This window comes from Xenopus tropicalis, chromosome 3 (genome assembly GCF_000004195.4).
Source record: "Xenopus tropicalis strain Nigerian chromosome 3, UCB_Xtro_10.0, whole genome shotgun sequence".
Taxonomy (NCBI): Eukaryota; Metazoa; Chordata; class Amphibia; order Anura; family Pipidae; genus Xenopus; species Xenopus tropicalis.
Window position 1 is genome coordinate 126,392,524 of NC_030679.2, and position 72,089 is coordinate 126,464,612.

At 43.9% G+C, this 72,089-nt stretch overlaps 2 protein-coding genes and 1 non-coding gene across 3 annotated transcripts; 2 read left to right on the plus strand and 1 right to left on the minus strand.

The window, feature by feature from the left end:
• The first annotated feature begins 16,627 nt into the window (after window positions 1-16,627).
• Window positions 16,628-22,490, plus strand: tmed4 (transmembrane p24 trafficking protein 4). Its single transcript, NM_001015779.1, has 5 exons — window positions 16,628-16,822; window positions 18,303-18,403; window positions 19,959-20,084; window positions 20,511-20,657; window positions 20,944-22,490. The coding sequence occupies exons 1-5, from the start codon at window positions 16,702-16,704 to the stop codon at window positions 21,091-21,093; spliced, it is 645 nt and encodes a 214-aa protein (NP_001015779.1). The 5' UTR covers window positions 16,628-16,701; the 3' UTR covers window positions 21,094-22,490.
• A 2,134-nt stretch (window positions 22,491-24,624) lies between these two features.
• trnap-ugg lies at window positions 24,625-24,696 on the minus strand. Its single transcript has one exon. It is a non-coding gene; the product is annotated as a tRNA-Pro (tRNA).
• Window positions 24,697-29,425: 4,729 nt separating this feature from the next.
• ddx56 (DEAD-box helicase 56) lies at window positions 29,426-46,681 on the plus strand. The gene is given in 15 exon segments (NM_001127081.1): window positions 29,426-29,498; window positions 29,575-29,648; window positions 30,249-30,410; window positions 31,028-31,182; window positions 31,919-32,089; window positions 32,298-32,388; window positions 33,581-33,822; window positions 34,485-34,616; window positions 40,525-40,638; window positions 40,730-40,824; window positions 42,254-42,330; window positions 42,451-42,540; window positions 44,732-44,837; window positions 44,979-45,079; window positions 45,297-46,681. Coding segments are annotated over 14 exon segments (1,659 nt in total). The 5' UTR covers window positions 29,426-29,498; window positions 29,575-29,597; the 3' UTR covers window positions 45,369-46,681.
• Window positions 46,682-72,089: the final 25,408 nt, after the last annotated feature.

A 72,089-nucleotide genomic window follows, 5' to 3' on the forward strand; every position in this document is an offset into this window, starting at 1 on the left:
CGCAACATTGTGGGAATTGGTGATCCTCTCCCCATCTTGGCTTCTGAGAGACACTGCCACTCTGAGAAGCTCTTTTTATACCCAATCATGTTGCCAATTGACCTAATTAGTGTTATTTGGTCTTCCAGCTCTTCGTTATGCTCAAATTTACTTTTTCCAGCCTCTTATTGCTACTTGTCCCAACTTTTTTGGGATTTGTTGACACCATGAAATTCTGAATCAACATATTTTTCCCTTAAAATGGTAAATTTTCTCAGTTTAAACTTTTGTTCCGTGATTTATGTTCTATTCTGAATAAAATATTAGAAGTTGGCACCTCCACATCATTGCGTTCAGTTTTTATTCACAATTTGTTTAGTGTCCCAACTTTTTTGGAATCCGGTTTGTATTATTACAGAGAAAAAGGAAATACATTTTAAAAATCTGAATTATTTGATTAACATGGAGTTTATGGGAGACTTTCCGTAATTCAGAGCTTTCTGGATAACGGGTTTCCGGATAATGGATCCAATACCTTTGAGGGATTTGGTGCATCCCTAACAGGAACAATGAGAAAGACCAGAACATGGAGTTGGGGAATTCTTCCAGCCGCAACATAAAGCAGACCAAGGACATTTCTGTAGGTCTGTTTCTCTATACTACATCCCACTGCTAAATCTCACATGGACACGCCCAGGTTGGCTGATTTTTCAGGGCATATAATAATCAACAAAAAATAACAAACACCCACAACCACCAGCTTACTGCATATACAGGGCTGGCATTAGCCAGCCCTGTATATGCAGTATGGCTAATGCCATGCTCTAAGATACTGATGGACAACCTTTGGGGCTCCAGCTACAGCTCTGCCATTTCACATGGGCAAGGTATGCTGGGAGTTGTAGCTCTGCAGTAACTGGGGTACCTGGGACCCACGGGAAATTCTGACCCCAAAGGGCCCAACACCCTGGTAGCATGCATAGCAGTGTCTCACCACACACCACTGGCTGCCTGCAAGGGGATTTCTCCTAGTGGGCCAGTCCACAAATACTATTGCCTTGTATTGCGTGTCTTGCGTGTTCTACGTGCTCCAAAGTAGGCAAAATGAATTGCAGGTTAGTAAGATTTGTGAAACAATAGCGCAGGCCTGGGTAAACATTTGCTTCTGTGAAGGTCCACTAACATTTGCATATTGATATTTATATAAGAGCATTTAACCTTATCAGGAAGAAATGCCGACATACAAGGTTTCGACTTGCAGTACAAGGAGCACCTACGCACACTGTGATTCAGGGAATCCAGGATTCTGTTCCTCTGCGTCAGCTACTTGTGACCTCAGATGAGCCATTTTGGGACAATACATTATTAATTGGTGTCTTTTTACAAACAGTATTGTTGTATAGCGCTTAGAATACAATACAATTCCCTATTAAAAAATGATTTTCCACATTGTCCAGGGCCTTGCAACAGGGCTGCTTGTGAAATCCCAATAACTGTCCAGTTGGTCTGAGCACTGACCCCATAGAAAATGAATTGATCCTGATGAATTGACACATCTATCAATTCTTTAACATTTTCCTGCCAATTTGCTTCAACTGAAATTCCTGTAAAAGTATTCCTAATGCTGACTTTATGGTATAATATTAATTAATCCCTGGTACAGCATAATTAATTCTTATTAACCCCCTGGACTATTGGGCCATGGCCAACTATGAATACTTGTAAGGGACTTATAACAAAATTGGAGACTATACAAGGTGATAAGGAAAAGTTGCTGCCAGTCAGCCTGGGAGGGAGGGGTGTAACTACAAATAAACAGACCCTGTGACAGCTGGGGGGGGGGGGGTGTAGACTGGAAGTGTAGACTTAAGGTGACCAATGGTCGCAGGAAAGATCGTTCATTTCCCTCACTTATGTTCAGGGCTGAATCATCATATGTGGAGGTAGAAACAATAGGATTTTTACCTCCACCTGCCGATTCAGTCCTGAACACAGATTTTTTCGGGCGCCATTAAAATCTTTTAACCTGGTCGATCGACGAGATGACCGATATCCGCAGCCTATCAGTCGTGTCGTCAATCCGCCATACATGCACCGAATATCATATGAAACGAGGTTCATATACCATGTTAGTTGCCTAGTACAACCTAGGGCCAAACAATGGAATTAGCCCAATATCGCCCACCTTAGGTAGGCATATCGGGAGAAGATCTGCTAGTTTGGCAACCTCGGCAGAGGAGAATTTGCTGGCATGTGGTACCATAATGTGGAGGCCCAAATGAATTTACTGGATCATGCTGAACTGTTATAGCCTCCATGCAGGTATCCTGTATAACAGCAAGCTGTAATGTGTACTGGATTAATAAATAAGGGTGTGCACTTGTGCTATCTGTGTATGGTATAAGCAGTCTCTGGGGTGTTGTGGGTTTATATATATCTGTATATATGTATGTAAGGGCTGCCCACAGCCAGTGTGTGTCAGGAGAAGTGATGGCAGAAATGGCGTATGTGTATCTAATGAGCGGCGCAGAGAGAAGGAAAGAGAAGACTGCAGATCAGCAGGCCTGAGTCAGGGAGACAATACAAGGTGAAAGGAAGGACAAGAGCTGCTGGTATAAATGGAAATCACATGAGCAGGGCCCAAGGCCTGCATGCCATTACTTTGTGCTCTCACCTCATTAACCCCAATGGGATTCTGGGACACTCATTTATTGGGACTTTAATAAAACACAGTTAAAATGGACAAACCCAAGAATTGTCCATACTCTGCTCCAGAACGTCATAAGGTTTCGTATAGGCAGACAATATAATGGCACAGTTAATAACCAGTTAATCATCTTGTTTGCATTTCATTATACACAAATAAATAAATATGCTGAACTTTCACCCAGAAACCATGGGATATTCCCGGCTACATGCACCTTCCTTGGTGTTGTTAGAACAAGCACAGGGTCTGGCACAGAAGCTGCCGGAATTTACCAGGTAACCTGTGTTGGTTGCACTGCCCAAAGGTGTGTGAGGAGAGGACACTGTCACTGCACTGATTGGCCGTCTCGCTCCCCACCCTCTTTAAGACACAAGCTAAATGGGGTGGGGGCCCGGGGCCCTCACTATGTGCTGATGACAGCTGAATTATCGCTAGCATTAGTCAGCTGATCACAGGACAGCTGGGAGAACAGGCTGTGGGGAGACTATAGATAAATTGCACGCGGCTCCTGTATGGAAAAGCATTTAAAACCTTTGGAATTTAAACAGACTGAACAGAGGGCACCACTTATTATATGCACTGGCTATGCCTTCTCTCTGTCATTAACAGGGGCCGGTCAAGCCCACCGGGCGCCCTAGGCAACCCAGTCGGCCACCTTGAACCCCCCCGCGTTAGGGCGCACATGCGCAGTCCCGGGGGAAGGGGGGGCTGGGGAATGCGATGGGTCATTGTCCCCACCACTAATGACAAGCGGCGGGGGCAATGACAAAGAAGGAGGACTAGGGGTAGGCAGGAGAGGCTCCTGTCTGGCGCCCCCTAATCGTTGCGCCCTAAGAAGCTGCCTATTCTACCTACCCCTAGTTCTGGCCCTGGTCATTAATAGTACATATGAGTGGGAGCTGCCATATAACCAAATTAAGATTAAAGTGGGACCTGTTACCCAAAAAGTTGTATAATAAAAGTATTTTTCAAATTAAACATGAAACCCAAACTCATTTTTTATTAACACATCTATACCCATTATAAATGCATTTAAATTCCCAGCTGTCAATCATATATTGCCTGCCTGCCTTAGGCATAGAGGTGGGGCAGAGAGTTACTTTCATTTTCAATTCAGAACTTCTTATATGTCTCTGCACTCCTCATATTCCCCCTCCCTCCTCACCATCTAATTTTGTAACCAGTGCATGGACATGGCCATCAGCCCCCCCCCCCCCACCCCATACTGGCACAGAAACAAGATTTTGGGAGGATACAAATCTTGCCTTAATAACAGTGCCCACAAAATGGCGCTTGCCTGCTGCAATTGTGAATTCCAAGGCTGAAGAATACGATTAAAATCATTTATATAGTGTAAGTGAAGTTTATTTTATTTAATAAAAACAATAGAAAACAATTTGGAATTATTTCTCAGGGTGACCTGGGTCCTTTTAAAGGAAAAGTAACACTAACATTTTTTAAGTAAAAAATCTATTCTACCCTGCACCAGTAATTGCCCTATCCTGCAAACCACTTAGTATTTTGAATGCTTTAATAGAAAATACCTGTTAAAACTTGGCTTCTGGTCATTTGAAGTAAGGCCATACGGCAAAGGAAGGAGCAGCATCCACTATGCGACAATTGATTGGTCGATCCTAGCCTTCTCTCTGTATAGGAAGGAGTCAGGCTAGGCTCGATCACTTCGTCGCATAGTGGATGCTGCTCCTTCCTTGCAGTATGGCCTTACTTCAAATGCCAAGTTTTAACAGGTAATTTCTATTAAAGCATTCAAAATACTAAGTGGTTTGCAGGATAGGGCAATTACTGGTGCAGGGTAGAATAGATTTTTTACTTAAAAAATGTTAGTGTTACTTTTCCTTTAATGTGATTTCTTCTACTCTGTGCCTCAAGCTCATTTTAGGTCCTTCCAATGTAATAATGTGAATGTAACAATGCTCATTCTCAAAGTATCTCACCAAAATAAACCCCCAATCAAACGAGCAGCACCTTTTAACTATATGTATGCAGCACAGTTTTGGCCTTGGTGGGACTCTGGATAGGGGCCTGCTAAAGGGGCAGACACCCTAGTACCTGGGCCCTGGCTGTGCTTACATAGGGCCCACTGTGCTGGTTACAGGGGATCCCCAACCATTTCTTTCTAAATGTATTTACAGTGTCTGTCTAATGTGGTTTGTTCTACCATCTGTCTGTTTCTGTTCTTTGCTGGTGTTTCTAATTGTTGAAACTATATGGCCGAGGTTATCTCTCTTCCAGCCAAGACTTCAGTTCCCACAATGCCTTGTATCAAGACTTCAGTTCCCACAATGCCTTGTATCTTCACTGATAATAAGCTGCTTCATTGTTTCAATAGTTAGAACCAGCAGTGCAGATAAAATCAGGAGTGCAGACAAAAACACTTGTTCTTTATATTTAGTTACAGAGAAACTAATCATACTAAATGAGAGTAAAGCAGCCATCGCCTTTTAGCCAGTTTATAAGAACCAAGGAGCCATCTCTATTATCATTCCTATCCCCCCTAGTTCATCCTACCCCTTATCAAGCTTCCCACACTGGCATTATTCCTTAGGCAGCACTTACCAACCTCAACGCTTTTTTATGTGCGGATTAATCCTTAGTGTTTAACCAGAGGTATTCTTAATACTATTAATTGCTGATTTATCAAAGGTGAGGATTAACTTGTAGTTAAATCTTGCAAACAAAGCGGGGTGTGCGGAACATGACTTTAACCTAAATAACTGGGTTTGTGGAACGGAGCTTGATATTTGGGACTGTCCTCAAGGATTCTGGTGTTGCTTTCCTGTACCTTCACATGGCAGTGGGCACCAATGGGTTAATCCCCTATCATGTGACAGTGATTAGCAAACAGTCAATAAATGTGGCTATCCAAGCATCCCTTTTCCTGTCATGTGAGTTCACCCCAAGAACCAGCAGGGTCTCAGGCCTCTACCTGCTGAAGCGCCAGGACTGGGTAGTTTTTACCGGTGTGAGTGCTGTGAGGGTCTGATCATGGCCATCCGTTGCCACACAGTAGGCCGCAAAGCCTTTTTTGAGCACATCTATATGGTATATGCAATGTACAGGCTATAAGGGCTCTCCTCACTGTGCACTCTGTTTGATAGCATTTTGCTGAGAGCAATTCGGAACAGGTTACCTACAAACCACAAACTATCTGTTATTTATGGGCAATTTCTTGATGTCCCAGAGTGCTTTTAACTAGATTGGTCTCCCCCGGTAGTGAGCACTGGAAGGGCAAGTGGGTGAGTAAAGGGGAATTAGAGTGCCTGTTTGGATAGAGTAAGTTCAGCTTCTCAAATTCTAACAACCTGCAGGATACACCAATGGTGCTGCTCTTTAGCCAAGCAAATAATGTAGCTGCTTATTAGTATTTATATGTGCTGTGATTAAGGGCTCTGGCACACGGGGGAGATTAGTCGCCCGCGATTTAACTCCCTGTTCGCGGGCGACTAATCTCCCCGAGTTGCCTACCCCTGCCATCCCACCGGCGAACATGTAAGTCGCCAGCGAGTCTTTTTCGGCGATTTGCGCTAAATCACGCCGCCGCATCTGCCATCCCGCTGGCGACTTACATGTTCGCCGGTGGGATGGCAGGGGTAGGCAACTCGGGGAGATTAGTCGCCCGCGAACAGGGAGTTAAATCGCGGGCGACTAATCTCCCCCGTGTGCCAGAGCCCTAAAGGAGAAGGAAAGGAGAAAACTCAGTAAGCTTTATCAGAAAGGTCTATGTAAATACAGCCATAAGCACTCACAGAAACGCTGCACTGACTTCTCTGACAAAGGATTAGTTGTATCTGTTTTCCTGTGCCAGAGACACGCAGCTTTCAGCTTCCTGCTCTCTGCTGCTCCCCCCTCCCTCAAGAGCTCACTCCTTAGGAATATGGATCTGAGCCAATCAGCAGGAAGCTGACTCATAGTCTAACTAACTGAGCATGTTCACTTGGTCCCGGTGTCTGTGCAGGAGTGAGGCATTATGGGAATCCTATATACCCAGTTCAGCGTTTTTTGGCTTCAGAGCTTCTGAACAGGTGAAATATGGGGAGACATAAGGGCACTATTGAGAGAACTGAAGGTATGCCTGCAGCTTGAGATTAACTCTATATTAGCCTTTCCTTCTCCTTTCAGACCTGCATGAACCTAAGGAATCAGGTATGTTGTTATATACTATTCCCTTTAAAGGAGAGAGCTTCTAATGCAAGGAGGGGCTTGTACAGCCTTAAGGTGGCCATACACGTAGCAATTTTGATCGTTCCCACCCTACACTGACATTTAGGGCTGAATTGTCAGATATGGAGGTAGAAACAATACCTCCTTCTGTCGATTCAGCCCTGAACGTAGATTTTGCTCGGACACCTTTAATGGCGCCTGATCAAAATCTTTTAACCTGGGCGATTGACGAGTCGACTGATATCCGCGGCCTTTTGCGATATGGGTTGAGCCGCCATACACACACCGAATATCATCAGTGCATGTATGGCCAGCTTTAGGGTAAGAACCTATGGAGCGATTTACTCGCCTGCAATAGATCTCTGCTGTTGCGGTAATCGCTCTGAAAAGGGTTTCCAGCAGCAACAATAGAAGCTTCAGTTTCCAAAGTTGCGCAAAGTCATCTGCAGGAGGAATATTCACTGCTGTTTATTATTGCTATCAACTATTCAGTGTTTAATATGGTATACTTTATGTAGTTCTTCATTATTCCATATTGCAGCTAACCAGTATGTTAACACTGTATGCATTCCAGCATTCTTTCATTATTTTATATAGATTATATATTTTATATAGATTGTAAGCTCTACGGGGCAGGGACCTCCTTCCTCTTGTGTCCTCGACTCTTAACTTATTGCAGCTGTATTTATTGTTATACTTTGTATTTATCTATTATTATCTTATTAACCCCCTGTTTGTATTAATCTATTCTACTGTACAGCGCTGCGTACATAAGTAGCGCTTTATAAATAAAGATATACATACATACATTTTGCATATTGCAACCACATAGGTAATTACGGTACATTGTTGGGATCCCACAGTTAATTATTATGATACAACTACTCAGTATTCTGCAGATCATTACCATACTAGCTACATGGTATATTAATACTACGTGTATTTCTGCACTTCTTAAACACTTGATTACAGCTTTTTAGCATATTGTTAACGTATATGTCTGTATGTTTGTTTGTAAATATGTAAAAAACTAGCATTCAGACGGAAGTTGTAGGATAAAGCCCTAAAAATACAAATCGATGGATGTTCTGAACATGAAATAGTTGGCAGGCACCAATTGTACGAAAGTGACTTCCATTGTAGGTCCCCCAGGGATATGGTCACATACACAAATACTCATGGTTTTCATTAGATTTAGATTATACAGCTGATTAAACTCCCATGGTGCACTATTACTAGATTCTACAGAGCTGGATCCCAACTTAAAGAAATAAAGAGAAGTAAGAATTTTGCACAAAGAAGTATTTAATGGAGAGTGCCTGTGTTATTGTTTCTCTATGTATAAGTTGCCTTTGCCCATTTTTTGCAGCTGAGCTAACACAGAGCACCTCTGCTTATGAAGTTACTAAAGAGTTACTACTATGATGCTTCTACACTCACCTAAAGGTTTATTAGGAACACCTGTTCAATTTCTCATTAATGCAATTATCTAATCAACCAATCACATGGCAGTTGCTTCAATGCATTTAGGGGTGTGGTTCTGGCCAAGACAATCTCCTGAACTCCAAACTGAATGTCAGAATGGGAAAGAAAGGTGATTTAAGCAATTTTGAGTGTGGCATGGTTGTTGGTGCCAGACGGGCCGGTCTAAGTATTTCACAATCTGTTCAGTTACTGGGATTTTCTCGCACAACCATTTCTAGGGTTTACAAAGAATGGTGTGAAAAGGGATAAACATCCAGTATGCGGCAGTCCTGTGGGCGAAAATGCCTTGTTGATGCTAGAGGTCAGAGAAGGGTATTAGTATGGTGTTCCTAATAATCCTTTAGGTGAGTGTATATCTAGTGCATTATATGAATATATTCTGGATTTTTATAGTTTCAAAAAATTTACAACACATTCAAGTTGAGTTTTGTCACGTTAAATTGTAAGTATTCAACTATACGTACATATAGCTCTGCAGTCTGGAATTCACCTTGGCTGTAGATATATATAAAGTATATGGCTGCTGTGATACAAAGCAGCATATTCTGGCGCATGCAGTGGAGCTGAGATTAGATAGGTACGTGCAGAGCGCTGTTGGCTAATCACATGCTCCTTTAATGTATTGATTTTGCCTCTAAACTTTGTATAGCAAGAAATAAGACCTGTGAGCAGAGAGCAAATACAGAGATCTGGTTTGTGGCAGAAACAGTAGATGGGTAAAGGTAGCCTGGTTCAATGTCCTGGCTCTTATTGCTGACAGGACCCATGGCCCACAATCCATATATATATATATATATATATATATATATATATATATATATATATATATATATTTCAAGGTATAACTCCTAGTGACCCCTGACAGCAGGCCAGCCCTAATATAAATGATTCTTTTGCAGTTCTCTCCCTAAGGGATAAGGTGAGTTTCTTTACTTTCCCACAGAACACAGCTGCGCTTTTACACGTGGCCCTGTAGTTGTAGCCCCAAAGAGAACTCTAACACTGGTTTCAGTTACTCAGATGAAGGTAAACCTGCCATGGGCTGGTATATAGAGTGAGGACTGGACACTGGAAAGTAGAAATTCCATGTTGCTTCACAGTGATGTTCCCAAGGCAGGGAATAGTTTCTAGTGTGTATATAACCTTCTGTTGATAAGAAACTGCCAACCAAAACACAATGTTCAAGGTGAGAGCTCCCAATATACGATAAACTAAGGAAAAGGGCTAAACACTGCAAAAGTGACATACATCTGCACTCCCATGCTTAGCAGTAGCACAGCCATAGGGAACAGCTTTCAGTACAGTCTGAAACAATAGGAAACTCTTCCTTTGGTATGCCACAAATTTTGATTAGAGGAGCTGACAATTCAGCAGTGATAGTTTACATTGGCAATAAGGGAAGAGTCACAAAAGATGTGCAAACTGTACCCCTGGCACTAATTCTCAGCAGGATTGGAACTAGGAGTAGGCAGAAAGGGCTCGTGCTTAGGGTGCAGCGGTGGTCGAAGGCTCTAGGTGTATACCTCTTCTGTCTGCCAACGCCTACTATGGGCTCACTTCTCTCTATTGCCCGCTTATCAATGATGCTTTTTCTCTTCTGTATCATCATTGTGCATGACCCCCCCTCCCCCCATGCTTGTTCCTTGCCCAGGGGAGGGCGTAGGTGGGTGCCCAGGTTGCCTACGCCATACGGGCAGCTAAGCCCAGCACTAATTCTAAGTCTTTCAGAACTGTACTTTTTATAAGCCTTAGGGCCCTTACACACAGGCGTTTATTCTTGCATTCCCATGCATTGGCTTTTTTGTAATGTTTCATTTTGGCCCACGTTCTGCTTAGTTTGCAGGGCCCACTGCTGAGGGGGCAAAGGTGAATGTTGGGCTAGTAACACAGGATGGGGGGGGGGGGGAGTATAAGGCCCCATGATTTCTGATGCCAGCCATGCTCACATTTATTGGAAAACTAACAACTAAATATGTTCAGATTCTTCACCCTGGCACATTGTGTCCTAAAATGATCCATGTCATTCTCTATTTTCTGTCAATTTGTGACCGCTCCTGAAGCATCTGTATCCCAGGTTTCTAGTCCTGGGACAAACAAGTGCGAGACTTCATGGTGTTCTCTGCCTGTTTGGTGGCCCCTAGTGGTACAAACATGCAACTGCTCAAATATTGACTAAACTTCTACTAGTGATACTTGTTTTTAGTTTACTTCTTGATTTCACAAACATTATATGTGGAATCTTCTTCATAAACAAAAAGCAAAGGTTGTGATTACTTTTGTTTTTTTTTTAGCTTCCGATTCATATTTAGTCTGTTATTATGTCAGATATGTTATTTCTCTGAATTTTAACGCTGCTGTCAGTGTCAGATTGGGTTCCTCAGGCCTCATAAAGAACTCTGGGGCCCTTCCTCCCAAAAACTAGATATGGAAAATGCTAAAGGACAGAGATAGCAAATGAAGATAGAAAGACCATCTGGTACTCTGGCAGCCAGCCTGGCCCTGCCTGCTATCAAGAAAGCACCATTTAACTATTTCTCATAGAAATAATGTTTCTGCCCAAATACATGATTAGTTAGCGCAGATCAGTTTTCTGTTGTATAAAATACACAATGTTTTTAATACATAAAGGTAGATAGTTTGAATGTTATTGGTTGCTCAGTGTTAGTTTACCAATTTCATTACTTAATGAAAGCACAATGTGCAGAAATGGAGGCAAATTGCCCAGTGGCATAGCGAGAATGTGCCAGGCCCCCTGTCACAATCGGTAACCCAGAACAATTGCCATAACAATTGTCACAGCTCACACTTCTGCCTATAACAGACACCACTGGCTTCGGGTGGAGCCCTCCGCTATACGGGTGCCGCCAGGTCTTGAAGTGAAAGGACCAGGGCAAAGGTTCTGAGAGAGCAAGGGAACCAGATCGTTGAAGGAGGACTGAGGGAGCTTACTAGAATCAGTCAGGGAGGCCGAGTAAAAACCAGAATGGTAGCACAGTACAGAATCAGGATCCAGAAGCAAAGTCAAACAGGCAAAGGGGTCAATCCAGGAAGAATTCACTCAAAGTCAGGGTACAGGCAGGGGTCAGAACCAGACAGGACAAAATACGCACACAGGAACTATGGTAGACAGACCTATAACAGGCGTGGGAGAAACTGGGAGGTAGGGATTTAAAGGCTAGATAATTACAGATTCAAAACAGGTGTGTGTAAATAGACACCTGTAGCCTGGATAACTACGGATATTATTGAAGTGAACCAGGAACCCAGCAGTCCTGCTCAAATAGGCAAGGAAACGGCACAGCAAGCAGTGGGTTCCTGGTTCAAATCCAGGCAGGATGTTACAGCCCCCTGCACAAAAACTTTCAGAGGGGCCTGGCATGCCCAGGTACCTAGCCACTGCCCACTCACTCTTACGTGCATGTCCACTGCTGAATATTTGCAGTGGGTGTACATAACTTCAGCAGCTATAGAAGCTTCCACCATAATTATGCCACTGAAATTGGCATGTTTATGCCTTGGTGTGATAGTGTGGATAGTAATGTCACTTTGGCACCTTTACCACAAAGTGTCCTCACTGTGCAGACACATCAATAAGAAAACAGCAATTAATGGAGGGCACTCTTTTTATACAAATTTAATGAAGGGTGCAAGATTAAAGGTCCCCATACACGTGAAGATTCGCTCGCTTGGTGAAGTCGCCAAGCGAGCGGATCTTCACCCGATATCCCCACCTACAGGTGGGCGATATCGGGGAACGTGTAGGCTAATTCATTTGTTTGGCCCCAGGGCCAAATGATCAAATTATAACGGCGGCAATGGGGCAGTCGGTTCGGGGACAGCATCAACGAGCCGATGCGGTCCCCGATCTGACTGAATCTTTTAACCTGCCCGATCGATATCTGGCCAATTTCAGGCCAGATATCGGTCGCGTAAGGTCGTCGTTCCTGCCCCTACATGGGCCGATAACCTGCTGAATCTGTCCAAGGGACCGATATCGGCAGCTACAATCGGCCCGTGTATGGGGACCTTAGAGGCTCTTACCCAAACAGAGCCAAACTACAGAAGTTTACTCTGCACACCACATAACTGATACAGACACTTAAGGTATGCAAGAAAGTAATTTAATAAGACATATAATCAAAAAGTGTATAATTACAAATTAATTAAAACAATTAATATAGTACATACCAGTGTCCCAGAAAAAGCAGCAGCACTCAGGCTTGCAAGGTACATGTGTGTAAGTGACTGACATAGTGCTTTGTATTTGTGCTTGCATTTGTAAATGCTCTTTTATCCAAGCATAATATCTCAAATTTTTCTAGTCTAGAAATTACTCAAATTCAATCTGTCACATTTGATAACATTACAGTAACAGCAATGTGACCATCAATGCATCTAAATAGTCAAAGGGTTTGGCTGCATTCAACCATATTGAATAGCCATTGAATCTTGTAGGGGCCTGCTGGGTTGTGAAGGACTGTCCTGCCTTCTCACTGGATTACAGATGGTTTCCCAGATTTATCACACGGCTCCAGGCCCAGCATCACAGCAATAAAGGGGCACATTCGTTAAAGTACGATAGGTCCGAATACAAATAAATCGTATTTTTTCTAAAGTTTACAACTTTTGCGTATTTTCTGCAATATTTTGGATTCATTCAAGCTTCAGTATCGTGACTTTCCTTGGGCCAGGTTGGAGCTGCAGAGTGCCATTGAGCCCTATGGGAGACTTTCCTTTGGCCGGGTTGGAGCTGCAGAGTGCCATTGAGCCCTATGGGAGACTTTCCTTGGGCCGGGTTGGAGCTGCAGAGTGCCATTGAGCCCTATGGGAGACTTTCCTTGGGCCGGGTTGGAGCTGCAGAGTGCCATTGAGCCCTATGGGAGACTTTCCTTGGGCCGGGTTGGAGCTGCAGAGTGCCATTGAGCCCTATGGGAGACTTTCCTTGGGCCGGGTTGGAGCTGCAGAGTGCCATTGAGCCCTATGGGAGACTTTCCTTGGGCCAGGTTGGAGCTGCAGAGTGCCATTGAGCCCTATGGGAGACTTTCCTTGGGCCGGGTTGGAGCTGCAGAGTGCCATTGAGCCCTATGGGAGACTTTCCTTGGGCCGGGTTGGAGCAGCTAGAGAGCGCCATTGAGCCCTATGGGAGACTTTCCTTGGGCCGGGTTGGAGCTGCAGAGTGCCATTGAGCCCTATGGGAGACTTTCCTTGGGCCGGGTTGGAGCTGCAGAGCGCCATTGAGCCCTATGGGAGGCTTTCCTTGGGCCGGGTTGGAGCTGCAGAGTGCCATTGAGCCCTAGGGGAGACTTTCCTTGGGCCGGGTTGGAGCTGCAGAGTGCCATTGAGCCCTAGGGGAGACTTTCCTTGGGCCGGGTTGGAGCTGCAGAGTGCCATTGAGCCCTATGGGAGGCTTTCCTTGGGCCAGGTTGGAGCTGCAGAGTGCCATTGAGCCCTATGGGAGACTTTCCTTGGGCCGGGTTGGAGCTGCAGAGTGCCATTGAGCCCTATGGGAGGCTTTCCTTGGGCCGGGTTGGAGCTGCAGAGTGCCATTGAGCCCTATGGGAGACTTTCCTTGGGCCAGGTTGGAGCTGCAGAGTGCCATTGAGCCCTATGGGAGACTTTCCTTGGGCCGGGTTGGAGCTGCAGAGTGCCATTGAGCCCTATGGGAGGCTTTCCTTGGGCCAGGTTGGAGCTGCAGAGTGCCATTGAGCCCTATGGGAGACTTTCCTTGGGCCGGGTTGGAGCTGCAGAGTGCCATTGAGCCCTATGGGAGGCTTTCCTTGGGCCGGGTTGGAGCTGCAGAGTGCCATTGAGCCCTATGGGAGACTTTCCTTGGGCCAGGTTGGAGCTGCAGAGTGCCATTGAGCCCTATGGGAGGCTTTCCTTGGGCCAGGTTGGAGCTGCAGAGTGCCATTGAGCCCTATGGGAGACTTTCCTTGGGCCGGGTTGGAGCTGCAGAGTGCCATTGAGCCCTATGGGAGACTTTCCTTGGGCCAGGTTGGAGCTGCAGAGTGCCATTGAGCCCTATGGGAGGCTTTCCTTGGGCCAGGTTGGAGCTGCAGAGTGCCATTGAGCCCTATGGGAGACTTTCCTTGGGCCGGGTTGGAGTTGCAGAGTGCCATTGAGCCCTATGGGAGACTTTCCTTGGGCCGGGTTGGAGCTGCAGAGTGCCATTGAGCCCTATGGGAGGCTTTCCTTGGGCCAGGTTGGAGCTGCAGAGTGCCATTGAGCCCCATGGGAGACTTTCCTTGGGCCGGGTTGGAGCTGCAGAGTGCCATTGAGCCCTATGGGAGACTTTCCTTGGGCCAGGTTGGAGCTGCAGAGTGCCATTGAGCCCTATGGGAGGCTTTCCTTGGGCCGGGTTGGAGCTGCAGAGTGCCATTGAGCCCTATGGGAGGCTTTCCTTGGGCCGGGTTGGAGCTGCAGAGTGCCATTGAGCCCTATGGGAGACTTTCCTTGGGCCGGGTTGGAGCTGCAGAGTGCCATTGAGCCCTATGGGAGGCTTTCCTTGGGCCAGGTTGGAGCTGCAGAGTGCCATTGAGCCCTATGGGAGACTTTCCTTGGGCCGGGTTGGAGCTGCAGAGTGCCATTGAGCCCTATGGGAGACTTTCCTTGGGCCGGGTTGGAGCTGCAGAGTGCCATTGAGCCCTATGGAAGGCTTTCCTTGGGCCAGGTTGGAGCTGCAGAGTGCCATTGAGCCCTATGGGAGACTTTCCTTGGGCCGGGTTGGAGCTGCAGAGTGCCATTGAGCCCTATGGGAGACTTTCCTTGGGCCAGGTTGGAGCTGCAGAGTGCCATTGAGCCCTATGGGAGACTTTCCTTGGGCAGGTTGGAGCTGCAGAGTGCCATTGAGCCCTATGGGAGACTTTCCTTGGGCCGGGTTGGAGCTGCAGAGTGCCATTGAGCCCTATGGGAGGCTTCCAAAATCATGCACAGAAGGTTCAAAGTCAGAAAGGTTTGCCCGCATTTACGATCGTCCAGACACGAAAATTTTGCGACTGTCGGATCGCCATTTGCAAATGATCGTTTCAATACAAAAATTTCGGATCGTAAATACTAAATCTTCGTATTCAAATGAACTGAATTTTCGTGACTTTTGCCATCATCAGAAACTATCGGATTTTGTAATTTCGGATTCGTACTTTAATGAATCTGGCCCCAGGTGTTATTAGTGTTTGGGAAGCAGGCAAAGGAGCGGCGGCGCTTGGGAGCTGTCACTGCCCTAAGCACTCGGGCTTTTGGGTCACTCACACTAAACAAATCGCACACCTTACGGAGCAGGCTGACAGTAGAGATGTAGCAAACCTCAACCTTCAATGGGAAGGCGAACTTTAAACCTAGAAAAGCCATTTCTGGCCAGAAAACTGATTTTAAAGTTGATTAAAGGGTGCCACGACCTGGACAGTGACATGCAGGAGGGGGATCAAGGGCAAAAATTTCTCTGAAAAATACGTTGTTCACACAGCGTTGCGCAAAAACGCAACCTATTCCCATGTATACGCAAAGGCAGCTGGCAGACCCAGCGGAAATACGCGGCGTTTTTTGCTATTTCGCACTATTAGCACCATGGAAACGGAATTTGCTTACACCAGTACTAGGCTGAAAAACGCCATGTGTGGCTTGTGCGGCGTTTTTAGGCCGAGAAAAAATGCAGCGAAAAAACGCCTAAGGCGAACCCAAATTGGGAAAAGTTTGCGAACTTGCGAACACCCGATGTTGGCGCAAATTACTTCGCCGGCAAACAGTTCGCTACATCTCTAGCTGACAGTTCTGCTGGTGTATATGACGCAGAAATAGCATGTTCCCGCAGGAGCCTGTAATACCCAACAGGTACCTTCATTAAGTAAATAACATTTTCATTAGAGCTGCAACCTTACAATAATCACATAACACGGAATACGTTTTCAATGGCGACATATGACAGAGCTCACTGACAACTCTGCTACTAACAGCATTTTGAGGCGCCATGGCGGTACAAGAAGACATTAAAAATCCGCCCCAGGGTGATGAGTAACTAATCATTAGAATAATCAGCCTTTCTGCCGCGGGTAAATCTAATACCGCCCACCCTCCCAACAGCAAATACAGTTTCCCCTTCAGAACAGGATATAAAGATGGCAGTCTAAAGGTGACGCTTCCAGAAGCTAATGGTGACGTTGCCGGCAGTAGCGTTTCAGGCCTCGCTTTGAGATGGACATGCTGTCATTTGTACAGTAATTATCCAATCATAACGACAGGTTACTATCCAGAGCGAGGCTTGGTACGCTGGAGGTGTCTCTTGCCTATTTTGCTGTCCGTACCTGCACGTCATGTCTCCCCTCGATTTATGTTCCGGGACCCCAAAATCATGCATGTTTTTGCTTCTCCTTGGCATACTGCAATTTGGCTTATCAAGAGGACTTTACTTCCACATTGGCGAGACGGAAAAACGCTGCTTCATTGAGGAAATCCCAGACGAGACCATGGTGATAGGTGAGCGGAGCAGGAATGTAGGCAGTTACCATGGTAATAGTTCCAGCGTAGGGGCCCCCCAGCCAGTATCATACAGTCAGTGACCGAGGGCTTCTCTGTCACTATAGATACTCTGCCCACATGGATGGCAGCAATTTCTGTGAACACAGACATCAGTATGGCAACTCCCCAGGCAAGGCTGCTTTCCCAATAATCTCTCTATCAACCATTTACCCATTTATAACCCACGATGTCATGGTATAACAGCACTTACTCTGTATTTAATGATGATCCCCATCAGCCATAAGGTACAAACTGATCCTCTTACCAATCATAAAAGGGCTCAAATAAAGGCACACCCATTCCACTGTATTGGTGCCCTTATAACTGAGGGTCAATCAAAACACAGTATTTTTTAATAAAGAATTCTGCCTGAAGATTTGCTCATTGAGTGCCTGCTCTTTAAAAAACAGCATAGTTATACTGTATCAGGTCTAGCCTGAGATTCAAAATAGTCACTGGCACTTTAAGTAAACCGAGGCCCAAATAGTGACTGTCTATGGCATCTTACAGCAGCCCCTCTGGCATTTGCCAGAACCCACATATTGCCAGTCCGGGCCTGAACTGGGATTCAAAATAGGCCCTGGCATTTCAAGTACACAGAGGCCCTATCAGCCCCCACCAGCCCAATAAATAGTGAGTGACTATGGCATCTTACAGCAGCCCCTCTGGCATTTGCCAGAACCCACAGATATGTAAAACCCTGCTTCATCTAAATAAACCATTTTCATAAAAATATACTTTTTTTTAGCAGTATGTGCTATTGGGTAATCCCGAATAGAAAATTGCCATTTTAGGAATTAAGGGCCGACTCCTAGGATCATAGGATTCCCAGTGCACACAAACAAGCCAAGACATACATACATGGGGAGCACACAGCCCATCACTAAATGGCGGCTCAAGGGCAAGGATGTAAAAGGACAATATTTACTGATATAAGATTCTTTAATAGTTTATATTATGTAAAGTGACCCATCTGTTGGTTAAGTATTTATTTTGGGGGTATAGTTTTCCTTTAAAGACAAATGTTGCCTCACATAGCTGCAGCATCTTTTTTCGACTACTTAGCGAAAGTTAAAACAAGTGGAGCACTCTCATAAAACAAACATTGTTAGTGTAACGGAAACTTCTGCTGAGCGTTGTGTGTCTGTGTCTTGGCTGCAAACTAACAGTGCCCAAATCTGATACAGTAACTGATCCCCTGAGGAACAGCAGTGGCAGCCTGGTACTCCATGGAGGCAGCTTTCTTTGTTGGCACAGTGCAGGCAATTTGCGTTCCTTGCTTAGAAACCTATGATATGGGCACTTTTAATAGTGCTTATTTAAGTTGTCATGGTCACTATAAGATTCCTGTTATTAAGCATATTGCTCTTTATGATTGATCCATTTCATTTATTCATTCCCCATTAATTTTTCTCTGCATCTTTCTGTCCCTTTCTAGGTAATTACAAAACCCAGTTATGGGACAAGCAATCTGAAACATTTCTCCCCTCTACTCCTGGCCTTGGTATGCACGTGGAGGTGAAGGACAGTGATGGAAAGGTAATGGCTGTGACCCCCTTTCAGCTTTGTTTTTTAGATTGTAAGTCTCTCAGCCCAACATTACTGGAAGACTACGCTTAGCTCATCAGCACACAGAAAGCTGCTTCAGCCAGTAATGTGTTTTTTACAACAATTTAGTCGGATGTGTTATTCATCCAGTAAATTACTTTTGTAATACTCATTATGAATATTAACATGGAAATCAGAGAAACGGTTTGACATAACATGATATATCTATACAAAGGCCATGTGATGCTTCTATAGCCTTAAAGGGGACATATTGTGGGGAAAAATAACCAATGTACAAATGAATTGTACTCATCAAAATATAGAAGCAATGTGCTTTAAAAAGTGCGTTTTGGACTGATTTGTTGGAGATTTCTCCAAAAACCCTACTAATCCCGCCCATCTGTTTCACTTCCTGTTGCCTCCTTTTCCAGGCTGTGCAGAGGGGCCAGCAGCACTCGGCTCACTGATAGGGAACTGAAGCCTGTCTTTGCTTGTGCGCTTGCAGGGCTGTGATTGGCTACTCCCCTCCTGTGTGTTTGGCAGTGAATTTTAGGTCACGCCCACCCCTCCCCCTCATTTGAAACAGACAGGGACCTGAGAAGATCTATAGGAAGCCATTTTTACAGATAGTATTATTTAAGTTTTTTTCCCATTTATGCTATGTCTCCTTTAAGTACATTATTATTATTATTATTAACATTTATTTATAAAGCGCCAACATATTCCGCAGCGCTGTACAATAAGTACATATGTTAACATTCTATCAGAGAATCTTACCACACACAGCCCAGCGTGACTGAGAGAACTAAATCTCTGCGGGAGCTTGGAGGTCTCAGGTCAGACTGGGCTGGGTTTTCCAGACAGTGGGGTACAAAACTTCATGCCCTTTTGCAAAAATTCATAGCAACCAATTAGCAATGGGGTTTGATCAGTCTGCTGCAGGTCAAATACTGAACGCACATCACTGATTGGCTCTGTATATCTGTATACTAAGTGTGTTGTCCCATAACAGATCCTGCTCAGTGGTCAAATTATATTCTATATTACACACCGCGTGAATAGCCTTAAAGGGGTAGTTAACTTTTAGTATGTTATAGAATGGACTATTCTTAGCAACTGTTCAATTAATCTTTATTTTGAATAGTTTATGAATTATTTGCTGCCTTCTTCTGACTCTCGCTAGCTTTCAAATAAGGGTCACTGACCCTGGCAGACAAAAATCTATAGTTTGTTACATTTTATTACTTTTATTTCTATTTAGCTCCTCTCCTATTCATATTCCAGTCTCTCATTCAAACCACTGCCTGGTTGCTAGGGTAATTTAGTTCATAGCAACCACATAAGTGCTGAAATCCCAAAGTGGAGAGTTGAACAAGCGGCTAAATAATTTGAAAACCACAAATAATAATAAAATGAAGACCAATTGCAATTAGTTTCTGAATATGACTCGCTACATCATACTAAAAGTTAATTTTAAGGTGAAAACCCCATTAATGAAAAATAATAAATAATATTATCATGTCCTTGTGTTTATTTCCCCCTTTAGGTCATACTTTCGAGACAATACGGATCTGAAGGGAGATTTACGTTCACCTCACATACGCCGGGCGAGCATCAAATTTGCCTTCACTCTAATTCAACACGAATGTCCTTTTTTGCTGGAGGCAAGCTGGTAAGGGCAGAATCTACATTCTTCTGTATAGATTTGGTGAGGGGGTTTAAAAAGCAGTAGGGGGTGGAGAAGGTGATTTGCTACCAAACTCTGTAACTGCCTGAAAACCATGTATGATGTGAAAAAGACACATGTAGGTGTGGCCAAAAATGCTGTAAGTGTAATAAAGCAGCAGGGGAATTGCTTGCAGTTCTATATATCAACATGACGGTTGCCTTATATATGATTAGCCAAGTGATTGTACTTATTATTCATCTACCTCCTGTAGCTCAAATGCTGTAATCCCACCCCCCCACCCCCAAAAAAATAATTTTTGGGCTCTATCAGCATGTATGCAGCACTGCAACCGTTTGCTGTGTATAAATAAAATCTGATAATGTTTTTATGTGGCTTTGGCCTCACCTTCTCTATTTGCATTTGTTTCAGAGGGTTCACTTGGACATCCAGATTGGGGAACACACCAATAATTACCCAGAGATTGCAGCAAAGGACAAACTAACAGAGCTGCAGCTCAGGGTTAGACAGCTGTTGGATCAAGTGGAGCAAATTCAGAAGGAGCAGAACTACCAGAGGGTAAGGGGGAGGGGGGGGGGTGCAGCATGGTGTACAAGGACTTGCAGAAAGACATGGTTGTGGAGGAAAGGATAACTGATTATTAACTATAGATAAGGGAAGAAATGGAGGAAGGGTTGAATAAAATCACCTTGGAAATAGCATATGATGGGAAATATTGTGAAAGAGATAGGGAATCATTATGTGGGTTGAAAACAAAACATAGCTTGTCCTCTGATCTTAAGGCAAATTATTTCATGCTTGGAAATCCGCCTTTTAAATCTAACATGTGACTTTCCCTTTTCAGTACCGAGAGGAGCGGTTCCGATTGACCAGCGAGAGCACCAACCAAAGAGTCCTGTGGTGGTCCATTGCCCAGACCCTAATCCTTATTCTTACAGGCATCTGGCAAATGAGACATCTCAAGAGCTTCTTTGAAGCCAAGAAGCTTGTGTGAAGCCTCTTACGTTGTACATTTACTTGACCCAATATGTCCCCAGACATATGCACACTACACACCAATAAACGTACCCATGCAGCAGGTCCCCACACACACACAAACCAGCTCACACAATATTTTAACCAATAATACAGCAGAAATGTGCATTTGTAACTGAGAGCTCAAATGATGCCACTACATTTTTTACCTGTGTAACCCTTTTTCTGATGTGAGGTTACGGCCAGACTGATGGGAGTGGCTAGCCACCGCTTTTCATTGAGTATGTTCAAAGTTGCCTACCTCCAACATTTTGGCAGTAATGTTACCATGCCGAGAAAGGAGTTGCCCCACTGCCAACCTCTATGAGGTCTCCAGCAGAGTGGCATCCATAGCACAGTTGTCCAGTTACAACCGCACACTGAAATCCTACATCTGTCAGCAGTCATGGCAGAAGAGTTGAACCCCTGTTACCCAATAAAGAATGTTACTGGTTAAGTGCTTTGGTGGCTGATCAGTGCATTCTTGTGTAGTAGGCTTGCCCCTATGAATCCAACTGAGAAAACAACTACCAATCAGAACCACTCTTATCCACTGCACGGTTGCACACATTTATAAACATTGGAAACTTTTTAACTGTTCCCGCCAGCTTTATAAGATGTATCAACTACTTCTGCAGCTGATTGTTGCCTGTTTTATTTTTAGTCCAGTTTGTATTCTAACTTGAAAATGAAAACCATGGACTCATTTGCTGCAAAAGAGACTTTTTGTTTAAATTTTTCTTTTAAAATTGGTTCCTTTTGTCAGTTTGGGTCCAATCTCTATATCTAATGTGACCAGTTGTACCCAGCTTCTATCAGTCACATGCTGCTAGCCATTCCCATACACCTGTGATATGTGGGAATAGCTTTTCCAGCATCAGGCACTGTATCACGTATAAAGTTCAGTGAAGCAGTAATAATATAGGTTATTTTGTGATAAAACAGAATAATAATGTTTTTGGCAAATGTATTTATAGCAGGGGGGGGTTATTGTAGTTTAGTTTCAGTGTGAATTTTAGTATTTTTGTCTATGAACAGTCAACATTCAAATGCAGAAAGAATACAATTCCAGTTAGATAAACAGCAAGTGGAAGGAAAGCCTCACAGGCTGTTTGGGGGGATATAAGAATTCATAGGAGGTGGTGGGATTTAGCCCACTTATTTTCTGTACCCACCATTCATGTTTGTATACAATTACCTACCGGCCAGATCAGCAGTTGCAAATACAAGTTTCCTTACACAACTCTTAAATGTACAGAGAGTGGGTGAATGAATGGCAGATCTAACTCACAGCCCAGGTTTGTTGTTTATATTTTATTCACAAATGTTGAATTTGAGTCATTTTTGGATTGTAATAAAAAAAGAGTTGTGACAATACCCACTTTGATTGTAAGTGTAGTACAATGGTGGAGGTTGCGGGAATCGAGTCTGTGTTTGGGAGGGTATCTGTCTCTATGATGAGAATGGACAGTTTTATTACATGTCAAAAATGAGTTTTATAGGAAATGTAAACCCACAACATAAATTATTAATTAGTTTTTCAAGTTTTTAAGTAAGTAATTTGCAGTTTTTACACTTCTAATATAATTAATTTGGAAAAACAGCACCACCTACAGTTTATTTTAGTGACTGGAAACAGTCATTATTTGCCAATAAACTCAATGGCAGATGGGACTTGTCGTTTTGGGCTGTTACTTCATTGGAAATTCAGTTGATTAAAGCAGTGATTAAAATGAGGTGAATAACTGGTTATAAACCAACTTTTGGTTTGCAAAGCCGATTCCCTTTTTGGCAGAATTAGAGTGTTAAAGGGTTGTAACACTTTCCCTAACACTCCTTAGCCTGTCCTGTCCCAGGCCAACCCAGTGAGCCATCATATACCTGTGCCTGCCCCGGCCAATGGCAATTTAGTGGAAGAGGATTAGGTGCATACTGATGTTGCAAATTGAGTGGGCTGTTGGCAAAGTGCGTACTGCAACAAGGCAGAAAAGTGATTGGCAGGCCCAGACCCATCCGACCCATGGATCCTGCATGTTTGGAAGCTGGCCAACACATCACTACTGGGCTGTCTGCACTATAAAGGAGAAGGACAGGTGAAATCATCAGAGGGTGCCAAAATCTTATGCACCCCACAGTAATTGTATTCACTTACCTGATACCCTGGGCTGGTGCTCCTGTTAGCAAAAAAGTGCAACGGCCTGGGGTATATGCAGGGCAGCGATCCTCTTCCATCCTTGGCTGCGCATGCGCAGTACAGAGAAAAGCCGCGCTCCAACAAAAAGTTTGGCTTTTTAACTCTACTGTGCATGTGTGGGCCCCAGGATCTCAGCGAAATCATTTTCTGCTAACAGGAGCACCAGCCTGGGGCATCAAGTAAGCGATCTAAAAGGGTGCCTAATCACCCCCAGTTAATCCACTTTTTCTTCTATTTTAATACATTGCTGGCATTTAGCAGCAGCAGCTTCAGTCCCTTCTGACTATACACTATAAGATTTGCTCAGCAGGGTCGAACTGGGCTACTGCTCCACCGGCCGCTGGTGTCCTCCCCTAATGCGTGTCCTCCCCTAATGCGTGTCCTCCCCTGTGGGCCCTGCACCCCCCCAGTCCGACCTTGCCGCTCAGCAAACAAGCAAATCCCAAGGGCCAAATGACTGAATTACAATGGCAGGAATAGGAGCCATTGGAGTGGGGCCCACATCAATGAGCCGATATGGGTTCTGATCCAAATCAATTTTACACCTGAATTGGTCAGGTAGGCCTATCGGGGTCCTCATGCACGGCAAGTAAGCCGCCAATTTAGGTCCTTAAATGAGAAGGAAAGGTCTAATCACTAGGGAATGCAACCAGCCAGTGATTGTAATCACTTACCTGATACCCCTTGTTTAAGTACGGATTTTCATGCGCAAGAAAAATATTTACAATCCCTTTAAAGGGGTAGTTCAACAATGCAAGAGCGTGCACTAGCAGGAGGTTTTGTAGGATCCTACACAATCTGATCCCTGCAGCTGTAATATAATGTCGGATCAGATAAAGTCAGATGGAGAGTTTTGTTGCTGCAATTCAATGTGAAAAAAGTCACTCCGATAAAATTTAGCTTTATCATTTTGTATGCAGATGCAGCATGGTGCGTTCTCATCAGACAGGTGTGTCGCATCGGATGGCAAAAGTTACATGTACTTTACACATCAGATTTTTCAGCCCCATTATATTTTGACTGATGCTACTTCATCTGACTTGTTGGATGCATTCTGTCGATGAGACACCATCCAACAAAAGCGCTTGTGGAGTTTAGCCCTAATGGTGTTTATCTGTATTTCCATAAACATTATTCACACCTTGAAAGAACCTGAAGCTTTGTATAGCGATTGCTGATTCTAAACTGGCTCAGAGGGAACAGGATTCAATTGCAGTGAGTCATGTCTGACGGTGGTTCCTGGAGTAACATGAGAGCAGCACAGACTAAGAGGCCTCTGCTATATTTAGCTCTGGGAAGAAAAAAAAAATTAAAACAGGGCTCGTCCGGGATTTGAACCCGGGACCTCTCGCACCCAAAGCGAGAATCATACCCCTAGACCAACGAGCCAGCTGGTAAAATGCTTCAGGCTTACATTTAAGAGCCCATATTCTTATACTACAAAGATTTTTGTCTGTTAATCAAATATACAATATAATCTGGGAATTTTCCATTATATTCCTTTTATGTACAGTGCTCTCAGCAAAGGTATTCCCTGTATTCTCAGCACCTTCATGACTGTATAGTGAGACACTGTCTGCGGGGGTGGGGGGATAATGCATTAAAGTGGAGTTAAATCATCGAACACCAAGTTCAAAAACATCAACTTGAACTACAGTTTTTTGGGGTTTTTTTTTTTTAAGCTTTTTAAACAAAATTGTTTCTTCTTTAACCTAACAAAGTTGCAGTTATGCCTGGCACCTAGAGTTGAATAATAAATATTTTTCATGCACAGGAAGGTGGGAAAGATACCCTTTTCAGAAATCTGTATGATGCAGTAGGGGCAGGGGGGGTACATGCACTGGGGGCTTGTTTTTTTGGGGGGACAGTTTTGTTTAGTTTTGTTAAAGAGTTGGGTTTTAGCATCAAACTGTAAAAAACATCTGTACAAAGGCTGCAGTCATTCAAAGTGATTAACTAGCATTAAGTGATATCACTTCCATACCTGCACCTCACAAGTTCTACATTTACTTTCATTGGGAACCTTCCCTTGTAATAATTCCAGTAATATTTGTAATGCCAAAAACGCTACCTTTAAGGACAGCTTGTTATTTTTGGGATCATCCTTCTTGGCACAAGAACACACGTCTCTCTGTCCATACAACACCTGGAAGAAAACAAAAAATTGACATTGATCAGTTTTGCATGTGCTTGAGTAGATTATTGGCAAATTTGAACCCATCAGGACCTCCAGTTAAAGGAGACATATTGGATAAATGGAAAAAACGCTAATTTTGTAGGCAATTATGAATAATATACGGTGCTGGTTTCACTTTGTGCTAAAAATTAATCCTCTCTGTAAAAATGGCCCCTTTATTAGAGCTCCCTATAGATCGTATCACTTCTCTGGCTAGTGTGAAATGAAGAGTGGGCGTGTCCTAACGGTCCCTGCCAGAAGCACAGTAGGAGGGGGAGAGCCAATCACAGCCCTGCACTCACACAAGCACAGACAGGCTTCAGTTCCCTATCAGGTCAGCCTAGCTGCTGATTGGTTCCTATCCTACAGTGCAGTGTACTGAGTGCCGCTGGCTCCCCAGCTTATCCAGAGTATTCAGCCAGCAGGGAGTGGAACAGATGGGCGGGGCTAGTAGGGTTTTTGTGTAATTTCTCAACAAATCAGTCAGAAACACAACTTTTTAAAGCCCAATCCTTCTATATCTAGAGGAGTATAATTCACTGGTACATTCATCATTTTTATAGGATATGTCTCCTTTAAAACTATGGGGCAACAATTAAAAATCCATGGGGGTTACAAGTCATAAATATTCCCCACTGTGAGATGCAGGGTTTTCACAAGATGAAATACCACAGCAGCAATGTGCTACCACTGAAGGGGTTAACCTTGGCAATTTGGCAAAGGAGCAGAGGAATGTTTAGTTAGAGACCACAAGGTGATGTTATAAACTGGACTTGACTGGACTCCTTGCAAGACTCCCTGGGGCCAAGCCAATTGTTCAGGCAATCAATTACAACTTACTGCCCCTTGAAGTAATGATCAAAGGGGACTGTGAAGGCCAAGGTAGGCACACAGGGGATTGTTGGGCACATGTTGCATTTTCTGGTGCATAGGGGAATGATTTTGGCCAGAAAATGCTCAAAGTGATCGATGCACACACATGTGGGGCAGAAAGGGGGTCAAATCTGCATTTTTTTCTCAGCTGGCCTTTGAATGGGGAACATGCACAAGCCATTAACCCTTATGTGTCATCCTGTGATCTGTGTAATTACAGAAATATATCGATATGGCCTCACATTTAGTGGCTGCAAACTTATAACTGTATATATATGTTATGAGGGGATCAAATGTTTCCAACTGACCCAAACTGGGCAGCTCTATACCCACCAGCCAGTAGGAATGGGGAACTGGATTATCTGACAACCCTCATGTTTGGTATCAATCCAACCAAAAATTGCAAAAAGAAAATGCCATTATTGTGATCATGATATACACCCAAATGAAGTTACTTATGCCATATTCAGTGGCTCAGGGCTTTGATGTTGCTCCCAGTGGCCTCAAAGTAGGTGCCCACTTTTACATTTCTGGCTTGGGGGCAAATTTTGGAAGCACAGAGACATGGTTTTACTCCAAGCAGAGCCTCCTGTAGGCTAGCAATCCACAAGGGGCTACCAAATAGCCAATCACAGTCCTTATTTGGCATCCCCAAAGAATTTCTTGCTTGTGTGGCTCACGGATAAAAAAGGTTGGGGATGTCTGTTCAAGACTGGCTCTTTATGACAGGTGATAAAGCTCATACATAGGAAATGAAAGGGAAAGCACAGGGTATTGAAAGGCTTATTACATAACAGCATTTTTTCCACTGGGCCCCAAGTGCCCCATGTTTGTAGGCAATAACAGGAATAGCATTTGCTTGTGACTGTGTACACGGGGTGGTTTTTAGCCAGTGAATGCAAACTTTCTGGCTAATAGGCATGAACAGTTTGACTTAGGTTTATGGCACACATGACATTATACCCACTTGCATTTTTCAGCAGGAGGAGCAGAAGCTAGTTTTGATCTGCCCACTTCAAGGTGTGGTTATGTGCAAAAAATAGTCATAAAAGTTATAATATTAAGCTCTAAACTGAATTTAGACAAGTGGGGCAAAATATATTTTCTGTGCAGAATACTGACTCCTGTCTGTCAGCCATGTTATGTGTAATGGAGGGGCTTAACCCCAACTTCAGCCAGTCACCTACTGAACTGGAAAGATACTGAAAACCATAAGCTCTAGCATTGTGACTGGCGAATATTTACCTTCCTAATCCCATTGGGTACATCAGTCATTTTCCCAATAATATTTTCACCTCTATAGTCCCGTTGAGCAATAAAAATTCTAACAGATCCTGTAACTAGGGTTGCCACCTTTTCTGAAAAAATACAGGCCTTCCTATTTTTTTCAACAATTTTTCTATTGATAACATTTACACCAGGGATCTTTTTTTACCGGCCAGGTGGCAACCCTACATATAACCCTCATTAGGTACACAGCTGCCAGGCGGCAACCCTACATGTAACCCTCATTATGTACACAGCTGCCAGGCGGCAACCCTACATGTAACCTTCATTAGGTACACAGCTGCCAGGCGGCAACCCTACATGTAACCTTCATTAGGTACACAGCTGCCAGGCGGCAACCCTACATGTAACCTTCATTAGGTACACAGCTGCCAGGCGGCAACCCTACATGTAACCTTCATTAGGTACACAGCTGCCAGGCGGCAACCCTACATGTAACCTTCATTAGGTACACAGCTGCCAGGCGGCAACCCTACATGTAACCTTCATTAGGTACACAGCTGCCAGGCGGCAACCCTACATGTAACCTTCATTAGGTACACAGCTGCCAGGCGGCAACCCTACATGTAACCTTCATTAGGTACACAGCTGCCAGGCGGCAACCCTACATGTAACCCTCATTAGGTACACAGCTGCCAGGCGGCAACCCTACATGTAACCTTCATTAGGTACACAGCTGCCAGGCGGCAACCCTACATGTAACCCTCATTAGGTACACAGCTGCCAGGCGGCAACCCTACATGTAACCCTCATTAGGTACACAGCTGCCAGGCGGCAACCCTACATGTAACCCTCATTAGGTACACAGCTGCCAGGCGGCAACCCTACATGTAACCCTCATTAGGTACACAGCTGCCAGGCGGCAACCCTACATGTAACCCTCATTAGGTACACAGCTGCCAGGCGGCAACCCTACATGTAACCCTCATTAGGTACACAGCTGCCAGGCGGCAACCCTACATGTAACCCTCATTAGGTACACAGCTGCCAGGCGGCAACCCTACATGTAACCTTCATTAGGTACACAGCTGCCAGGCGGCAACCCTACATGTAACCTTCATTAGGTACACAGCTGCCAGGCGGCAACCCTACATGTAACCCTCATTAGGTACACAGCTGCCAGGCTGGTGGTTATTCTTGTTGCCCTGTAGCTGCTGTGTGCTACTGCTCTCATTACTCTCCAGCAATAAAAACCTCTAATGCAGGTTTGCTGACTTTTCATGTACCACTTTGAGTTACAGAATCAGGTCTAGGGCCCTGTTTGCTCATAACAAGGCCACATACATATAAAAATGCACAGGCCCAGGGTACAGCAGTACTGAGTATGGCACCGCCAGGCAAGATGGTAGCGCACTACAGGCTTAATGTACCCCTTTGTGTATTTTTTAATTTTTGAAAACAAAGCACCAGTCTAGAGTAGTAAAGAGAGTCTCTGGGGAGTGCCTGCCAAATTGGTAACCCCGCCCCCCATGTCCTGCGCATTTACTTCCCCTTGAAGTCAAATTTTCAAAGATCAGAAAAAAATACTTTTTACCCCAAATCTAGCCCCAAGGGATATTTAGTTTTGCGTTTTAAGAGGTAAGAAAACAAATGCGTATTCCCCCCAAATCTTATCTAACTGGCCCTTAAGCTGGGTCGTTTCCCACAGTGGAAGGTTGGGAGTTGCAGTCCCAGCAGCAGCTATAAAGCTTTACGTCTCAGTGCCGACATACTGGGAATTGTAAACAGAAAGCCGGTCTTATACACTGCCATACTCTCACTCCCTTTCCTTACTTCCTTATACATCTTTCAGTTCCACCTTTCCCCCTCCTCTATGGTTGTTCAATCCACTCTTGCCTAACATTGCGTCTCTATGGTAATTATTGGGAGCCGCTCTTTCTGACGCTCGCTGCACTTTTATATACTTGTCAGCTGCCTCTCTATGGTTTCAGTCCTCCTGGTAACACACGTGTAGATGGCTGCCCTGCAGTTCCACGAATTGGGACTAGACGACCGGCTTCTGAAGGTGAGGGATTCTCTGGGGCCTCACTAGGGAGACGTATGCTGAATAAAAAGTAGAGGTTCTCTAGTTATGACTGTTTGGTAGTAGCTCCAAACCAGGGAATGGGTGGGTATTAGGGTGAATGCTGGGTATTAGGGTGAATGCTGGGTGCTTCTAGTAAGGAGATGATTCCAAACAGAAGTAAACCATGAGAGGGTTGTCTTTCCTTTCCTTCTAGTTTTGTTATAGTTTAGCTCTATCCTCACAAGTTATCTTGGTTCTTGGGATTTAAATAGATATTTTTGAGTAGGTAAAAACCTTTCCCTTTTTCCTGTGCTGGCAGGATGACTTTGTGTAGCTCTAACATTGGACTAAGTCAGTGACACAATCATTTTAGGGCGCCAATGCACATTGGGAATCAGACATGTCCCATTTCCTAACACCCCCCCACCTCCTGGGCCCCTAAGCCGATACAGGCTCTGAATCTTCCATAATTAAGCCACAGATAGAACATCCCCAGAATGATGATACATTTTTTGTGCTTAAACATTTGCTTCTGTTCCATGTAATATCAGTAATTTATTAATGTAAGTATATATAATAAATGTTTATTTCTGTCTTCAGTCTATAGCAGATTTAGGATGGGCCAAGCCAACTTTGATCCAGGAGAAAGCTATACCATTGGCACTGGAGGGGAAGGACCTGCTTGCCCGTGCCAGGACAGGATCTGGGAAGACAGCTGCCTATTCTATTCCTATTATCCAGAATCTTCTTCAGGCAAAAATGGTATGTTCTCACTTGCTTGCAGCATACAACATTCACGGTGTATTAATAAATAGTTAAAGGAGAAAGAAAGGTAAAAACTAAGTAAGCTTTATCAGAAAGGTCTATGTAAATACAGCCGTAATCACTCACAGAAATGCTGAACTAACTTCTCTGTGAAAATATTTTTTGTGTCTGTAATTCATGTGCCACAGACACGCAGCTCTCTGCTGTCTCCTCTCTCCTGCTCCCCCCTCCCTCCTGAATGCTAAGAACTCACCCCCCCTTAGGAATGTGGATCTGAGCCAATCAGCAGGAAGCTGACTCATAGTCTTACTAACTGCACATGTACACTTGGTCTGGGTGTCTGTGCAGGAGTGAGGCATTATGGGAACTTTCTTTACACAGCTCAGCGTTTTTTCTTCCTGTTTGGCTTTTGATCTTCTGAACAGGTGAAATATGGGGAGACTTAAGGGCACTATTGAGACAACTGAAGGTATGCCTGCAGCTTGAGATTAACTTGAGATCTTTATTAGCCTTTCCTTTTCCTTTAAGCAATAATGGCTTGTACAAGTGCTTGTAAGCATATTATCATAATCTTTCTATAATTTTCTTTGTTTTTCCTTCCCCATTTCAAACAGACAGTGTCAGAACAGGCCATTCGGGTTTTGATTTTGGTTCCCACTAAAGAGCTTGGTCAGCAGGTTCAGCAGATGATCCGACAGCTGACTGTGTATTGTGCACGTGATATTAAAGTTGCCGATATTTCTGGCCAGGCTGACATCTCTGCTCAGAGGTGAGTGCTGTGGCTGGTGACTCTGGGTTTAGAATCCAATCTGGCCCTGTTTCTTACCTTGTTCTGTAGTGCAATGGAAGACATTGTGTTGTGCTTATGTTATTGCACAGTTACCTATTTCTTTCTGATAGCTGAGTTGCCAGGATGATGGGGTGGTTACAAATGGTTTTAATGGCTTATTCTGCTTCAGACAAGGATTGGTAACCTAGTAGAACTCACACAGCCCCTTTAGCATCTGGCTATGTGCCTGTGGTGGTGCAGCAGGTAAATGCAGTGTGCCTCTGGTTCATCGTCAGACTGGGGTATTCCAAGGCCCGCCAATGCTGCCACCCCAGGGGAAGGTCACTGAACAAGCAGATATAGTGTGCGCCCATGTAGTTTACCAGTTTTTGCTTGTCCAGATGTTCATCCTGTAGGGCAATATAGACTGCATAAATATGCCAGTGCAACAATATATACCTGGTTTTTCTAGTGTCAGATAAACTCCCAGGTGTTGATCTGAAAAGGTGGTGGTGGGTTTTTTTTTTCGTTTGGTCCAGAGAGATTGAATTGACAGCCAGTGTTTGCCTGTGTATGGTAATTGTGATGAACTTGAATTTAAATAGCTTTTTGGCATTCAAATGTATTGTTTTCTTGTATGTCTCAGTGTTCTCTTTGTAACTTCTTACATCTTCTTTATGTTAGGGATCTACATCTCCATGGCTCATTTGTACTCTTCTCTCTATGGCTTTTCTAGACCAATCCTAATGGAGAAACCTGACATTGTAGTTGGGACTCCTTCCAGAGTGCTGACCCACATGACCCAGCAGACAATCTGTGTGCGCGATACTTTGCAGGCACTGGTGATAGATGAGGCTGACCTTGTCTTTTCTTTTGGCTTTGAGGAAGATTTAAAAAACTTGCTTTGGTAAGATGTGTTCTTAATAAGGCTGGGATGGTGGCAACAGTGTCCAAACCCTACATTACATGGTACTTCACAGAGATGGTAGTGACAGAAAAAAAAAAATATATAAATTTGTGTGTGATGCACACATTAGAATTAGGACATTAGAATGTTTCAGTTTGTGCAATTGCAGTTATTCAGAGGTCAATTACCTTTTTCTTTCTATTCTTAGCCAGCTACCGAAGATATTCCAGTCTTTCCTTATGTCTGCTACATTCAGTGAGGATGTTCAGGCTCTGAAAGAACTTGTCCTGCACAATCCTGTAAGTAGATACTGTATTACATTTAAAATATTCCCCAGATATCTCTTGAAAAAAGAGAGAAGGTATTGGATACCTGGCATGTGTTGATCTCTCTAGTTCTCCTTTGCGTTGAGTCTATGTGCATCCGCAATTATGCTTAGTAGTGATTAGCGCAGGCGAGTCTAGACTGTATTAAGGCTCTATGGCACGCACCCTCTCTTATGGCTGCACTCTGCGTCTGGATCAACCTGTAAAATATTAGTACCCACTTGTGACCTGTATAATCTTGCATATTTTCAACTGACATATGGGTAATGTAAAGACTGCAGAAGGTCTGGTTTCCTATATCAAGCAATCAGTCACCCAGCAACATTTAGTGGTCGGCTGTAAATGCAAATATCTGTCTGGTTACTAGACCTGAGAAAACTCTGTGGTAAATGTGACCATGCTGAGGCATACTTTTCTCGGCAGCTCCACTTAGGCGCTGTGTCACGGTAGATCTGAATAGCCAATGGCAAATCACAGATTAATATGAGGAGCATCTAATATCCGCTCACTTTGATTTGTCATGTAGTTAAGCAGCTTTAATAGAATTGCTCAACCCCTTTAACAAAGGGCAGATAAAGGCTATCCAAGTTTATATAAATATTTTGGGTTGGCTGTATTACCTGCACTACTATTACCTGCACTACTGCAGGTTGGGGTAGTTCCCATTTAACATTGCTGTTAGGCAGGAGACAAACCTAAAGACAATGCCTAGTCTCTAGGCCACCTGCTCAGATCTTTTGATAAACAATGGGAGAGAGCCCAACCCTTTCCATGTAATGCACTTGTGGAAATGTTGGGTGCTTTTTCAGAAGATCACTCTCCTGCAGAATGGCCAATAATACAGTAGAAAAAATCCAGTAGCACCCCAAATAGTTGCGAAGTGAAAAGAGGTGTTTATTCAGCCCATACACCCTTTTCACTTTGCAACTTTTTGGTGTGCTACTGGATTTTTTTTCTTCCTGCTCAGATCTTATCTTCCAGTTACCTGTGGGTAGGTTTTGGCTAGGGGTTATTAAATTCATAACTGGCATTTTCATACTGTCCCATATCAGTTGCGCTTATATAATGACCTTCTGGACGCTGAGCTATATTGCTTCTCATGCTTCTACATCAGCAATTCTGTGCACTGCCAATCCTAGTAACATCATTTTTTTTAAACCCTAAGGTGACCCTGAAACTGGAGGAGTCTCAGCTCCCTGACTCGTCCCAGCTCACCCAGTACCACATCCAGTGTGAGGAAGAGGACAAGTTCCTACTGCTCTACACTTTGCTAAAACTCTCGCTTATTCGAGGGAAAACCATCATCTTTGTGAATGAGGTGGATAGAAGCTATCGTCTCAAGCTCTTCCTAGAGCAGTTCAGTATCCCAGCCTGTGTCCTAAACTCTGAGCTCCCAATTCATTCACGGTAAGAAGTGCAATTCTGTCCAGTATTATTACATGCGGGTATCTAGTATTTTTACTAGAACTGTGTGACATCTAAGGGTTTAAGGAAACTATCAGGCTGGATACAGTATGTTTCAAGGGAATGTCAGTGGCTGTTTCATAATTTGATGATTATCTTCATTAAAATATATGGTTGTGGGTTATTCTTTATCAAAAGACCTTTACTGAAATATATTTAATTGTGTGCCCTTTACTTAACCCTTTGCAGCACTAAACTAAATGATCCCTTACAAATTCCTATGAATTGCTGCCTCTAATAATCAAATTATGGTGTTTTGTGTAATATTTATTAAGTGGAATCTTGTAAAAGAAGTATTTCTACTCCTGGAGACAATGTTGTAATTAATCGAGAACTGCGTGCAGAAAAGAAATTCTAGCCAATATACTCTCCCTTTTGTGTCAGTGTTAGGGCAGAGAGACACGGGGCGATTAGTCGCTGCGAGCGATGTGTTGCCACAACTTCCATTCTACTCTATGGGAGAAAAGTTGCCACAACTGGCTTAATTAAAAGTTGCGGAGACTAATCGCCCTGTGTCTTCACCCTAAAATCATGGCAAAATAAAATGTGGTTTGGCTTGTAGGGCTTTTCATCCCTAACATCTGCTGGTTTTTGCTCTTTGGCAGGTGTCACATTATCAGTCAGTTTAACCAAGGATTCTACGATTATATTATTGCAACTGATGAGCACTCTCTAGCAGATCCCTCTGTGAAAGGAAGGAGGGGAGAGGGAAAGAAAAAAGGAGGAAAAGGACAAAAGTAAGCATGTACCTCTCCCTACTTGTAGTTGTTTGTGTGCAATCACTAACCCAGGCATAATAAACATGTATTTCTCTTGCGTCCTGGGGGACACAGGCACCATGGGTTAAATCCCCTCCCATCAGGAGGCAGGACACTTTGTAAATTTGTTTCTCCACCCTCTATAACCCTCTTCCCACTCCCAGGCACCTCAGTTCTTTTAGTGTCCTCGCAAACAGGAGGTTGGACAACGTGTCTCTAGGAGACAATCAAGAAAAGATACTTCGGTTGGGGGCTTAGCCCTAAACACCAGGGGTGGTACCTGAGACAGCTTATGCTGTGCTCGTTGTGTCAGCCCCCTACGCTGGATGGCTCAGGGAGCCTAGTGCCTTGAATAGGCAGCGGTGCCAGAAGGACCCCCCCTCCAAGCTGGGGCCCATGGCACGACCCGGGTGAGTACAGGAGGAGCGTGAGGTTCCCTCTAGCCTCCTCCAACCCACCGCACAGACCCGCAAGCAGCGGGATGGGACCAGGGACTATCACCCGCCCTCCCCATAGGGCTGTAGTACCCCCTGTCACGGGCGCCCTGCGTCCCTGCCTCCCATATGGCGCGCTAGTGTGGCGCACCGCGGGAGAAGGAGAGAGAAGGAGCCATTGGCGGGCAAAGCACACGCTCCTGCCACATACCCCGTAGGCGCTCCGAGACTTCCGGCGCGTACAGCAGGACTCCCGGAAGTACTCGCGGCTTACGTGACCTACCCTCTTCGCGCCTTCGGTCGACACACCCCTTCCGGTTCTCGGCTGAGCGCGCACTGGCGACTACGCACCACTCTACTCCGGCTCCCAACGCTAGGCAGAACACCTCTCTCCTCAGAGCGCTCACCCTCCGGCTCTCCTCTCCCCCCTACCAGGCAGAGGCACGGTAAAGGGGCAACTAAGCCAGCATGGCTGAAGGGTCAGGGGAGGCATTATTCCTCAGAGGGGGGAAACAGGCGCCCAGGGTAACCTTTTTTGCCTGTACCCAATGCAGGAAAAAATTTAAGGCGGCGCAAAAAGACCCAGTTTGCAAGGCCTGCACCACTGCTACCACAGACGCAGAGCAACCCGCTCCACAAGTCCCTCCGGGTACCCCATCAATAGAGCAGGGGGAGAATGTACAGGCAACACTACCCTCTACCTCGGGCAATGTGGCCGTAGGAGCCCCTGAGGCTCCAGCCTGGGCAGTCTCACTATCCAATTCCCTAGCAAATTTGCAGGGAATTCCACTGTTAGCATCTTCCCTGGATAAGATCCTAGAGAAACTAGCGTCACCCAAGGTAGCTCAGAGCACAACTAAACGCAAGTGCCCAGCTCCTACAGACTCTCTCTCCTCACCTGAGCCCCAGTCGGACCAGGAAGGACTTAGCGAAGGGGAAATATCCCCCTCCGCATCAGACGAAGACTCTGCTTCAACTTTCCCAGATTCTGCCAGGTCACCAAATGACCTAATCGTGGCAGTCCTTCAGGCCCTCAAGATTGAGGACCCTGACACGGGGGCTAAGACCTCCAAGGGCCTGTTCGGCAGAACAGCTTCTCATGATATAAACTTTCCGGCCCACGAACAGCTCCAAGCCATTATCCAGGAGGAATGGAACCTCCCGGAACACAAGTTCCAAGTCACTCGGAAATTCGCCAAGCTCTATCCCTTCCCCAAGGATGCCTTGGGGAAATGGAGCACTCCACCCCTTGTGGATGCTCCGGTATCACGGCTGTCTAAGGCTACCGCTCTACCCGTTCCGGACGCGTCCGCCTTTAAGGATGCAACCGATAAAAAGCTGGAAGGTTTTCTTAAAGCAATCTTCTCCTCGGCAGGTACAGCCTTTCGTCCCGTTCTGGCAATGGCATGGGTAAGTCGGGCTCTGGAAGTATGGTCTGACGCCATCCTCACGGGATTACAGAGGGAAACTTCAGTGGAGGACGTCGAATCGGTCGCGCTCCACATCCAAGAAGCGAGCTCCTTTCTCGGGGAAGCCTCACTGGACGCTCTTAAGGTGCTGGCCCGCACATCGGCTCTTTCAGTGGCGGCTCGCCGCTCCTTGTGGCTTCGGCTATGGTCAGCCGACCTCAGCTCCAAAAAGTCTCTTACCTCTCTTCCCTTTAAAGGTTCCCGCCTCTTCGGCGAAGAACTGGAGAAAATTATTTCGCAAGCCACAGGGGGCAAAAGCACACTTTTGCCCCAACAAAAACCCAAGGGCAGACCCACTACCATGTCTTCCAAGAGACAGCGCTTTTTTCGTGGCCAAGGATCACGTTTCTCGAAAGGATCCTCCCCATCTAGATCCTCTTCCTCCTCCAGAGGTGGACCCAACTCCAGAGGCAGACCATCCTGGCAGCCTCGCAAGACATTTACCAAGACCCCTAACGAGAAGAACTCCTCAGCATGACTGGCTGCCCACCACTCAGCCAAGCTCTCAGGTCGGGGGACGTCTAAAACACTTCGCCACCACCTGGGCCGAACTCATAGAGGACTCCTGGGTCATAGACACAGTTTCCTCCGGTTACAAAATAGAATTCCACAGAACACCCCCGCAGAGGTTCTTCATGTCTCGGGTCCCCATGGAACCCCAAAAACAAACAGCATTCCTATCCATTATAAGGGATCTGGTACAGGCAGGGGTAATCATCCCAGTCCCCCTATCACAAAGGTTCCAAGGGTTCTACTCGAACCTTTTCGTGGTTCCAAAAAAGGACGGCTCATACCGCCCGATTCTCGACCTAAAACTTCTCAACAAATGGGTCTACTACAGACGATTCAAGATGGAATCACTGAGGTCAGTAATCCGGGCATTAGAGCCCCAAGAGTTCCCGACATCCTTGGACATGAAGGACGCATACCTTCATGTCCCAATCCATCCCCTTCACCAAAAATTCTTGCGGTTCGCCTACCACGACCACCACTACCAGTTTGTGGCCCTACCCTTCGGCCTATCATCGGCACCGCGCATTTTTACGAAGATCATGGCCACCATGGCAGCCCTTCTCCGAGTCCGTGGAGTGTATATCACTCCATACTTGGACGATCTGCTAATCAAAGCGCCCTCAATACATCAAGCACTGGAGGACTTAAACCTGTCCATCCAAACTCTCCAGAACTTTGGCTGGACAATCAACAGGCCCAAGTCTTGCCTTGTCCCATCCCAGAGGATCCAGTTCCTCGGTCTCCTTCTCGACACACGTCGAGGGAAAGTTCTCCTACCAGAGGAAAAGATACACAAGACTCGCTTGCTAGTCAGACAGCTCAAGTCCATTCCAAAACCATCCCTCAGATTTTGCATGAAGGTTCTAGGGGTCATGGTCGCTTCCACGGAAGCGGTTCCGTTTGCACAGTTCCACCTACGAGCCCTACAAAGGAACGTTATCTCGCAGTGGCGGCGTCATCACTCCCTCAACCAACGGATCTCCCTATCAACCCAGACGTTAGACTCCCTGAATTGGTGGCTGACCCCACCTCACTTGACACAGGGAAAATCCTTTGCGGATCCGAACTGGCAGATCATCACCACCGATGCCAGCCTGTCAGGTTGGGGAGCCACCTTTCAGAATCTTTCGGCCCAGGGCTTATGGTCAGCAGCGGAATCCAGACTGCCGATCAATATCCTAGAGATCAGAGCCATTTTCAGAGCTCTGACTCACTGGGAAACCCGTCTGACAGGGCTAGCCATACGGATTCAGTCCGACAATGCAACAGCGGTGTCGTACCTCAATCGTCAAGGGGGAACCAGGAGCGTGGCGGCGGCAGGGGAAATCCGCAAATCTCTGCAGTCCACATTCCCGGTCTCTTAAACTGGGAAGCGGATTACCTCAGTCGCTACCAGATAGACCCGACGGAATGGGAACTGCATCCCGAGGTTTTCGACCTCATAGTGACACAATGGGGCGAGCCAGATCTAGACCTCATGGCGTCTCGCCACAACCGGAAAACTCCCCTATTCATTTCCAAGACCAGGGACCATCTTGCAGTAGGGGTAGATGCCCTGACCGCGCCGTGGGGAGTTCCACTAGCCTACGCCTTTCCCCCCCATTGCCATGCTACCACGCCTCATCAAGAGAATGAGGAGAGAAAAAGGCACGTTCATAGTAATCGCTCCAAACTGGCCTCGGAGGTCGTGGTTTACAGACCTGGTGAATCTCTCAATCGATCCACCCATAACACTCCCCATTCGGGCAGACCTGCTTCGCCAAGGTCCGATCTTCCACCACAATCCCCAAATGTTCCATTTGATGGCGTGGCACTTGAGACCGCTATTCTGAATCGGAAAGGATTCTCGCCAGTAGTGGCCCAGACCATGATCAATGCTAGGAAAGCGGTATCCTCCAAGGCTTACCACAGAATCTGGAAAATTTTCATTCTATGGTGCTCGGAGAAGCAAATACCATACCAGGGGGTGGGCGTACCCTTGATTCTCCAGTTCCTTCAGGATGGCCTGGACAAAGGCTTGAGCCTAGGGTCCCTGAAGGTTCAGATATCGGCCTTATCCATTCTACTGCAGAAGAAACTGGCAAGGCAAGAAGACGTAAGAACATTCCTACAGGGAGTGGCTCACCTGTCACCGGCTTGGAAACCTCCGGTGCCACCCTGGGACCTCAATCTTGTCTTGACAGCCCTGTTGGAGGCTCCCTTTGAACCTATCCAAACCATCGAGCTTCCTTGGCTTACCTGGAAGATAGTATTCCTGACGGCCATCTCTTCAGCAAGACGCGTTTCGGAACTAAGCGCGCTGTCGTGCGATCCTCCTCACCTGATATTTCACGAGGAGAAGGCAGTTTTGCGTACGGTTCCCTCCTTCCTTCCAAAGGTGGTGTCACCCTTTCACCTGAATGAAGAGATAGTGCTACCATCCTTTTGTAGCTCACCCAAGAATCCCAAAGAAACGAGACTACACAAGCTAGATGTAGTCAGATCACTGAGAACCTATGTAGACCGGACGGCACACTTCCGCAAGGTCAGAACTCTTTTTGTGATTCCGTCGGGCAGCCGGAAAGGGTGTTCAGCTTCTAAGGCCACAATTGCTCGCTGGATCAGGGAAACTGTTCGCCAGGCGTACATATCCCTGGGGAAAACACCTCCATTTGGGATAAAGGCTCATTCCACTAGAGCACTCGGGGCGTCTTGGGCATGCAGAAACCTAGCCTCTGCGGAACAGCTGTGCAAAGCAGCAACCTGGTCTTCTGTACACACATTCGCAAAATTCTATCGATTTGATACCTTTGCCTCGGCCGAGGCAGCATTTGGGCGAAAAGTTCTGCAGTCTGTAGTTCAAAGCTAGACTGCAACATGTTGATAGCCCTGTTTCCTCCCTCCCAGTGGGGACGGCTTTGGTATGTCCCCATGGTGCCTGTGTCCCCCAGGACGCAAGAGAAAAGGGGATTTATTACTTACCGTTACATCCTTTTCTCTTAGTCCTATGGGGGACACAGGCCACCCTCCCTGGAAACTTGGGAGTCATGCATACCTTCTCACTCAGCCATGTTATAGTTTACAGTTACAATTGTTAAGAGCACTGTTTGCTCGGTTCTTGTTACATAACTGAGGTGCCTGGGAGTGGGAAGAGGGTTATAGAGGGCGGAGAAACAAATTTACAAAGTGTCCTGCCTCCTGATGGGAGGGGATTTAACCCATGGTGCCTGTGTCCCCCATAGGACTAAGAGAAAAGGATGTAACGGTAAGTAATAAATCCCCTTTTCGGCAGATTTGACAGAATGCAAGACCAACATATGGTGCAGCTATTAGACTACACCCTTTGGCCTAACCTTTGCTTCTAGAACTATCCATTCACACATCACTTATTCTCTGCATTTCCCCATATGCACATAACAACCGTATACTGTAGTCATCTCTTCTACCCCCATCATTATGTCTTTTCTCAGTGTTTTACTTTCTTTCACTCAGAGGCCAAGATAAAGAGTATGGTGTATCCCGGGGCATCGATTTCCAGAACGTGTCCACAGTACTGAACTTTGATTTTCCCCAGTCTGTTGATTCCTATATACATCGTGCAGGCAGGTACTTGTATCACTCCCATCATCTTTAATCTCTGTGACCCTTTTCCTTTTTTTTTTTTTCTACTAACTCCACCAATGCTTTCACTTTTCAGAACGGCTCGTGCTAACAATCCTGGAGTTGCTCTTACCTTTGTGGCACACACCGAGCTCCCCCTTCTGTCTGAGGTTGAGGAGGCACTAGGTGGTGGTAAGTGAGTTATCTATGTCAGCAGATTGACTAAATCCTATCTTTCTTATCTCCATGCCACCAGTAACATGCAAATTATTCATTTATAATCTATATTGGTTTACCTCTACTTATAATTGCAGGTGATATTAATCTAATCTAACACAAGCTCAAGAGAAGAAATATTGAGCAGGCTGTGAGAATTGATATTTGGAGGCAGCATTAGTCAATTGGCAGCAAAAGAGCCTGATATGTAGCTTTATGTTATAAAGTGCAAAGTTTGCTACAGGTCTAATCATCTGTAGGAAGCAATAAGCAGGTAGCACTTATTGGTCACCTGATGAAAGGCAAACATCTTATTGGCTGCGCTGAGTTTCTGCACCTGCACAATTTGTATTACATGGAGAATAGATTGTTCAACAATTTTGACCCTTTAAAATGTTCTGGCAAGATCTCATTTGGATCTCAAGTGGGGAGAGTTTACGGTGAAGTGGAAGTATATAAAGGGACCATACATTAGAATCCTGCATCAGGTCTGGGTACCTGCAGAATGCACCCCTCTTTTTTTTTTTTTTTTACCAACTGCGTGGGCAGGTGTAGTGTTTAATTCTTAATTCAATACTTAATTTGTACTGGTGGGCTGAAATCAGAAAATGTTTTCCTAGTTTTGGTTAAAACTAAGTTATGTGTGTGTGTTTTTACACTTAAAGAAATGAAAGTGCAGTAAGCATGGGCTTAACGTGATATTGACACATTCCTATAACAGAAAGAAATATCAAATTTTTTGTATATTGTATTTATTTGCGAATCACAGCAATATTCTTAAGCCAAAATGATCCCAGTGCTACAATACCAAGGATTTATGTATCCTACATTTTGCCTCCTTGTTTGTATGAACCCTTAATGTGATCACATACTATAAAAACCTTTAGATTTTGTTTTATTGGGGTATTATTTTGGGAAGTGGCACAGTAGCATTATGCCATACAATAAAAACTAACCTACATTTATGTGAGGCTTGATTTGCCCATTAAGCTAACCGATCATGCTAAGAATGTCTATAGAGCTCCACACCTGGAATAAGGCATGAAGCCCAAGGCCACCAGCAGGGCAGCATATCTAATAATAAAGATCCAGTCTCCAGATACGACAGTATTCTTGGAAACCGTTTACCCTGCACATTTTCACCACTGGATGTTCTCCAATACTGCACACAGTTTAGTATCTATATTTCTAATATCTGCACATTTCGAATTCTGTTTTGTCCTTGTTTTGGCTATGGTTTCAATATTTATGGATTTAAGTTATTGCAAGACCCCAGTATGTTATAAATGAATGTACAGCTTGTGTAACTAGTGCTACAGTAAAACAGATATTGATGATGCCGATGTATCCTTGCTGTGCCGTATACATATTTTTTTCTAATATTTTATACATTTTCTTCCTATAGGTGTGCCTGATGAACATGTACTGAAGCCGTACCGTTTCTGCATGGAGGAGGTTGAGGGTTTTCGCTACCGTTGCCGGGTTAGTTCTGATCAGGGATATTTATCTATAATATTAATCTCTGTCTTCCAATCACTAGAGCAAATGTGCTAATCAGTTGATCTGTGTGATGTTGATCTGTGTTTTCATTTACCTCCCCAGGATGCAATGCGGTCAGTAACCAAACAAGCCATTAAAGAAGCACGACTAAAAGAGATTAAGGAGGAGCTGCTCAATTCAGAGAAACTTAAGGTAAGACTGCATGTGTACCAGATATAAAGTACTAAATTGTTTTTCCAGTCCTGTGAAATCCTCACCACAAAGCAGAGCTGGCCACCTATCAGGCAGGTTTAAAAACCCCATCAGGCATGGATTGCAGCAGCCTGTTTCAGCTCAAGTCACACCCACTCAGAAGATGATATGTTAGGAGATCAAAACAGACTCTCTGCAAGTTTGGATATATAGCCCTAAAGTATAAGGTTGTGCTATAAAACCAGTGGTTCTGGCCACAAGGACATTAAGGAGTGTTTGCATGTCTGTCTATAATTCCTTAAGTGCCTGTAAAACCTCTCATTTTGGGTTTTATGACAGTGCTCTGTGGGTAACACCCCCCCCCCCCCCTTCCCTAACTATGGTCCTTTTGCTTCAGGTCCTCGCCTGACAGGTTTGGTACAATTGCCTAAAGAGCAGGTCAGTCCAATTTGGCCCAGCATTAAGCAGTTTACTAGTTCTTATAATATAGCATGCAAGGATTAGCTGCATGGATGGCAAAGAGTGTTCAGTAGTGGTAATGTCTGTGTAATTGTAACAAAGTTTCCATTGGGAGAGAGTGCCCCTGCAGTTGGTGGGTTTTTATTTTATAATAGATTTGTTCTGCAGCCTGATAGGGAGATGAGGCAGGAGAGAAGGGGAAAAAACAAGGCATGAAGACTTGCATAAAAAGATTGGAGGAAACTGCAAAAAAAAAAAAAATGGGGGCATAGTTGGAAAGTATTACAGCAGAAGCCAATAGGTTAAATGGAGAGTGTTAAGGATCCGGGGAAGTGGGGTATGAATAAGGTCAAATTGGGGATAAAAGCAGAACTTCAAGGTGTGGGGAAGAAGAATGGGTATAGGAAGACAAGAGAATTTGAGTTTAAAAACAACAAAAAAGGAAGAGGAAACATGAAAGATTAAGGGAAGCAACAGAAAGAGGCACTGATTAGTGCAGAGTGAACAGGATAAAACAAAAAGGATAAAGTGTTGGCAAAAGGTAAAGCAACATGAACATGGAGAGTAAAAAGTTGAAAGAGGAAAGGATGAGAGACATGCATAAATATCATGTACAGTGCCACAGTACTTTAGTAGCTGTCAGCTCTGAAATCCCTGGACTTGAATGGCTGAAGCAGCTAATAAAGAATAATCAATTGTAATCGTGATTAACAGCAGAGAGTGTGTGGCAGTTCCTGGTCACAGTGCAGTCTGTGGGTGGCTGATCATCAACCTGGCTCCTTAAGCAACTAATGGATCTGAAGGCTGCATATAGGATAGTGATTAAAGTCAGTCTGACTCCTGTCTCTCTAGCCCACTCTTTATCTAGAATACATGCCTTCTTATCTTCTATTTCAACCTTTGCATAGAAACCATTTTATAACAGAGCTGAATGTTGTCATTCCTTAGAATCCTCATCAACGTGAAAGTACAAAGTGCCACTATACAACACAGCAGGTGTAATACCCGCAAACACGACGCGGGAAATGCTTTTGTCTTGATAAAATACCAGCTGATGCTTTGTGCTGTTGGAAAGCTGCTTCATTATCTTTTATCGTACTCGGCTTTTTGCAAGTTAAAGAAATGTATTAGAACATTACATCTAAATTTATAAATCAAGCACCCAGCACCCTAGCTGTTGAACTGCAGTGATGTCCTGTGGCCAGGAGAGGGAGCTTCTGCAACATCTATAGGGTTTTGCTCAGGCTCCACTAGGGCAGGGACTGATTAAATTGTTGCAGTTGTATGTTTTTTGGTTATTGTATTGCAAAACTGACACTTTCCTGTCTCTCTTGAGCATTTTTAGCCGGAGGTTAGCTTTGATGCAACAGGTTGGGGGTGGGATAAATTGTTTTGTGGTTTCCCCACCCCATCAACCATTGCACCAGAGTCTGGCTTTGCATGCTTGCATTAGAGCAAAAAGTAGCGCATGCCTAAGCTGTTCCCCGTGCCTTACAGACTGCTGTCAGAATTAGGCGAGGGCCAAATGGACTTGCTTCCCATTGGGCCTTTCCCTTGGTTCTTTAAAGGAAATCTAAACAAATAAAGTTTTGTGCTGTTACTCAAATCGACAAATGAAGCTAGTGACTAAGTGTTAATAAGATATTACTGTAATTTCTATACCTCTTATTTCCTGGGATATCCAGTCTCTGTCATTGGTGTCTTTTTTTGTAATTCCTCTTGTTCTCTGCAGACATATTTTGAGGATAACCCCCGGGACTTCCAACTTTTGCGCCATGACAAGCCCTTGCACCCTGCAATTGTTAAACCTCACCTGAAGAATGTCCCAGAGTACCTCAGTAAGTATTATGCTGTGTGGCCATACAAACCCTTTGCAGCTTCTCAACACTTCTTGCTGCCTTTGATCTCTCTTTTCTTGATTTGCAATTCATGTGTTTCATTCTGCTTTCTGTATATTTAACTTCCTTTTCTGCCTGCAGTTCCCCCAGCCCTGCGTGCAGTTGCCGATATCCATAACAGGAAAAGGAAGAGGAGAAAGCTTAAAGCTGGAAATTTAGGCTTCCAGGGGACAAGGTCAAAGGTGAGTATTTCTGACCCTTGGTCCCCACTTAGTTGTAGAACCCTTGGTCCCCTCTGCTCACAACTTGCACAGCACTAATGCTCAGTAGAGCACAACTGAGTACACCTGCAACTAATGTTTATATTTTCTGTTATTTACATTTTAAGAATGGCCATCAATAACTCGGCGCTCTCTCATTGCATGTCGCAATCTTACACCCTGCTCTCTACCTTTACAGTTTCAAAGGGGACAAAACCCACTGCGCAGCTTCAAATATGCAAAGAGCAAAAGGAGGAGAAAACCTGAGTAAGATCTTCCAACTGTGGCCTTTTGCGCCCACTCAGCCAGCAGGACCAGTGGGATGTGTGTGGACAGGTTAAAGGACAGAGGAATATCAGATCCCCTGAAATGCTGGGTGTCAAATATGTGCAGTTAAGCACTTTGCTAAGACATAAAGGCTTTCTAGTTATGCCCAATGTACTTCCCAGGCCGTGCCCTCCTGGCTTCCTCTGTTTCTCTCAATTCCTGTAGGTCTCTCCACAACCAACTGCTAGTCATTTCTTGAGACAAAGAGAAATCCTAATCCATCTCCATGCCCTACTTTGTATGAAAATCATTAGCTATTTATTCTCCTGGAGAGTGACTTGTGCACATTCTTCCCTTGTTCTGTTACCCATGTTCAGTCACCCCAAAGGAGAAGTAGTAGTAAAGTTTTCATGACTTTTGCAGAGGCCTGCAGGCTTCCTGGGGTTTGTGCCCCCCAGACTGCTTATCAATTCAAAATACTTCTTTAAATGATATTAACATTTTAATACAATAAAGCCCCTCAAAAAAAAGTGTTGAAGGACAAGCCTTTATACAGTATTTATCTTGCCTGTCCTGTGCCCCCTTTCATGTATGGCCCACGTTATATTACACAGGTGATGCTACCCTGGGACAGCTATTCTGAGCCACACATGGGCTAGATACACAGGACTTGGACATACTAGCTGTACAGCATAGGTATATAATACACAAGATCCATCCTGGTAATGATATTGTTATAAACTGTGCATAGTGATGTCATTTATATTCCATGATTTACTGAAACTTGTGTATTATAATGAATAATGTACCCCCTGTTGTAAAATATGAGGATATTAGAAGACACCTCAAAGTTCCATGACACCTATAAAAGCACTTGGCCTTGTGCCTTTATATGGTCAAGGAACTCCTCGGTTACTAATGGGGGAAACATTATTCTCTATATATTATATATAATATTTTTATACTGCAGTTGAATTTGTAATATTTTTAATTGTAACTTCACCTTTGATAGAAGAAAGTGTTGTACTTTGTGATCTTAATGTTCCCTTGAACAGAAAGTTGCATCTGAACCTCTGTTGTACAGCACTGCAGGGTTGCAAGTTGTCATTACAAAAGGCAGTTAAAAATCACAGTTTCAGTCAATTTGAAGATCTTACATTGTGCAAACTTGTGAATTTTTTTTTTTTTTTAACATAATGAATTTTTCAAAATCGAATTTCAGATTCAACATGAACTTTAGCTAGACATTACTGTTAATATGTATTATAAAGGGTTTGTGGCTCATTAACTAATGTCCAATAAACCAGTGGGATTCAACTTGATTGTTTTGCCTTGCCTTCTTGCTGGATTTGGATTAGGGCCCTAAGGATGACCCCACAAACACAAAGAATTTGAGCTTTTGGGTCAAAATTATGATAAAATTCAGTAGGATATGAGTAGTGTAGCATAATAATACCTTATGGGGAAAACAATGAAGAAAATGCAATGCCAGCAAGTTACACCTCATTTTAAAATAATCTATAGTAAACATGGGTCAGACGGTTTAACAAAAACAGGTTAGAGGAGAACAAATTCCACCCCCCAACCACAGGCATCGACCCTGCTCCCTTCCTGCATCACATGTTACCATCATTCCTAAGGGACAAACCGTTAAAAAAAAAAAAAAAAATAGTGCAAAATCAACAACTGGCCATCAGCACCTTTAACCCAATTCCCTTACCCTTTGGGCTCCCCCTGTTGGTTGGTGACCTATATTATATAAACCTCAAGAGAAGGACAAAGTGCATATTACTGCTGGGCTGCTGAGCCTTCAGTATATAACAAAGTGTAAATCATTCATAAATATATTTAAAGCTGATATTACAGCACATAATGCTTTGTCACTCACGTCTCACGTCTCACGCCATAAATGCTGGGAGTTGCAGGTGGGCAACAGACGTGCATTATTAATTACAGCACATAAAGGAGCAGTTGTACACAAGTTTGGACTGGGAGTCAAAATAGGCCCCGACATTCCAAGTAAACAGAGGCCCAAACAGCCCCCCACTAGCCCAATAAATAGTAACTGTCTATAGAAGTGCTGTCCAACTTCTGTGGTACCGAGAGCAGGAAGTTTTCTGGCCTATATGGTGGAGGGCCGATAATGGAAGTCAGGTTTGACCACTCCCCCTTTTTAAACTGCACCTTCTTCAAACTACACCCATGTTATCACAAGAGCTTTTAAGACCATCCCCACATTAATGGTGGTAGCGCTGCAAAATCTCAAATGGTTGGTGCTCACTGTAGGGATAGCACCCTTCATTCATGTTCATGTTAAAGAATTATTTTATGTCATATTACGACATACCCTTAAATCCATATGCCGCCTCCTCCTCCTCCCTTAGGGGACCATATAATGACTCCAACTGCTAACAAACTCCCAGAACAACCCCTGACAGGTTCACCTCCCACAGGCAACATAGGGAAGGCAGAGTGTGGCACACACAGGCAGGGTGAGTGCCATACTCTGCCTGCCCCCCTGCTGCCTGTGTGTGCCATACTCTGCCTGCCCTATGCTGCCTGTGTGTGTCATACTCTGCCTGCCCTATGCTGCCTGTGTGTGCCATGATCTGCCTGCCCTATGCTGCCTGTGTGTGCCATGATCTGTTTGCCCTATGCTGCCTGTGTGTGCCATAGTCTGCCTGACCTATGCTGCCTGTGTGTGTCATACTCTGCCTGCCCTATGCTGCCTGTGTGTGCCATGATCTGCCTGCCCTATGCTGCCTGTGTGTGCCATCATCTGCCTGCCCTATGCTGCCTGTGTGTGCCATAGTCTGCCTGACCTATGCTGCCTGTGTGTTGCACAGTGAGGACTATTTATCCTAAGGGTTCCTACATGTGGCTTATTTGTGCAATTACCCTCTCTACACCAAAATCCCCTTGCCCTAAAGAGTGCTGTCTAGGTAAGAGGGGATTTGACATGGGATCTGTTGGCTCATGTGGTAACAGACAGATGCAAACCCTGGGCAGCATTCTGTGTCCTGCTGTTGCTTTGGTGCACATGTATTTATGCTGTTACTTGTTTCAGTTCTGAGTTCTTTGACTAGCTGAACTCTGCCATCCTTGCCCTATTCGCTATCACCTTCATAGATATTATAGAGTTTAGTGCTGATAAGCCAGTCCCCTGCTACCTAGTTATCTTTTCTGCTCCTTATCTCCTTGGATCATCTGTGTCCTCTGGCTCAATTCCTGGCTTTCTCACCTTGTACCAGCATGCTGGCAATATGGGCCATCTCAGCAGATAATGTTATCAGCCGGAGACCTTGGCCTGACATGCTAAATACCTGCAATCTTTCTACAAACGGTCCGAATAATCAGGCATCTAAGTTTAGTTTAGTAAACTATTTCAAATATAATGTCCTTTTTTAATGTACATGTCAAATGATGAATTGATTAGTGTATTATATTTCTTTTGTAGGGGTTCCCTAGGTTTTATAAGGGCAATGGTATTCCAAGCTGGTGGCAGTGATCTTCTTGGAAATCTAGCTGTTGGCATTTGTAGGACAGCTGGCTGCTACTTCATGTTAGAGTATATTGGACAAGTTGACTCCTCTGTATCACAGACAGTCCGCTTGGCATAAAAGAGAAATGTTTTTGATAAGCAATATTCAAACTGTGTGATTTGCCAGCACCGGGAATGCCCCCTTAATTGGCTCATACATTATAGGGAGGGATAGCAGAACGTTATGGGGACTGTGCCAGAAGTTCCAAAACTGTACCAAAATATCCTTTGCAGCTTACGTGCTGTTGATTTCTGTACAGCTCAGTCGTTGATTCTGCATGAAGTAAGGGATAAAGTAGGTTTGTGGCATAAAAGTATAAAAAAATATAGTCGAGTACTGCTAGTGCTGCTGCCACCTAAGGGAAAGGGTTAATGCAAGTTTCTTTCTGCTTTTCCTAATTGGCATTGTCACACATGCACGCTCCTGGAAGTGATGTCACTGCGGCTGTGTGCACACTCTTCTGAATGCTTATTGTCCATGCCGCTTTCACTGGAAAACCCAGTGCAATGACGGGGTGATGGGGATCCAAATGATGTAACTCCCAGCGAATTGGGGGTAGTTGACATGTCTGAGTGTCAGTGACATTGCACATGCTACGTGTGCTTTTGGCAGCTGTTATGAGAATGAGACATTGTATGGATATGTATATATATATAGCGCTAGAGCAGAACAATAATAAACAAACTGGGTCATTACATTACAGGTATAGTACCCGTTATCCAGAATGCTCGGGACCAAGGGTATTCCGGATAAGGGGTCTTTCCGTTATCTTGATCTTCATACCTTAAGTCTACTAAAAAAAACAATAAAACATTAATTAAATCCAATAGGATTGTTTTGCATCCAACAAGGATGAATTATATCTTAGTTAGGATCAAATACAAGGTACAGTTTTTTTTACAGAGAAAAAAGAGCTTTCTGGATAATATGGGTTTCCGGATAAGGGGTCTGATACCTGTAATAGATAAATACAAAGTACAATTGCATTAAAGAATCCACAGAGTTGTGTCAGAGACAAGAGGATTCTGCCCTCTAGAGCTTACAATCTAAATGAGGTTTGCCATATTGTCATAAACAGATGCTCAGGACCCCAAAACAATAGCGGTTATTTATGACTGTAAGTGCAATTTCAAGCACAATCACCATGTGTGTTTTTCCCAACAAAGCAGTTTTGTTCCCTGAATTCCAGTGTTGTTCCCCAGGGAGAGCTGCACCTGAGGTTATTGCGGCCAATGCCTTAAAATTAATGGGCTTATTTATCATTTGAAAAAAACTTGAAGGTTTACTTATTTATTAAAAAATCCAAATATGATAAACTCGTATGAACAAAAAAAGAAATCGAATACCCTTAAATGAACTTGGAAAAAAAAAATGTGGCTTGATTCTGCCTAGGACAACTCCCATTGAGTTGAGAAAAATTGAGAGTTGAGAAAATTGGTGCCATTTATGGCATTCAGCATGCGAGTGATGTGGGCACCCTATACTTTTGGTGCAACTGGAGCAGCAGGTTATACTGTGCAGTGGGAACTCTGAAGCTGCTGCCTGGTCCGGAGATGGTGGTAACTCCATGGTTTGTCTGCATCTATAGACACAACAGCACTCGATCTGGAACAGGAGCCGTGAAGGTCTGAGCAGCACTGAGAACAACGGTACAGAAGTGCAAAGAACACCTCTGGATGCAAGTACTGTCAATAAATTGGATTCTGCACAATTGTCTGCAGTGAAATTTGTGCTAACAGCTCTATAGTTATGTCCCTGCTTTTTCTTCTCAATGTACAATGCACAGCTACTTTAAATGGCATCAACTTTCAATTATTTTGCTGTTTCTATTCAAATAATTGAATGCCACGTGGGAACCTGCTTGTCGTTTCTGCTGTGCATTTCATTTGCTTTTCAAATCAATACTTAGATAATGAATGTGCTGTCCCAGCATTCTTCTTCTTGTGTGTTTATTTACACACATCCACAGGCTTTGGTGGGTCCCCCAGTTGCAGCAATAATACATGGAATATGTTCATCTGTATTAATATTAGCATTGAGAATGAAAGAAAATGAAATTAGTAATCATCAATAAATGTCATTTCCAAGGACAATTACAGGAAGTACATCAGAAAACAGTGCAATTGCATGGAGTATGATTTTGGCCTTGATAATCGGATGCTAATTACAGAAATGATTGTCCAATCAATTATTCTTGAGGTAAATAGCACCATTTAGTGAGATAAACACTTACAGATAAATTGTATCAAACAGCACAGCAATTCTTTTTGGCTTATGTTTTTAAAAAACATTTATGACACTCTACTAGGGAAAAATGGCACAGTGACCTGCAGCAATCCTCAGCATATAATGGCACCGTGATACCCGGCAATAACCAGCATATAATGGCACCATGATACCCGGCAATAACCAGCATATAATGGCACCGTGATACCCGGCAATAACCAGCATATAATGGCACCATGATACCCGGCAATAACCAGCATATAATGGCACCGTGATACCCGGCAATAACCAGCATATAATGGCACCGTGATACCCGGCAATAACCAGCATATAATGGCACCGTGATACCCGGCAATAACCAGCATATAATGGCACCGTGATACCCGGCAATAACCAGCATATAATGGCACTGCGGTACCCGGCAATAACCAGCATATAATGGCACTGCGGTACCCGGCAATAACCAGCATATAATGGCACTGCGGTACCCGGCAATAACCAGCATATAATGGCACTGCGGTACCCGGCAATAACCAGCATATAATGGCACTGCGGTACCCGGCAATAACCAGCATATAATGGCACTGCGGTACCCGGCAATAACCAGCATATAATGGCACTGTGATACCTGGCAATCCCCAGCATATAATGGCACTGTGGTACCCGGCAATCTCCAGCATATAATGGCACTGTGATACCCGGCAATAACCAGCATATAATGGCACTGTGATACCCGGCAATAACCAGCATATAATGGCACCGTGATACCCGGCAATAACCAGCATATAATGGCACTGTGGTACCCGGCAATCTCCAGCATATAATGGCACCATGATACCCAGAAACCCATGATCCAGAAAGCTGCAAATTACAGGAAGGCCATCACCCATAAAGTCCTTGTACTTGATGGGAACTAAGCTGAGTGAGTCCATATTGGTAACAATCCTTCTTAATGTTAAAATAATTTTTAGCAGACTTAAGGTATAGTAATTTATAATATTTCTAGGGTATACATGCTGGCTAAGCAAACCTCAATCATTTTCTTGAGGTGGAAGGCAGCGCACCTGCATTTTTTGCTCCAGCAAATGACGTGTGACATTTAGGCTCATAATAGTCATAGGTGAAAGTTGCATCTCTGCATGCATTTTGTTCCTTAATTTCCCAACACTTTGTTCCCAGCAGCCATGCATGTAGGGTTGCAACCTTACACCTTAAAGGGCTTGCAGTCACAAGCATATTTCCCTGAGCTCCCCTGCAGTGATGTTCTTCTTGAATTACTTGATTAAAATGGAGTTACTATGCCCTTCCCATAATTCTGAACTTTTGGGATAATGGGTTTCTGTATAACAGATCCAATTTCTGTATTTGTTTGCATAAAAAGATTAGTCGCCCGCGACAAAACTCCCTGTTCGCGGGTGACTAATCTCCTCGGATTGCCATCCCACTGGCGAAAATGTAAATCACCGGTGGGATGGCATACACGGCAGCGTGATTTCACTGAAATCGCGCAAGTTTCCTTTCGACTTACATTTTCACCGGTGGGATGGCATTTCGGGGAGATTAGTCGGCCGAGACACGGGAGATTTGTCGTGGGCGACTAATCTCCCCGTGTGCCAGAGCCCTAAAGTTTTCTGCGAGCTGTAATTAGGCATTAGAAAACCTTTTTCACCTTTGTGCACAAAGATAAGATAACAGTATATCAACTTATATAATAGTGTAAAAAGCAGTCCTCACAAAGTGTCAGAGCGCACACCCAAATCCAAAAAACATTATATAATGCAGAGGTGCCAGAATATAGCAATTAACCCATTCAGTTTATCCATAAATATACATGCAGAGAAAAATAGTATCCGCACACACACTCCTTTTGAAAAAATCAAAATGTATTCAACATAAAAAAAACCAAAAGGGCTTTTGTTTTTCTTTGTTATGTTTTTTTCTATTTTAAATACTTTTTGATTTTTTGTGCAGATACTACTTTTCTCTATAAAAAGCAGTCTTCCTCTGAAACTGTCCCTGGCAGTAAGAGTTCAAGGGAGGAAATTGTGAGGCTTTCCCCTCTACTGGAAGCCCTTAGCAGAGATGTCTAAGGGCTGTAGCACTGGAGGCAATCTCTGTTACTAAAGGTGGCCATACATGGACCTATTAAATCTGCCAACTCAGTCCCTCCAGACTGAGTCATCAGCAATAAAATACAATAAATAAAATCAACATCTACCTTTGGAGTCAATTACCCTAGAAACCATATTGTATTCAAAGGAAGCTGTGACTGATATAAAATGGATGCTTAATAATTATGTTCACAAACTTATTTTCAACAGCTTTTGAAATGTAAATGGTCTATTTTTGTGCTTCCTCACTCCAATCTGTTGCAAATAACTCAATCAAGCATTACCAAATTCTGGCATCATCCAATAAGAGAAGGTCAAATATGTCAGCAATTCACAGCATGAGTGTGTTGTTTGCAGTAAGGAAAAGAAATGTTGGATTGAATACATTTATGCTGATAATCATGCAAAACATATAGAAGGTGAACCCCAGAAGTCATAGAACAATTCAGCCAGTATAGGTGTTGGGTTTGGATGCCAAGTTAAACACCTTAAACATCACAGCATCATAAACACACAACTTAAAAGTAAACAAGTTTTTTTGTAATGTATATGTGCGCAAGAAGCCTTTCACATTTAGTGCCTTTTCTCACTTCCTCATAGGCTATGATTAAGTATCTTAGGACACAAAACATGTAAGACTTTTTGTAAAATTGTTAATTACATTTTTTTTTAAAAAGGTGTATACCTTTTTGTGACCTGTGTATTGAAGTTTTCTGGAGTGCCTGTCCATTTCATGGATCTTGAGCTTTACGATGACCATACATGGACCAATAAAAGTTAGCAAATTGGTCCTTCCAGAATAGGTCAGACATCTATTGAGTAGGTTTAAAAAGGAAGGAAAGGGAGGAAGAACACATTTATAATTAAGGGGGAGATTTATTAACGTCTGAGTTTGAGTTTGCACCAAAAAAACTCAAATTAGAGTTTTGGTTAGAAATTAGAATGCCTGGTATTTATTAAGTGCAACAAATCCAGAAACTTGAATGTAAAAATTCACCATCTAAAAGCGTTTTGCCTCCCCTGGTAACTTGGAGGGCTTTGCCATCTGAGACAAGATTCTGAACTCACCTCTGTCACGGCCAGGAAGACAAGTCGATGTAAGCAAGCCCACAAACGTCCCACGCTACCAGAGGCTTGCCTGAGGATGGGAACAGGAAGCACGGAAGTGGAGAGAGAGCCGGCCGGAGAGCCAAACGAGGTACAACGGGATCAGGCAAGAGAATAGTCAGACAGGTCCCAGTCGAGGCGGGCAGAACAGGTTCAGAAGTGAAGGTCAGGCAAGGTTCAAAAACGAAGAAACAGGATCAGGATAAACGCCAGGCACAAGAGTAAACTTGATAACCAAGCAAAGATGGTGAGTTCTAGGCGACTATTTAAACTAACAGGATGGCGCTAATAGACGAGGACGCACGCTGAACTGCGTCACTTGCATGTGGACGCACGTCGCCGAACTTTTGTTGCATCATGAACATTCATTCGTGCGCAAGTGCGCTTTTTGAGCCCATGCGGATGGCGGACACCCTTACAACCTCATGGCAGCAGCACCCCTGATTCTGGTGGTTGGGAAGACTTATTAGCCAAAGAAAATTTGGACATGAGACCAATAACAATAGAACTTGTTATGTGTCAGAGAGCTGACAAATAATGTAAAAAAAAACAAACATTACACTATTTTAGTAAAACATTACTAAAATTCATTTTTTTTCTGGCCTTGAAAGTCATATAAACTCGACATGGTATAAATTCGCATTAAACTCGATCATTGCTGTATTTATAATATGTCACAATAATGCTTGAATCGTTCATACGAAAATTCCGAGTTTCCATTTGTTTCCACGAATCCTCTTTATTTTTCCCAAACAGGAATTGCTCCAGCAGCCATTTTAGGAGCATTGGCACTCTTGGAAAACAATAATGTGTTTAAGTTGCACTTTAAACTTGGTGAAAGTGAAAACTATGAGGGGATTAAGATTCCCTTGAACTGGGCGAAACTGAAAACAACAGGCACTGTTCCAATACAATTCTAAGGAGCACATTTACTAAAATACGTTTTTTTTTCTGGGCTTAAAACATGATTTGGTATAAATTCGGAGTAATCACAATAATTTCTGAAGATCTAAAATGTCTCGAAAATGCTTTTATAAAGCTAGAAAAAAATACAGAATTATCTCAAAATTGTTTAGTAAATGGGCCCCTAAGCTTCCATGGGACCCAATGGTACTCAACAGATCAAACCTGTCGAATTTTTATTTTACAAAAACATTTTACTAATCACAAATTATGGGAGTTATTTTTGAAAAACTTGATTTTTTTTCTGGTGGAAAAAAAAATCAGATTTTCTAATAATTGCTTAGTAAATGCGCCCCTAAATAACTAATATTAATATAATATATACTAATATATAATAGAATACTTATATAACTGATTTATATAAGTGAATTAGCCCTTTTTGTTGCCAAAATTATGCACTTTCAAGCAGAAAATGTAATTCTTTCTAAGGCAGTAGTAGTAAAAGTATTCATCATGTATTCTGGCAACTTACTTTTCTTAAATATTAAACCAAATACATTAGTGAAAATAGTAATATTCACTTTTAAACTAATATTTAAAAATAGGAAGGTACAGAATAAACTGATACAGTAAAAAAACATATTTGCAAAATATCTGAGTGTGTTAATGATTCACTATAAACAATGAGAAACTGGTGGTCTAGAACATTTTTATAAAACATCTTTAATATACACCGTTCTATAATCTTCAAATACATAACATTTATTTCCAGCATTGCAAACAAAACTCTTTCCAGAAAGCAATTCATATTTTTCTGTGGAGGTAATAGCTCAGGTCCTTTCCTACACAACTGGTGTGGAACAAGTTAAACAATTGTATAGAAAAAAATAGTAAGGAAGTAACAGTCAGTATATTTGATAAGTAAACCAACATAAACAAGTAATATATATGCTGTCAGATCAATAAATAAGTTATATCTTGGAGGCAGAAAAAAATACAGTCACCGTGCATTATTGCAGTCTAAAACATATAGAAACAGTCCATCGATTACAATAAATAAGCATGTTATTAATAATTTTGGCCATTTTGATCATTTCAGTTGACAAAATGTATTTCAGAAATTTTTCTGTTAAGGAAACTGGTTTTACTTGCCTTTAATAACTCTTCAGTCCTTTTCTTTTTTCTATTTTTTTAAAAAAAATGTATTAATGATTTCAAGCTGTTTATTTATATTTTGTAATTATTCTGATCTGATGTGTAAATATGTTTGTTCTAAAAGCTGTCGGTGTTTCAAAAATAAGTGAATGAATTTACGGCGTAGAAAAATAATTGACATTGTGGTGTTGGATTACCAAGAGATGCATCCAAGAACTATAAAAAGGTTATTTTTCTTCCTGCTTGGCTCCAAACTAGTTTCTATCACCCCATGCATATCTAGCCAGTCGTGAAAGGGTGAGCAGGCACACGTAAGCATGGGGTGGTATTGGGTAGATAATTCTCACTTATGAAGGAACATGTTATTCATTTAATTCCAGCAGCGCTGTCTGGATTACAAGAGCTAGCATAGCAGCTCAAGTACAACATTTATGACAAATTATATATGTATCACTTAATCTGTGTCCCTGATCTAAGATCTTATTTCTTGCCATAAACTATACAGCCTATGAGAAGGTGATAACAGAACAAATTACTGTTTGAGTCTGGTTATGGTATATTTTAATATTCTGTCTCCATAAGAACACAGGGCAAACTAAATTTTAGCCCACCTTGTTGGTGGCCAAATCTGAGTTGCACTTGTTGGGCCATCTGAGTATTGAAGTAAGTACTGAATGCCAGAAGTAATCCCCCCTTTTTTCTCTCCCACGTGTTTATTTGCCGTTACAAGGTTTAAGCAAGTTGTTCTTCCAAAGGCAAACTGCAGTGGGTCAGTGAGAAACCACACAGCCTACCTGGAAGTGTTGGTATATAATATTCCTTTATCAGGAATCCACCCACACTGTAAAATACCCATTATGGAGTCAAACAGTAATAAATGATAAACATGTAGAAACTAAACACACAAACCTAGACTGGATCAGTGGTAATGTATATCAGTGAATAGCATTGCTGCCATGCAGTCATAGAGTTAGAGTTGCCACCTGTCTGGTTTTGACACGGACCCCACCGGTTTTCGGAAGGGCTGCCTAGGGCGGCAAAAATGTAGGGGCGGCATGCCGCCCCGCCGCAATGAAATTGTGAAATTTTGCTCCCATACGGAGGTGGGGAGGGGGGGTACGGGGAGAGAGAGGTTTGTTTGCGCATGCGCACGCAGGGAAGGGTGGGGCGCAAATGGGGGGGCGGCCTCGGGGCGCCCAGATTTGAAATCCGCCGCTGGCTGCCTGGGTCAAAACCTCCTGCCCGGTTTTCCAAATAAAAAAAAAAACAGGCAGGACTCACTGACATTGACAGGGTAATCGGACAATTGTAATTGCCATTTTATAGCCCCATCCACTGACATCTCCGGCCCCGCCTCTTCCCCATCCCATGACATCATGAGCCCACCTCTTCTCCGCCCCCATAATGTCACCGCCCCGGCCCCTGCCCAACGAAAAAAGCCGGCAGAGGTGGCAACCCTACATAGAGCCCTTGGTTTGATTCCAGCCAGGGCACTATCTGCATGAAGTCTGCAGGTCCTTGCATGGGTTTCCAGTTTTTACGAAGAACATTCAGGCAGGTTAATTGGCTCCTATGTAAAACTTTAAACTGAGCATTGTTTGTGTATGATTTTTGCAGTGTTAAGTGGAATAAAGAAACTGATTATTTATGGGTAATATGGCTTATTGGCCCATATATATAGTGCCTGTCGATTGGCCTACCTGACTAATATCTTGCTGAAAATTTTCCACATATTAAGCAAGCGGGTTCAAAAATTCAGTTGCCCAAGGATCTAAATGTTGAATATTGTGGTCAGTGGCAAAACAACCTATACAGCAGACCCTGTGGTCATGGGGAGGAGTCCCAGACTACAGGGGGGTCTGGGCTCAGATTTGGTCCACTACATGGGTGGCCAAATCAGACAAGGATGAATTTATCTGGCAACCTTGGAACAGTGGCGTAACTACAAGCAACTGAGCCCACATAAAAAAGACCCACACCCTCGGCACCCCACCACCCCCGACCTGCCCCCTCTATAGTTACACCACTGGATTTGACCCAATAGTCAATCAAAATGTAACTCCTGCGTGAAGAAAGACAAATTGCTGAGAAGGGAAGACTGAAGAGTAACTTTATTATTTCAGAAAGGTAGAAAATAATGGATTATAATTAGAAAACCTTATATTCATGAGGGACAGCTCATATTAAAGTTTCATTTTCGTGGTAGTTCCCCTTTAATGTAAACAAACGGACTTATTAATTCCAGACTATGCTTATTCTTACCTCTTAATGATATGTCACTGACGTGCAAATTACTCTTTAAAGATAGGCAAGATTAAGAGTATATAACCGAAGAAGCAATCTAAACTGATAGAACAAACGTTTGATAAGTTCACGGCATTATGAAATCATATATCCTACGTGATAACTAAGAGGTTTCATTTGTTTGCTTGGGAAACAGTGATAACTATCTGATGCCTTGGCTGCAGGTGTAGACTTGAGGTGCTGTGGATGCTGTAGAGATATCCATTGCAATAAAATACTAATACTAATTTATGTTTTCTTTGGAGTTTCTGTAGCTTAGTAATATATTCTCTGCTGATCCCATGCTGGCCATTCTAGAGGCATAGCAGAAGCAATAGGGCATACCAGGTGAAATCTTTTGGTTTAGACATGGATAGGTCAGTTAGTGCTTTCCCTGGGATAATAAGCTTGTTCCAGCATGAGTCAGAGATTTGGAATACCCAACAAGCAAATAACAGGGGTGATCTTTTTGTATCAGTAACAAAGCTAAGCAAAAGGAGCACACTGATAAACCATCCATATATCAAATAATGGACCAAATTAAATTCCATTAGCATAACTCCCAAATGTCCCAATTTTTGCTGGACAGTTCCGATTTTAACAGCTCAGCCCACAGTCCCGGATTCTTACTGAAAAGTCCCTCATTTCTTTTTGATCTCCTACAATGAACACTAAAAAAGATACAAGGTTTCTCAAACTTAATTAAATAAGTAGGCTTTTGGAAGAGCCCAGAAAACGCAACAGGTAACACCTGCACTTAGATACAATTGTAACTAATGAGATGAACAGGTCTCTTGGGGGAACTGAGATTTGCAGCTTAAAGGGAAATTTCAGCTTCATTAGCAAAACTGTAATAACACAATGCATTTCAAGGAGATTTAGCTCCAATCAATTTTTACAATGAAATGGCAATTACAGGAAAAAATTACAAATTGTTTCAAACAACACATGCTTTTACCATACTTGAAAATATGTTTTTCAAATGTTTTTGCTTGGTATAGCTGACCAATTATAGTTGCCATCTTTCATCATTATTTTGCCACTATAGGATATAATTTTATTATAGGAAGATATACCATTTGATATTGGCATGGCAGCTCACACTCATATTAATAAATACAAATACGTGAACAAAGTAACCTATGGCAGTATTTTATTCTAGATTTACAGAACCACCACAAGTAACCAACACCTAGAAATAGGGCATATTAAAAGGATGGTAACTTAAAGGGATACTGTCAGGATTTTTATGTTGTACTTTTTCTAAATTACAGTGTTTACATAGCAAATAATTCACTCTACCATTTAACATTTTATTCTTGAACCAACAAATGTATTTTTAGCTGTAATATTGGTGTGTAGGCGCCATCTCAGTGCATTGTGCCTGAGTCTGAGCTTTCAGAAGGAGCCAGCGCTACACATTAGAACTGCTTTCAGGTAACCTATTGTTTCCAGCGCCAGATTTGTAATCTGAGAGCCCCGAGGCCACCCCTGTCCGTTGCCAACCCCCCCCCCCCCCGCGCGTGCATGCCCGGGCCTTTGTTGCCTTTCCACAAATCCAGGCCTAATTGTTTCTCCTACTCCCATGTAACTGGAGGAGTCCCAAGCTGGACTTGGATTTCTTACTATTGAGTGCTATTCCGATACCTACTGCGAGCTGCTTTCTTGCTCCCTTCCCATTGTTCTGCTGATCGGCTGCTTGCAGCTCAGCAGTAAAGTGTGACTGAAGACTTATCAGAGCACAGGTCACATGGCTGTGGTATCCTGGGAAATGAAGAATATGGTTAACCGCATGTGACATTTTAAAATTAAATATAAAAAAAATCGGTGTTTTTGAAAAACAGATTACAATGCAGGATTCTGCTGGAGAAGCTCTATTAAGTGATGGGTTTTGAAACTGTCCCATGACAGTATTCCTTTAACACACATTTACATTCACACTACAGATAGAAGAGACAGAAATACATAGAGGTTCAAAGAGTCTGAATAGCACATACATACACTATATGGCCAAAAGCCTTGGACACTCCTCTGTATACTTCTTTAAGTAACTGCCAACAGCTTTTATGTCTTGCAGGATGCTGGCAATTGGGGATCAACTACAGCTATAATGACATGTCTTAAAGATCCCTTTCACACATAAAGCCTTTAGAATATAGATGCCTTAAGTGCAATATATTAAATTGCATTATTAATGTGAGACTTTATGATAGTAGGTTTATAATACTCTATGAGGGCCTTTCCACAGAAAGGTTAATTTATATGGGATTCCAATCAGTAAGTACAGAATTCCAGGAGCTGATAAGAGTCACTCCACATCACGTCAGATTGTGTCACTTTCCCAGGCTTCCAATCACAGCCCAGAGACAGTCAGGTATCGGAAAGGCCCTGCCTCAATCTCACACCTCACAGGTAAACTTTGTGTATTGCTGAGTAACCATTTGTAAGACGTACCAGCGGGGAGGGTGCTGGCTCTGGTTGGTACTGACTATCACTAATAGCTGAGAGTAGAAGGATGTTGCTAGGAAAATAACAGAAGATTTAGAGCAGGAACAATGTTATTGACCTCACCTTAATGTTTAGTGTCCTAATCTTCCAAGAAACAACATGTTTTGTGTAATTTCTACATATTTTAAAGGCACTGCAGTAATCTGTTCAGCCTTTTCCAGCTAGAGCTAATCTTTAATGTCCATAGCTGAATATGCACTGCATGAAGCTCTTCCATTTTTTCAGGGGTGTCTTCTGCAATACCGGGGATTAAATGCATTTTGTGGTAAATTAATCAGATTTTCGGAAGGTGTCTGTTTACTTAAGTTTCAAGTTATCTGTAACTCATAGTTACATAGTTAATTTAGGCTAAAAAAATACCATAAAACCATAAAGTTCAACCCCCTCCAAACAAACCCCAGTGCATATATATATGCATAAATATACAGACCTATCAACACACTTACACATACTATACTACTTTATATATTTATAAACAAATACCTATGCTAAACTAAGTAGATCTTAAGATCACAATAGCCTTGGAAACTATGCTTGTTCAAGAATCCAAGCCACTCTAAGGGCCCTGATGCCTGCAGCAAATCTCTTCTATCAAGGGCAACTAATCTCCCCCCAATGCCTTTCCACTAGTGTTAATCCCAAGTGGGAAACACATGCAATACCCAAAGTTTTCTTGCAACTTTCCTCGCGGAAAGCCAAAGTGATGCATATGTTTTCTGACAGAGGCCAACTAATCTCCTTGTGTGTCAGGGCCCTTAAAGGCAATAATAAAATATTATGCCATCCCACCGGCGATTTACGGTGGGATGGTATTTCGGGGAGACTAGTCGCTTGCAACAAGGGAGATTTGTTGCGGGCGACTAGTCTCCCCGGCTGCCACAGCCCTTAGGCTGACAGTCTTAATGCTCTACCACCATGAAAAGCTCAGAGATGCATTACCAGATGTGTATGATCTGATGCAAAGATGCATTGCTAGTCTTGTATGCTTTCCTCTATGATGTGCCTAAAGGCACATTTCCAACCCTGGATGGTCTATATTATTGATGTGTGGGTAGACTCACAACCTGCGGGACCCACAGATTTATCCTTAGGTCAGGCAGGTGAGGGTTGAAATTTGGGCAACCATTGTGAGTTTGGGTTGGGCGTAGGTCAGACTGGGAAGTACACTCTTCAATCAATTACTCAATGCACACCTACTAACCACAAAAAGGCAGCAAATAGTATGTTTAACATAAAATGCTCTTTACATGGTAAATATTCACAAAACAGTAAACACAATTACAATGCATAATATACATACCACTAGTTGTAATAAAACAGAAAAAGCAGACACGTGTGGATTGAGAAAACCCCAACGTTTAGGTAAACAGTCCTGTCAAGGGGAAGAGTACACTCTTCCTCTGCTCCTGAAGTTTCCCTGTCTTGGAACCTAAGCCATGCTAAGTAGTGAACAGAGTGGGAAGATGTGGGTACTGGTTGGATGTGGGTCCTACAATGACAACCGTTTGCAGGTTAGGGTCAGGTGCGGGTTAAAGTTTTATGGGTAAGGGTTGGGTGCGGGTTGAGTTTTTCCTGACCCACACATCACTAGTCTGTATGCTTTGCAACAGTTTTATGACCAGCATTGTGTTAACAGCCTGCATGTTCTATCACAGTAATATATAAAACAGTTGTTCTATTACAATTGCCCAGGGCACTTAGATCTGATTACTGTAGTGCAATGGGCCTATTCTCCACAAAGATTTAAAAGATACACTATATTATACAAAATATACAGATCTATCTGTGCACTTTATGGGGACAGTGTAGCAAAATATTCTGCAGGGAAAATGAATACACTGACTTACCTTAGAACAGGAGAACTTTGCAATCACACTCTAATTTCAATACATTGGAATAGGACAAATTGTTTAAACTATAATAATGTTGGCCCAGTGCTTTGCTCTGTCTTTCTGGTATTGCTTGGTCTAAAATGTTGACCAAATGATCATAAATCTGCATTTCCATCCTCCTGTTACCTAGTCTGACCAGTCCTTTATGTTCTGCTACTATTGTATAATATAACCAGAGACACACTTCAACCATTGTATGCTTTACTGCAGTAATATGCCCAGAGCTATAAACTTACTTCCTTTAAGTCACTGTGTAACAAACTGCTTATAATTAAATAATAATGAAAAATGCAGCTGTACAAATTACCATAGGTAAAGTGGTAAAATGGGCAGCTGAAGATTCTGGGGCAGGTGGCAAGGTAGTGCACCAGTGGACAAAGAACGCATGGAGTCTAGTGCTTAATCATACTGGCCATACATGTGTTAATAGAACAGTTGTCTATTTACAGTAAGACAGTGCCCTTATAATTGTCCACTATAAGCATTACATGGAAACACCTAGAATTAAGGAGTACCAGCAAATGGTAAATTTAAAGTATACTGGGATTTTATGTTGTTTGATGCAGGCATAACCATGTAAAAAGTGACTATTGATCAGCGCCAACACTGTTTGCAGTGACAACTGGGTACAGTAGTTACTGGATAAGAAGTCAAGAACTGTGTATAAAAGCATATTGCTGTGTATAAGAGCATATTGCTGAGTGTAAGAGCATATTGCTGTGTATAAGAGCATATTGCTGTGTATAAGAGCATATTGCTGTGTATAAGAGCATATTGCTGTGTATAAGAGCATATTGCTGAGTGTAAGAGCATATTGCTGAGTGTAAGAGCATATTACTGTGTATAAGAGCATATTGCTGTGTATAAGAGCATATTGCTGAGTGTAAGAGCATATTGCTGAGTGTAAGAGCATATTACTGTGTATAAGAGCATATTGCTGTGTATAAGAGCATATTGCTGAGTATAAGAGCATATTACTGAGTGTAAGAGCATATTGCTGTGTATAAGAGCATATTGCTGAGTATAAGAGCATATTGCTGAGTGTAAGAGCATATTGGTGTGTATAAGAGCATATTGCTGAGTGTAAGAGCATATTGCTGTGTATAAGAGCATATTGCTGAGTGTAAGAGCATATTGCTCTGCATGACACCTGATACCGTGCATAGCAGTTCTGTTTCAGATACGTTATTATATTATGAACAATACCTCAATATAAACTGTGGATAAGGCATAACGCAGCAGTTCTAGGAACTGCCTTGGCTCTCTTCCTTGTCGGAGTCCTTGGATTGGCTGTTATCAGCTACCGAGCTCTGCACCTTGAGATAATTTAATAGGAATCTTTAATTAGGGTCAAATACCAAGGACAGAGGCAAGGAACATGTCACTTCAACCCTCTCTCTTAATGAGAAAAAAACACGGCAGGTAAAACTGCCAGAAACTGCTTCATGTGTCATTAGCCTTAGTAGACTCCTCATTCTCATACTCATTGCACCCTTATATTGATCGCAACAATATCTATCCACTGACCATAAAAAAAATTATACTGTGTTTGTATTTTAAATGGCTACTGTAAATGATATTGTAGACTTGCATATTGGCACCTGAAAAACTTCAGACTTGTAACCCTGCACTTACCTCACACACAGCTTTCCTATAATGGCTCTACATTGAATCTGAGTGGCTCCTTTGTGTAACTAGTCCTGGAGCAGCTTCCCCATCCTGCATTACTTCCCACTATTCCTGCACTCACCTCACTCGCAGCTTCCCCATCCTGCATTACTTCCCACTATTCCTGCACTCACCTCACTCGCAGCTTCCCCATCCTGCATTACTTCCCACTATTCCTGCACTCACCTCACTCGCAGCTTCCCCATCCTGCATTACTTCCCACTATTCCTGCACTCACCTCACTCGCAGCTTCCCCATCCTGCATTACTTCCCACTATTCCTGCACTCACCTCACTCGCAGCTTCCCCATCATGTACTACTTTCCCCCTAACCTTGCACTCAGAGAGCTGTCAACAGCCCCAATTTTACTGGGAGTTACCCATTTTAGAGCTTGCAGTTCTGAGGAAGGGCCTGTGCACATGAGCAATGTGCATTTTGTGATCCATACCTCCCAACAGTCACGATTTTAACGGCTCAGCCTGCAGTCCCAGATTTTTACTGAAAAGTCCCTCATTTCCCTTTGATCTCCTGCACTGAACGCTAAAAAAGATACAATGTTTCTCAAACTTAATTAAATAAGTAGCTTTTGGCAGAAAGCCCAGAAAAGTTAACAAGCAACCCCTGCACTGAGATACAATTGTAACTAATAAGCTAAACAGGTCTCTTGGGGGAACTGAGACTCACAGCTTAAAGGGCAATTTCGCCTTTTTTTGCAAAACTGTAATAACACATAAAAGAAGACCCCAAACCCCCCAGAAATGTGTTCATCTTATAATAAACCGTCCAAATTTTGTAAAAATGGGAATGGTATTTAGGGGGTGTGGTTGCAAAAATTGGCATGGCCAAAAAAATTCTCATTGCTATGTGCAGCATTTCTTTTTGTCCCTCTTTGTTTTTTCAAATGTTGGGAGGTATGGATGTCAACAGGGCTTCATGCACATTTGCAGTGATGTAATTACGTCCCCCAATAAGCCACACCCACAAAATTCAGCAGTGTAATACATGCATCATTATTTTCCCCAGGATGCTGCAAAACCCTGTACTTACCTCACACACAGCCTCCCCATCCTGAACTACTTTCCAATAACCCTGTACTTACCTCACACACAGCCTCCCCATCCTGAACTACTTTCCAATAACCCTGTACTTACCTCACACACAGCCTCCCCATCCTGGACTACTTTCCAATAACCGTGTACTTACCTCACACACAGCCTCCCCATCCTGGACTACTTTCCAATAACCGTGTACTTACCTCACACACAGCCTCCCCATCCTGGACTACTTTCCAATAACCCTGAACTTACCTCACACACAGCCTCCTTATCTTGGACTACTTTCCAATAACCCTGAACTTACCTCACACACAGCCTCCCCATCCTGGACTACTTTGCTTAACCCTGAACTTACCTCACACACAGCCTCCCCATCCTGGACTACTTTCCAATAACCCTGAACTTACCTCACACACAGCCTCCTTATCGTGGACTACTTTCCAGTAACCCTGTAAGTACCTCACACACAGCCTCCCCATCCTGGGCTACTTTGCTTAACCCTGAATTTACCTCACACACAGCCTCCCCATCCTGGGCTACTTTGCTTAACCCTGAATTTACCTCACACACAGCCTCCACATCCTGGACTACTTTGCTTAACCCTGAATTTACCTCACACACAGCCTCCCCATCCTGGGCTACTTTGCTTAACCCTGAATTTACCTCACACACAGCCTCCCCATCCTGGGCTACTTTGCTTAACCCTGAATTTACCTCACACACAGCCTCCACATCCTGGACTACTTTGCTTAACCCTGAATTTACCTCACACACAGCCTCCACATCCTGGACTACTTTGCTTAACCCTGAATTTACCTCACACACAGCCTCCCCATCCTGGACTACTTTGCTTAACCCTGAATTTACCTCACACACAGCCTCCCCATCCTGGGCTACTTTGCTTAACCCTGAATTTACCTCACACACAGCCTCCCCATCCTGGACTACTTTGCTTAAACCTGAACTTACCTCACACACAGCCTCCCCATCCTGGACTACTTTCCAATAACCCTGAACTTACCTCACACACAGCCTCCCCATCCTGGACTACTTTGCTTAACCCTGAATTTACCTCACACACAGCCTCCCCATCCTGGACTACTTTGCTTAACCCTGAACTTACCTCACACACAGCCTCCCCATCCTGAACTACTTTCCAATAACCCTGAACTTACCTCACACACAGCCTCCCCATCCTGGACTACTTTCCAATAACCCTGAACTTACCTCACACACAGCCTCCTTATCGTGGACTACTTTCCAGTAACCCTGTACTCACCTCACACACAGCCTCCTTATCTTGGACTACTTTCCAATAACCCTGTAAGTACCTCACACACAGCCTCCCCATCCTGGGCTACTTTGCTTAACCCTGAATTTACCTCACACACAGCCTCCCCATCCTGGGCTACTTTGCTTAACCCTGAATTTACCTCACACACAGCCTCCCCATCCTGGGCTACTTTGCTTAACCCTGAATTTACCTCACACATAGCCTCCCCATCCTGGGCTACTTTGCTTAACCCTGAATTTACCTCACACACAGCCTCCCCATCCTGGGCTACTTTGCTTAACCCTGAATTTACCTCACACACAGCCTCCCCATCCTGGACTACTTTGCTTAACCCTGAATTTACCTCACACACAGCCTCCCCATCCTGGGCTACTTTGCTTAACCCTGAATTTACCTCACACACAGCCTCCCCATCCTGGACTACTTTGCTTAACCCTGAACTTACCTCACACACAGCCTCCCCATCCTGGACTACTTTCCAATAACCCTGAACTTACCTCACACACAGCCTCCCCATCCTGGACTACTTTGCTTAACCCTGAATTTACCTCACACACAGCCTCCCCATCCTGGACTACTTTCCAATAACCCTGAACTTACCTCACACACAGCCTCCCCATCCTGGACTACTTTGCTTAACCCTGAATTTACCTCACACACAGCCTCCCCATCCTGAACTACTTTCCAATAACCCTGAACTTACCTCACACACAGCCTCCCCATCCTGGACTACTTTCCAATAACCCTGAACTTACCTCACACACAGCCTCCTTATCGTGGACTACTTTCCAGTAACCCTGTACTCACCTCACACACAGCCTCCTTATCTTGGACTACTTTCCAATAACCCTGTAAGTACCTCACACACAGCCTCCCCATCCTGGGCTACTTTGCTTAACCCTGAATTTACCTCACACACAGCCTCCCCATCCTGGGCTACTTTGCTTAACCCTGAATTTACCTCACACACAGCCTCCCCATCCTGGGCTACTTTGCTTAACCCTGAATTTACCTCACACACAGCCTCCACATCCTGGACTACTTTGCTTAACCCTGAATTTACCTCACACACAGCCTCCACATCCTGGACTACTTTGCTTAACCCTGAATTTACCTCACACACAGCCTCCCCATCCTGGACTACTTTGCTTAACCCTGAATTTACCTCACACACAGCCTCCCCATCCTGGGCTACTTTGCTTAACCCTGAATTTACCTCACACACAGCCTCCCCATCCTGGACTACTTTGCTTAAACCTGAACTTACCTCACACACAGCCTCCCCATCCTGGACTACTTTCCAATAACCCTGAACTTACCTCACACACAGCCTCCCCATCCTGGACTACTTTGCTTAACCCTGAATTTACCTCACACACAGCCTCCCCATCCTGGACTACTTTGCTTAACCCTGAACTTACCTCACACACAGCCTCCCCATCCTGAACTACTTTCCAATAACCCTGAACTTACCTCACACACAGCCTCCCCATCCTGGACTACTTTCCAATAACCCTGAACTTACCTCACACACAGCCTCCTTATCGTGGACTACTTTCCAGTAACCCTGTACTCACCTCACACACAGCCTCCTTATCTTGGACTACTTTCCAATAACCCTGTAAGTACCTCACACACAGCCTCCCCATCCTGGGCTACTTTGCTTAACCCTGAATTTACCTCACACACAGCCTCCCCATCCTGGGCTACTTTGCTTAACCCTGAATTTACCTCACACACAGCCTCCCCATCCTGGGCTACTTTGCTTAACCCTGAATTTACCTCACACATAGCCTCCCCATCCTGGGCTACTTTGCTTAACCCTGAATTTACCTCACACACAGCCTCCCCATCCTGGGCTACTTTGCTTAACCCTGAATTTACCTCACACACAGCCTCCCCATCCTGGACTACTTTGCTTAACCCTGAATTTACCTCACACACAGCCTCCCCATCCTGGGCTACTTTGCTTAACCCTGAATTTACCTCACACACAGCCTCCCCATCCTGGACTACTTTGCTTAACCCTGAACTTACCTCACACACAGCCTCCCCATCCTGGACTACTTTCCAATAACCCTGAACTTACCTCACACACAGCCTCCCCATCCTGGACTACTTTGCTTAACCCTGAATTTACCTCACACACAGCCTCCCCATCCTGGACTACTTTGCTTAACCCTGAACTTACCTCACACACAGCCTCCCCATCCTGAACTACTTTCCAATAACCCTGAACTTACCTCACACACAGCCTCCCCATCCTGGACTACTTTCCAATAACCCTGAACTTACCTCACACACAGCCTCCCCATCCTGGACTACTTTCCAATAACCCTGAACTTACCTCACACACAGCCTCCTTATCGTGGACTACTTTCCAGTAACCCTGTACTCACCTCACACACAGCCTCCTTATCTTGGACTACTTTCCAATAACCCTGTAAGTACCTCACACACAGCCTCCCCATCCTGGGCTACTTTGCTTAACCCTGAATTTACCTCACACACAGCCTCCCCATCCTGGGCTACTTTGCTTAACCCTGAATTTACCTCACACACAGCCTCCCCATCCTGGGCTACTTTGCTTAACCCTGAATTTACCTCACACATAGCCTCCCCATCCTGGGCTACTTTGCTTAACCCTGAATTTACCTCACACACAGCCTCCCCATCCTGGGCTACTTTGCTTAACCCTGAATTTACCTCACACACAGCCTCCCCATCCTGGACTACTTTGCTTAACCCTGAATTTACCTCACACACAGCCTCCCCATCCTGGGCTACTTTGCTTAACCCTGAATTTACCTCACACACAGCCTCCCCATCCTGGACTACTTTGCTTAACCCTGAACTTACCTCACACACAGCCTCCCCATCCTGGACTACTTTCCAATAACCCTGAACTTACCTCACACACAGCCTCCCCATCCTGAACTACTTTCCAATAACCCTGAACTTACCTCACACACAGCCTCCCCATCCTGGACTACTTTCCAATAACCCTGAACTTACCTCACACACAGCCTCCCCATCCTGGACTACTTTCCAATAACCCTGAACTTACCTCACACACAGCCTCCTTATCGTGGACTACTTTCCAGTAACCCTGTACTCACCTCACACACAGCCTCCTTATCTTGGACTACTTTCCAATAACCCTGTAAGTACCTCACACACAGCCTCCCCATCCTGGGCTACTTTGCTTAACCCTGAATTTACCTCACACACAGCCTCCCCATCCTGGGCTACTTTGCTTAACCCTGAATTTACCTCACACACAGCCTCCCCATCCTGGGCTACTTTGCTTAACCCTGAATTTACCTCACACATAGCCTCCCCATCCTGGGCTACTTTGCTTAACCCTGAATTTACCTCACACACAGCCTCCCCATCCTGGGCTACTTTGCTTAACCCTGAATTTACCTCACACACAGCCTCCCCATCCTGGACTACTTTGCTTAACCCTGAATTTACCTCACACACAGCCTCCCCATCCTGGGCTACTTTGCTTAACCCTGAATTTACCTCACACACAGCCTCCCCATCCTGGACTACTTTGCTTAACCCTGAACTTACCTCACACACAGCCTCCCCATCCTGGACTACTTTCCAATAACCCTGAACTTACCTCACACACAGCCTCCCCATCCTGGACTACTTTGCTTAACCCTGAATTTACCTCACACACAGCCTCCCCATCCTGGACTACTTTGCTTAACCCTGAACTTACCTCACACACAGCCTCCCCATCCTGAACTACTTTCCAATAACCCTGAACTTACCTCACACACAGCCTCCCCATCCTGGACTACTTTCCAATAACCCTGAACTTACCTCACACACAGCCTCCCCATCCTGGACTACTTTCCAATAACCCTGAACTTACCTCACACACAGCCTCCTTATCTTGGACTACTTTCCAATAACCCTGTAAGTACCTCACACACAGCCTCCCCATCCTGGGCTACTTTGCTTAACCCTGAATTTACCTCACACACAGCCTCCCCATCCTGGGCTACTTTGCTTAACCCTGAATTTACCTCACACACAGCCTCCCCATCCTGGGCTACTTTGCTTAACCCTGAATTTACCTCACACATAGCCTCCCCATCCTGGGCTACTTTGCTTAACCCTGAATTTACCTCACACACAGCCTCCCCATCCTGGGCTACTTTGCTTAACCCTGAATTTACCTCACACACAGCCTCCCCATCCTGGACTACTTTGCTTAACCCTGAATTTACCTCACACACAGCCTCCCCATCCTGGGCTACTTTGCTTAACCCTGAATTTACCTCACACACAGCCTCCCCATCCTGGACTACTTTGCTTAACCCTGAACTTACCTCACACACAGCCTCCCCATCCTGGACTACTTTCCAATAACCCTGAACTTACCTCACACACAGCCTCCCCATCCTGGACTACTTTGCTTAACCCTGAATTTACCTCACACACAGCCTCCCCATCCTGGACTACTTTGCTTAACCCTGAACTTACCTCACACACAGCCTCCCCATCCTGAACTACTTTCCAATAACCCTGAACTTACCTCACACACAGCCTCCCCATCCTGGACTACTTTCCAATAACCCTGAACTTACCTCACACACAGCCTCCCCATCCTGGACTACTTTCCAATAACCCTGAACTTACCTCACACACAGCCTCCTTATCGTGGACTACTTTCCAGTAACCCTGTACTCACCTCACACACAGCCTCCTTATCTTGGACTACTTTCCAATAACCCTGTAAGTACCTCACACACAGCCTCCCCATCCTGGGCTACTTTGCTTAACCCTGAATTTACCTCACACACAGCCTCCACATCCTGGACTACTTTTCAGTAAACCTGTACTCACCTCACACACAGCCTCCCCATCCTGGACTACTTCCCCTTTACCTGTATATGTTGTACCTCACTTTTGAGGCAGTGCCTCAAACACTACCAATTACAGCAGTTATAACTCTCCTATT

What these genes read in the sequence shown, in the direction of transcription:
- tmed4 (NM_001015779.1), top strand. Translation starts at nt 16,702, where the DNA reads ATGTTTTTGCTTCTCCTTGGCATACTGCAATTTGGCTTATCAAGAGGA. An exon ending in AGACGAGACCATGGTGATAG is followed by an intron (nt 16,823 to 18,302) that starts GTGAGCGGAGCA and finishes GTCCCTTTCTAG; the next exon opens with GTAATTACAAAACCCAGTTA. An exon ending in TTTTTGCTGGAGGCAAGCTG is followed by an intron (nt 20,085 to 20,510) that starts GTAAGGGCAGAA and finishes CATTTGTTTCAG; the next exon opens with AGGGTTCACTTGGACATCCA.